General features: G+C 41.5%; 2 protein-coding genes and 1 pseudogene across 3 annotated transcripts; all 3 read left to right on the top strand.

The window, feature by feature from the left end:
- The first annotated feature begins 7,499 nt into the window (after positions 1 to 7,499).
- On the top strand, positions 7,500 to 16,278 carry LOC129551673 (5-hydroxytryptamine receptor 3C-like; annotated as a pseudogene).
- An 18,061-nt stretch (positions 16,279 to 34,339) lies between these two features.
- On the top strand, positions 34,340 to 39,471 carry LOC129550894 (5-hydroxytryptamine receptor 3C-like). Its single transcript, XM_055418708.2, has 9 exons — positions 34,340 to 34,406; positions 35,638 to 35,804; positions 36,255 to 36,299; positions 37,017 to 37,126; positions 37,378 to 37,547; positions 37,871 to 38,031; positions 38,528 to 38,732; positions 38,938 to 39,153; positions 39,269 to 39,471. Exons 1-9 carry the CDS (start codon positions 34,340 to 34,342, stop codon positions 39,469 to 39,471), a joined length of 1,344 nt encoding a protein of 447 aa, XP_055274683.2.
- Positions 39,472 to 58,989: 19,518 nt separating this feature from the next.
- On the top strand, positions 58,990 to 66,401 carry LOC129550878 (5-hydroxytryptamine receptor 3E-like). 2 transcript variants are annotated; one of them, XM_055418707.2, is made up of 9 exons: positions 58,990 to 59,056; positions 61,204 to 61,370; positions 61,918 to 61,962; positions 63,787 to 63,896; positions 64,051 to 64,220; positions 64,951 to 65,111; positions 65,459 to 65,663; positions 65,838 to 66,041; positions 66,172 to 66,401. In XM_055418707.2, the coding sequence occupies exons 1-9, from the start codon at positions 58,990 to 58,992 to the stop codon at positions 66,399 to 66,401; spliced, it is 1,359 nt and encodes a 452-aa protein (XP_055274682.1). The 2 variants fall into 2 exon arrangements, with proteins under 2 accessions (XP_055274682.1, XP_088698264.1); XM_088842138.1 differs by lacking the exon at positions 61,918 to 61,962.
- The last annotated feature ends 5,688 nt before the right edge of the window (positions 66,402 to 72,089 follow it).

The following is a 72,089-nucleotide window of genomic DNA, read 5'->3' as shown; positions in this document are numbered from 1 at the left end:
ATCTAGTTTAAAATGTTGATTCCTGAGCACTATCGCCTGCAAGTCTGATTCGGGACTATGATTCTGATTTAAGGCCAGGGTGGTAAGGGTAAAGCACATTAAGTAATTCTGATACATATTAAAGATAAGAACAAGTCTTTTGTAACATAAAATCCAAGGCAACATGATGGAAAGATAGGTGGGATCTAAGTCAGGGAGTTCTTAACATCATGCTAAGGAGGAAGGTTTCATACTATAGGTCAGGTATCTAAGTGTGGTCCCAGGAGGAGTAGCTGCAGCAGCACCTGGGAAACTTGAAAATATGAATTTTCAGACTCAGCAATTTTAACATAACTGCTACAGACAATGGGAGCCGCTGAAAGATTTCAAGTATAAGAAAGATATGGTCAGCTCTGCATTTCAAACACACAGCCTACACAGTGGAAGATAATTTAGAAAAAGCCAGACTAGGAGTGATGCCACTAGGTGTGAAGCCTGGGGGCTTTGATGGTACCATACAGTTTCCAGAGAGATTCTTCACCTTGGCATTCTATCCTCCTGAAGGCTGGCTTGTGCTGCACGAGGCCATCCTCTAAAACAAGAGGCAGGTAGAGGATGACAAAAATGCTTTTCCAGGTGAGGATGCCCATTGCTAAGATGCAACTCAAGTTTAGGAAACCCCAGGTGAATGCAAGGATTTCTAGAAACACCCACACCTTAAGTTGATGGTATCCTCCAACAGATCCATGACTACACCCCAAACAGGAATCCTAACTGGCCCCAGACTTGTCCAAGGAAGCAACTAAAGCCCAAACTCAGGGCCTCTTTTTTAGGGGCCATGGCTGAGTGCCCAAGAATTCTAAAGATACTGAACCCAAGATGGAGACTCCAAAGATGCCCAGAGAAAGCTGAGAGTGGAGGAAGTCCTCACCCTCCCACAATAACCCCTGAATCAGCTAAGAATTTCTGAACCATCTCCTAGTCATGAGTGACCATTAAAGCCCACAACTTGGCTTAGAAGAGACGTGTATCAGAGCTAAAATTGGAGTCTTAGAGATTTCCCAGGATATTCCAGAGAATGTTGGAGACAGCCATTTCTAATGGCCTCAGAAAATGACAATCTAGCTACTGAAGTTCTGTTTAAATATGGTTACCTTCCCCCATCTGAGAGCCTACTGGAGAAGGGAAGAAGGAGGCAGGCATATGCAGGAGGGGTATCTGAACCACCTTGGTAACAAGGAACTCCGTGCTAGCATGAACTCTGAGAGCTAACCTAAGCCAGTATGCCTTCTAGATAAGAATTTCAGGTGCTTAATAATTTGTCTGAGATGGAGGACTGGCCAATGTGAAAAGCACCTTTTACACGTAAAAAATTCTGAAGGTAGAAAGAGACCCAGTGTTCATGACGAAAAACTATGTGATTCTTATATGGCTTGTTATAAACCATAAGCACTAGAAAACCTGAAATTCTGGTTATTTTAAGTACTATCATTTTTATTGCTTTATTTGAAAATATTCCCTAGTTCATCATTTTAGGTATTTTTATAAAAGATGATCAATAGATTGTAGTTGTTCAATTCTTGTGGTTAATAACAAAATTTATATTTTCTTCAAGTGTGTTTATTATGTTCTAAAATATGATCAGAAAATACAAGATCCCACTGCCATTTCTCTATTTACTTGGCTCCATTTCTTTTTTTCCACATAATCCTATCCAATATCTGCATGGTAGAAATGTTGGGGGATGACAAAAAATTTGACATATTAGGTTGGTGCAAAAGTAATCGTGGTTTTGCATTATTGAACTTTGCTGTTTGATACTGGAATACATTCTTAAATAAATGTGGCTATGTTATACATCATTTTAATGTGCATTTCTCACTTTATGTTTCTTTGCTAATGACTTATTCAGTTCAGTTCAGTCGCTCAGTCATGTCCGACTCTTTGCGACCCCATGAATCACAGCACGCCAGGCCTCCCTGTCCACCACCAACTCCCGGAGTTCACTCAAACTCATGTCCATCGAGTTGGTGATGCCATCCAGCCATCTCATTCTTGGTCGTCCCCTTCTCCTCCCACCCCCAATCCTTCCCAGCATTAGAGTCTTTTCCAGTGAGTCAACTCATTGCATGAGGTGGCCAAAGTATTGCAGTTTCAGCTTTAGCATCAGTCCTTCCAATGAACACCCAGGACTGATCTCCTTTAGAATGGACTGATTGGATCTCCTTGCAGTCCAAGGGACTCTCAAGAGTCTTCTCCAGCACCACAGTTCAAAAGCATCAATTCTTCGGCGATCAGTATTCTTCACAGTCCGACTCTCACATCCATACATGATCACTGGAAAAACCATGGCCTTGACTAGATGGACTTTGGTTGGCAAAGTAATTTGGTCATAACTTTCCTTCCAAGGAGTAAGCGTCTTTTAATTTCATGGCTGCAATCAGCATCCGCAGTGATTTTGGAGCCCCAAAAAATAAAATCTGACACTGTTTCCACTGTTTTTCCGATCTATTTCCCATTACTTACTGTTTATTTTATATTTATTTTAGACTAGGGAAATGACATTAGACTAAAAGCAAATTTGAGTGATTTTCTTATTTGAGTTCAAAACAGGTTGTGAAGCAACAGAGACAACTTACAACATCAGCAATGCATTTGGCCCAGGAACTGCTAACGAATATACAGTGCAGTGGTGGTTCAAGAAGTTTTGCAAGGGAGACCAGAGTCTTGAAGATGAGGAGCACAGTGACCATTTACTGGAAGTTGACAACAACCAACTGAGAGGATCATCAAAGCTGATCCTCTTACACATAAAGAATTGAGACACAAAAGCTGCCGAAGAACTCCACATCGACCATTCTATGGTCATTAGGCGTTTGAAGCAAATTGGAAAGGTAAAAAACTCGATAAGTGGGTGTCTCATGAGCTGACTGAAAATCAGAACAATCGTCATTTTGAAGTGTTGTCTTCTCTTATTGTACATAACAACAATGAACCATTTCTTGATCGGATTGTGATATGTGATGAAAAGTGGATTTTATATGACAACTGGCAATGACAAACTCAGTGGCTGGACTGAGAAGAAGCTCCAAAACAATTCCCAAAGCCAAACTTGCACCAACAAAAGGGTCATGGTCACTGTTTCATGGTCTGCTGCCGGTCTGATCCACTTTCTGAATCCTGGCGAAATCATTACATCTGAGAAGTATGCTCAGCAAATCGATGAGATGCACTGAAAACTGCAACACTTGCAGTCAGCATCGGTCAACAGAAAGGGCCCAATTCTCCACAATAATGCCCAACTGCACGTTGCACAACCAACATTTGAAAAGTTGAGTGAATTAGGCTACACAGTTTTGCCTCATCTGCCATAATATTCACTTGACCTCTTGCCAACCAACTACCACATCTTCAAGCATCTTGACAACTTTTTGCAAGGAAAACACTTCCATAACCAGTAGGAGGCAGAAAATGCTTTCCAAGAGTTCATCAAATCCAGAAACATGGATTTTCGTGCTACAGGAATAAACAAACATTTCTCATTGGCAAAAATGTGTTGATTGTAATGGTTCCTAATTTGATTAATAAAGATGTGTTTGAGCCTGGTTATAATGATTTAAAATTAACCGTCCAAAACTACAGTTATATTTGCACGTCTAGTCAAGGCTATGGTTTTTCCCGTGGTCATGTATGGATGTGAGAGTTGGACTGTGAAGAAAGCTGATCGCCGAAGAATTGATGCTTTTGAACTGTGGTGCTGGAGAAGACTCTTGAGAGTCCCTTGGACTGCAAGGAGATCCAACCAGTCCATTCTAAAGGAGATCAATCCTGGGTGTTCATTGGAGGGACTGATGCTAAAGCTGAAACTCCAATACTTTGGCCACCTCATGTGGACGAGTTGACTCACTAGAAAAGAGTCTGATGCTAGGAGGGATTGGGGGTGGGAGGAGACGGGGACGACAGAGAATGAGATGGCTGGATGGCATCACCGACTCTGTGGACATGAGTTTGAGTGAACTCCGGGAGTTGGTGATGGACAGGGAAGCCTGGCGTGCTGTGATTCATGGGGTCGCAAAGAGTCGGACACGACTGAGCAACTGAACTGAACTGAACTGAACTGAATACAATGCCTGGCATACAGTAAAGTACTCAATATGTTAGTTATCACCTGCAGCAAGAGCAGCAGGAGCAATAATAGCCCCTGAGATTTCCAGATCCCAGAGTTGAAACTCTGATTCTCCAGGTCAGAAGCAAGCCTGTGCTTTGTTTCTCCTGCCTCTATCACCTCCATCTCCTGACAGCTATGTCTACTTCTGAGTTCAATCAGAACTTAGGTCCCATTTTTCAGCCAACTTTATTAAAAACAAGGTATATATCAACTATCTTTAGCCACTTGCAGCAAGGCTTGAAGTTAACCCTCCTTTCCTAGATCCAGGGCCTGGGAGTATAGCCTACCTGTGGAACTCAAGTGTCCCTTGACAGCCCTTCACTCTTGGCCAGTCCAGGAGTCCAGCACCCCACAGGTGTGTCCATGTAAATACAGACACAGTAGTACTTTGGTCCTACATGACATGATAGCCCAATCCCTTGGCCAAGCTTCCAAAAAGGGGAAGCAACGACTTACAGAACTGGTAGGGCTGAAAGACTACACACATTTCAAACTTTAAACAAAAGATATTGCAGCCTTCAGTTCTATACTTTCCCACTTTGGGCCCCCAAGTCATTCGGGGATTCCTTAGCGGTTTCTATTTTAGGCTGTCATGATCTTACATTCTGAACAAAGTTTCTTTTGTATTCTAGGTCTGACTCTTCATCCCTTCTGCAACAAAACATTTTCAAGTCTTTCTGGAAATGTGACTTAAGATACTTAATATAACAATGTTCCAATTCACTCATTTGGTTAGATTGTATTTTTTATAGAGATATGACATAAGACATAACATTGACACAGGCCATTAATATTGATGGTAGCTGAGATTACTAGTTTATGATAATGTATATCACTATTGACAACACAAAAATGTTAAAAACAGATCTGTTAACTTAGTTTTGTAACGTCTATTATCATGAAATCAATACATAGAGTAAAACTTGTATAGAAGACATTAGTCTGGGGGAGAATGAATCAGGGAGGCAGAAAGACTGGAAAGAGGAAATCTAGCTAGGGGATGTTGGGAAAATATAAACAATAGATAATGAAGCTATGATAAAGATTTATAATTTGGTATTTGCAATTATTCTTAATTAATATGTAACCAAATCACTAAATATTGTCACCTTTCCAAATCTGCAGATTTCCTGGCTTTAGAAAAGTAATAATTCTTATTTCACCAGTTCACACTCTCTCATTAAAGTGAGTTATTTTGTTATTGATCTCAGCACAGAGCTGCCAAACAGGATACTTTTCCCTTAGTCTTGGCCCAACTTCCTCCCTGTCTGGAGCCCAGAAGGCATTCATGGACAGGGGCAAGGCAGGACACTCTGCTGTGACCTCTCTGGCCATAGCCTCTCACCAGGGAGTGGTCAGCTGTCATGAGCAGTATTCAAAATTAAGAACCAAGGTATGGTCAGAGCTCCTTTAAGTTCCAGGGTTTGGGGGCTACTGGTAAGTCCCCAGCGAAGAGTCCAGAAGAAGAGGATGGAAGGAGGGTGGCCTGCTATGGGGGGATTCCTTCTCTGTCTCACTGTCAGCCTTCTGCTTCAAGGTAAGATGGGGCAAGAACAGAGAAGACCAGAGTGTGGTTCTGAAGGATATCTAGGAACTTTCTTCTAGCGCGTGAAGGACATTAGAATTAATAAGTTAAATATTTCTTCCATAATGTCAGTGTCTTGATTTCCTTTTGGTGACAGATAGAAAGACATTCCACTGCTCAGGACACAGAGCTCTCCTCACTTCCTGCCTGCATAGGGATCTCATTTCACCACCTTTCCAAATCTGCCTTTTCTTGTTGTCCAGTGCCCTTTCCACCACACTTTCATCCTAACATCCCTACCTCCTTTGATATGATGTCTATGAAAAGAGTAGCCCTGAAAGAGTAAGTAAAATATCAAGGGAGGGTAGCAATCAATCTGAGGTATAAGAAAGCAGATACTTTGCCTCCACGGGGAAACATTTGTTCCCAGTCTGGGTATGTACCTTAAATATTATGAAAAGAGATGGGGAGAAAGAGGAAAAGGCAGAAAAAAAAAGACAAATAATAATAATAATAATGAAATGGAGCAAAGATTCTGCTCAGGTACTACCCAAATAGCTCCCTGGCCATGGCCAAGAGCAAAGATCCACACAGGACTTACTATGTGATGTGGTGAGCTGAGTGATATGGCCTAATGATCCCAGTGTTGGAAATAAGTTCTAAACTATCTGAGATCACTAAATCTGAGAAGTGCAAAATAAGCTAAAGCACCAAAATAACCACACATTCAGAATACCTACTTTGTGTTTCCCATATCTGCCTAGTACGTAAGGGCAGTTCTTTATCTATCTTATCTTCTTGATAAATCAACTCTGTCTTAGGTAAACAGAAGTCCTGAAAATGAGGATGAGAAATCATTAGAGCAGATTTACAAGTGACCTTGACTACAAGTCCAAGGGCACTGCTGGGTGGTGCTAGTAGGTAGATCCAAGAGACTTATGATGGGTGAGCCACAGGCCTTCTTGAAGTGGCTGCCATTACATCAAGGATGAGTTTGCATACAGATTTGGGCAGATTTTGCATGAGGATTAACAATGAGAATGAGAATAGGTACTGACTCAGCTCACCACATTCATTTCCACCATTTGCCTACCAGCCCAGCCCATCCTCTCCAGCCCTGGCAGGAAAAATTTTGGCCTTAAGACTTGGCCCAACAAGGAGGAGGGCTCACTCATTCCTCCCCGAGTCCTCTTTTTTCTCTCTTTGCAGAGAGGCTTCCATCCTGGTAATAGAGGCTCTCTCTCACAGCGTTTCTGCTTGCTACAGGAAGAGGCAACATTTTCACCATCAATTGCTCAGGATTTGACCAGCATAGGGTAGATCCTGCTGCTTTCCAAGCATTGTTTGACTTAAAGGTCTTCTGTCCAGCTACCAAAGTCAGCATTCCCACTCACGTCAACACCTCTTTCATCTGTCTACCATCCTGGAAATGCTAAGACTTGGTCCCCACTTTCTGTTGCTTCTGACAGGGGATAAGAATCCTCTGCCCTGGTGAGCAACAGGTACTCTGAATGGATTCTGGACCAATTAGAGGGTTTTCCTATGGGATGGGGAGACACAGAGAAGAAGGCTGCAGTGACATTTTTTTGGGGAAGGATTTATCCTTGAGTCCTGACCTTTCTGGAAGGTTCCAGAAAGAAGTGATCTCTATGTCAATTAAAACCTGAATTGATGTTCATTGCAGCTCTATTTACAATAGCTAGGAGATGGAAGCAACATAGATGTCTATCAACAGAAGAATGGATAAAGAAGTTGTTGTGCATATATACAATGGAATATTATTCAGCCATTAAAAGGAATGCATTTGAGTCAGTTCTAATGAGGCAAATGAACCAAGAGATTATTATACAGCGTGAAGTAAGTCAGAAAGAGAAAAACAAATATAATATATTAACACATATACATGGAATCTAGAAAGATGGTACTGATGAAACTATTTGCAGAGCAACAAAGGAGACGCAGACAGAGAGAACAGACCTGTGGACACAGTGGGGAAAGGAGAGGAAGGGATGAATTGAAAGAGTAACACTGAAACATATACATTACCATGTGTAAAACAGATAGCCAGTAGGAATATGCTATATGATACAGGGACTCAAACCCAAAGCTCTGTGACAACCTAGAGGGGTGGGATGTGGTGGGAGGTGGGAAGGAGGTTCAAGAGGGAGGGGACATATGTATACCTGTGGAAGATTCATGTTGATGTATGGCAGAAACTAACATAATATTGTAAAGCAATTATCCTCCAACTGAAAGAATAAAAATAAAAAAACAAAAAAAAATTAAGAACTTTCTTTTTTTTAAAAATTTATTTTATTGGAGGCAAATTACCTTACATTAATATATTGGTTGGTTTTGCCATACATTGACATGAATCCGCCCCAGGTGTACATGTGTTCTCTTTCTTGAACCCCCCTCCCACCTCCCTCTTCCCCATATCCTCCCTCCATGTCATCCCCGTGCACCAGCCCCAAGCATCCTGTATCATGCGTCAAACCTGGACTGGTCACTTATGATAATATACATGCTACAATGCCGTTCTCCCCAATCATCCCACCTTCACCCTCTCCCATAGAGTCCCAAAGACTGTTCTATATGCCTATGTCTCTTTTGCAGTCTCGTATACAGGGTTCAGGTTTCCATCTTTCTAAATTCCATATATATGCGTTAGTATACTGTATTGATGTTTTTCTTTCTGGCTTACTTCACTCTGTATAATTGGCTCCGATTTCATCCACCTCATTAAACCTAGATGTCCATCTGCAGATGAATGGATAAGAAAGCTTTGGTACATATACACAATGGAGTATTTTTCAGCCATCAAAAAGAATGCATTTGAATCGGTTTTAATGAGGTGGATGAAATTGGAGCCAATTATACAGAGTGAAGTAAGCCAGAAAGAACTTTCTTAAAAAAAAAAAAAAAAAACAACCTGAATTGTTCCTAGATACAAGGGAAGACAATAAGGAAAAGACAGATCAGCATCTAAAATGATGCCTGATCCAATAAATTAGTAAATATTTATAAGAATATGTAGTGGGCATGGGCCAAATCTTTTTGCACTAATAAGCCTGGATGGGAATTTCTTTACGAGGATGCATAGCTCCAGATTCTGACATCATTCTTGTGGATTACTGTGGTAAAGCAGATCAACTCTCCTCCCTTCCCCACTACCAATTACAAGTTTAAATTTGAGGAGTGACTTTAAGGTTTTCCAGACCTCTACCCAATGTACAATTTTTTCTTGGACCAAATAAGTCCATCCAGAACTGGTCCAGGGGACACAAATCTCATTGGGCAGCTTGGGAAGGTAGAACTGGTAACCCAAGAAAATGGCCAAGTGGTTGAGATCAATGCACTGGTACAACTCTGGGTCCAAGTGGTTTTAGGCTGTATTTAATGTCTGCCTAGAGAAAAGGCCATTAAGGGGTACTTTGCCAATGATACTTGGCTAATAAAGTAGGGGAGATAGGGTGTGATCATTAGGGACCCCAGTGGGAGTAAGAGGATCAGAGTTTAAAGACCACTTCCCTGGTGGTCCAATGGTTAAGACTCTGTGCTTCCACTGCAGGGACACGGGTTTGATCCCTGGTATGGGAAAGTTTCGCCTGCCATTTAGTATGGCCAAAATGAATGAGAAGAAGAAAGGGAGGGGCTGGAGTGGCTCCACCATCACTCACCTCTGCTTCTACTGCCCTGGCTGTAGATGTGGGACAAGCCTTTCATTAGCTAGCACCCAGTAGAGTGCATCAGCAACAACAGACTCACTGTATCAGCTGAGAACCTGTGGCCTCCAGGTATCACCATTGTGGAATTGGGCATATCTGGGTCAGAGAAAGCCAGCATGAAGCCCATCTGAAAAGAGCAACTAAGGGTTAGTGCAGGTCACAGGGACGCCAGCAGATTCAGATCAGGGCACAGTGTCAATGAGTTGACTCTCACAAAACACTATGAGCAGAACAGACAAGAGAGAGTGACCTTAAAGAAACAGCCCCAAGAGTGAGCACAGTAGGAGAAGACCTGGGAAGGGAGGGAGACAAAAGCTGATGAAGGCACCCACAGCACCTATCTCTCTCTGCCTTTCACAAGCAGCGTGGATGTGGATCAGGTACCTCCAGGTCTCACTACATATGTCAGCAGCTAAGGTCAAGTTATAGTACCACAGGCCAATGAAGGTGACCAGCACCTATAACCCAGACATCTTCTACTTCCCTTTTGACCAACAGAACTGCACGCTCACCTTCAGTTCCCTCCTCTACACAGGTGAGTGAGACGTTGTGGTAGCCATTTAAGGTTCAGAGGAAGATATTTCATTGATGCAGATATTATTTAGGAAGGTTTTAGATCAGTGTTTCTCAACTCTGGCTGCCCACCGAAGCTTTTTAAAAATACCAATAACTATGCATTACCCCAGAAATTCCAAATTAATTGTTCCAAATGGGGTTCTACTACTGTGATTTCTTTCTATCTCCCCAGGTGATGCTAATGTGCAGACAGGGTTAAGAACTACTGCTTTAATTTCTCAATAAAGTTTAAAAAATAAACAAAAACTACTGCTTTATCTTAGATAGCCCTTCCACCAAATGAGTCTAACCTGACCCTGACCTGCTGCACATGTATAATTTTTAGCTCAAGCCTGTTAACATTAACAGCCAATACACTTTAACAAGTAATTAATGTAACTGAAGCTACCAGGTGTCCTATGGCAGAATTAGATAAATAAATCTTTATAACTGGCATGCATGTAATTATAAAAATATCAAGCTATTCAAGATTTATTCCACTGAAACAACATATAGAATTGGAGAACTGAGAAGAAAAATAGGAAAGACTCCAAAATTTTTATTTATTTATTTATTTAATTAATTTATTTTGGCTGCACTGGGTCTTCATTGCTGCACGCAGGCTCTCTCTCTAGTTGCAGAGCGGGGGCTACTCTCTAGTTGCGGAGCATGGGCTCTAGGGTACATTGACTTCAGGAGTTGTGGTGCAGGCTTAGTTGCCCCAAGGCATGTGGGATCTTAGTTCCCCTTAGCCAATGCAGGGGACACCAGGGATCGAACCTGTGTACCCTGCACTGGCAGGCAGATTTTTAACCACTGGACCACCAGGGAAGTCCCTCCAAAATTTCTTGACTCATAACTAATCTTCCCATAACTTTGACTCTAACAACCAAAAAAAAAAAAAACCTCTTAATGCTGCAGCCCACAAGTATATGAATTGCTGGTCCTATGACCCACTTCTGAGAAAACCTAGATGCCTACTTTAAAAGGACAGAGAGGAGAATCTGTGGAAGAAGCTCAGTAGGGGAGAAATTGAATCTTGTGGGCAGGAGACTTGAGGACACTCTGGACTGAGCTACCCTGGCCTACTTGCAGTGGACAGCATGCTCCTGGACAAGGAATTGTGGGTGATAACAGATATACCTTGAAATGTCACTCAGACCAGGGGGAGTGGGGGCTTCTGAACACCAGCAAGGCCACCCCAAAGATGTTGATGGACAGCAACCTATACTACCAAATCATTTCCTATGTAAGTTCAGGGGCCCCTGTTTAACTTCTGAGTTGCTCTTGATTTTCCTCTTAATCTAAGGCCCTTTAGGATGTAAAAATAGTTCTAGGGAGTTGAGCACCTGCTCCTCTTCCACTCTCTATCCTAACTGCCCTCAAGAAGGATTCCCCAAGGCTTCTGCCCTGCAAACAGGAGGAGCAGCTGGACTTTTATAAAAATGGATGGTCCTGTCCTATAATCCAAAGGGCCCCAGTTCAGTTCAGTTCAGTTGTTCAGTTGTGTCCGACTCTTTGCGACCCCGTGAATCACAGCACACCAGGCCTCCCTGTCCATCACCAACTCCCGGAGTTCACTCAAACTCATGTCCATAGAGTCGGTGATGCCATCCAGCCATCTCATTCTCCGTCGTCCCCTTCTCCCCCTGCTCCCAATCCCTTCCAGCATCAGAGTCTTTTCCAGCGAGTCAACTCGTTGCATGAGGTAGCCAAAGTATTGCAATTTCAGCTTTAGCATCAGTCCTTCCAATGAACACCCAGGATTGATCTCCTTTAGAATGGACTGGTTGGATCTCCTTGCAGTCCAAGGGACTCTCAAGAGTCTTCTCCAACACCACAGTTCAAAAGCATCAATTCTTCGGCGATCAGCTTTCTTCACAGTCCAACTCTCACATCCATACATGACCACGGGAAAAACCATTGCCTTGACTAGATGGACCTTGGTTGGCAAAGTAATGTCTCTGCTTTTTAACATGCTATCAAGGTTGGTCATAACTTTCCTTCCAAGGAGTAAGCGTCTTTTAATTTCATGGCTGTAATCAGCATCTGCAGTGATTTTGGAGCCCCCAAAAATAAAGTCTGACACTGTTTCCACTGTTTCCCCATCTATTTCCCATAAAGTGATGGGACCAGATGCCATGATCTTAGTTTTCTGAATGTTGAGCTTCAAGCCAACCTTTTCACTCTCCTCTTTCACTTTCATCAAGAGGCTTTTGAGTTCCTCTTCACTTTCTGCCATAAGGGTGGTGTCATCTGCATATATGAGGTGATTGATATTTCTCCCAGCAATCTTGATTCCAGCTTGTGCTTCTTCCAGCCCAGCGTTCCTCATGATGTACTCTATATATAAGTTAGATAAGCAGGGTGACAATATACAAGCTTGACGTACTCCTTTTCCTATTTGGAACCAGTCTGTTGTTCCATGTCCAGTTCTAACTGTTGCTTCCTGACCTGCATACAGGTTTCTCAAGAGACAGGTCAGGTGGTCTGGGATTCCCATCTCTTTCAGAATTTTCCACAGTTTATTGTGATCCACATACTCAAAGGCTTTGGCATAGTCAATGAATCAGAAATAGATGTTTTTCTGGAACTCTCTTGTTTTTTCCATGATCCAGCGGATGTTGGCAATTTGATCTCTGGTTCCTCTACCTTTTCTAAAACCAGCTTGAACATCTGGAAGTTCACGGTTCACACATTGCTGAAACCCTGCTTGGAGAATTTTGAGCATGATTTTACTAGCATCTGAGATGAGTGCAATTGTGCAGTAGTTTGAGCATTCTTTGGTATTGCCTTTCTTTGGGATTGGAATGAAGACTGACCTTTTCCAGTCCTGTGGCCACTGCTGAGTTTTCCAAATTTGCTGGCATATTGAGTGCAGCACTTTCACAGCATCATCTTTCAGGATTTGAAATAGCTCAACTGGAATTCCATTAGCTCCACTAGCTTTGTTCGTATTGATGCTTTCTAAGGCCCACTTGACTTCACATTCCAAGACGTCTGGCTCTAGGTGAGTGATCACACCATCGTGATTATCTTGGTCGTGAAGATCTTTTTTGTACAGTTCTTCTGTGTATTCTTGCCACCTCTTCTTAATATCTTCTGCTTCTGTTAGGTCCACACCATTTCTGTCCTTTATAGAGCCCATCTTTGCATGAAATATTCCCTTGATATCTCTAATTTTCTTGAAGAGATCTCTTGTCTTTCCTATTCTGTTGTTTTCCTCTATTTCTTTGCATTGATCACTGAGGAAGGCTTTCTTATCTCTCCTTGCTATTCTTTGGAACTCTGCATTCAGATTCTTATATCTTTCCTTTTCTCCTTTGCTTTTCGCTTCTCTTCTTTTCACAGCTTTTTGTAAGGCCTCCCCAGACAGCCATTTTGCTTTTTTGCATTTCTTTTCCATGGGGATGGTCTTGGTCCCTGTCTCCTGTACAGTGTCACAAACCTCCGTCCATAGTTCATCGGGCACTCTATCTATCAGATCTAGTCCCTTAAATCACTTTTGATTCACTCTAGAAGCTACTGCCGGTGGCTCCGAGTGCGCAGAAGCGACACCGGCTCTGCAACCGACCAGGCGCAGAAGCGTGACCGAGAGGAGCTACCCCACGCCCGAGGTCAGGGCCGGAGGCTGAGAGGAACAACCCCAAGTCCAAGTGGCGGCGGCTGCGCGGTCGCAGGAGGGCCGAGAGGAGCAACTCCACGTTCAAGATCAGGAGGGACGGCCATGAGGAGATACCCCTCGTCCAAGGTAAGGTGCAGCAGCTGCGCTTTGCTGGAGCAGCTGTGAAGAGATACCCCACGACCAAGGTAAGAGAAACCCAAATAAGATGGTAGGTATTGCGAGAGGGCATCAGAGGGCAGACACACTGAAATCATAATCACAGAAAACTAGTCAATCTGATCACATGGACCACAGCCTTGTCTAACTCAATGAAACTAAGTCATGCCATATGGGGACACCCAAGATGGGCGGGTCATGGTGGAGAGGTCTGACAGTATGTGGTCCACTGGAGAAGGGAATGGCAAACCACTTCAGTATACTTGCCTTGAGAACCCCATGAACAGTATCAAAAGGCAAAATGATAGGATACTGAATGAGGAATTCCCCAGGTCGGTAGGTGCCCAGTATGCTACTGGAGATCAGTGGAAAAATAACTCCAGAAAGAATGAAGGGATGGAGCCAAAGCAAAACCAATACCCAGTTGTGGATGTGACTGGTGATAGAAGCAAAGTCCGGTGCTGTAAAGAGCAATATTGCATAGGAACCTGGAATGTTAGGTCCATGAATCAAGGCAAATTGGAAGTGGTTAAACAGGAGATGACAAGAGTGAACGTAGACATTCTAGGAATCAGCGAACTAAAATGGACTTGAATGGGTGAATTTAACTCAGATGACCATTATATCTACTACTGTAGGCAGGAATCCCTTAGAAGAAATGGAGTAGCCATCATGGTCAACAAAAGAGTCTGAAATGCAGTTCACTTCAGTTCAGTTCAGTCGCTCAGTCGTGTCCGACTCTCTGCGACCCCATGAATCACAGCACGCCAGGCCTCCCTGTCTATCACCAACTCCCGGAGTTCACTCAAACTCATGTTCACAGAGTCGGTGATGTCATCCAGCCATCTCATTCTCTGTCGTCCCCTTCTCCTCCCGCCCCCAACCTTTCCCAGCAACGACAGAATGATCTCTGTTCGTTTCCAAGGCAAACCATTCAATATTACAGTAATCCAAGCCTACGCCCCAACCAGTAATGCTGAAGAAGCCGAAGTTGAACGGTTCTATGAAGACCTACAAGACCTTTTAGAACTAACACCCAAAACAGATGTCCTTTTCATTATAGGGGACTGGAATGCAAAAGTAGGAAGTCAAGAAACACCTGGAGTAACAGGCAAATTTGGCCTTGGAGCACGGAATGAAGCAGGGCAGAGGCTAATAGACTTTTGCCAAGAGAACACACTGGTCATAGCAACACCCTCTTCCAACAACACAAGAGAAGACTCTACACATGGACATCACCAGATGGTCAACACCGAAATCAGATTGATTATATTCTTTGCAGCCAAATATGGAAAAGCTCTATACAGTTTGCAAAAACAAGACCAGGAGCTGACTGTGGCTCAGATCATGAACTCCTTATTGCCAAATTCAGACTTAAATTGAAGAAAGTAGGGAAAACCACTAGACCATTCAAGTATGACCTAAATCAAATCCCATATGATTATACAGTGGAAGTGAGAAATAGATTTAAGCGACTAGATCTGATAGATAGAGTGCCAAAGGGCCCCACTTGCTCACAAAAGCCTATGGTTGTGTTCTCAGCAAGTGGGACATAAGGGGAAATTAGACAATGAAGTTGGTGGCACTTTTGAAAAGAGCACAACTCAATGCATCCATTACCCAGAGAGGTTGACCCATGACCAGCCTAACTGGACAACAGCAAAGAATGAATAATCAAATATAGAGTTGTGCTCTCTGGCATCGGTTATTTGTCACATTCTCCACACTCCTCCCCACCAGGTGGCTAACAGGTGCAGGCCCAGCCTCTTCATCTTAAACCTCCTGGTGTCCAGTAGCTTTCTGGTCACCATTGACACCCTCAGTTTTTACCTGACAGCAGGAAATAAGAACCTTGCCTCATTCAAGATAACTCCTGCTGGGTTACAACGTCCTTCTGCTTATGATTAATGACATACTCCCTGCCAGTGGCACCCCCCTCATCAGTGTGGCTTCTTTGGCTCTTGAGAAGAAAAGGATGGGAGGGACTGGCTGAACTGACTCAGGGAAGGAAAATATATTGGCCAAAAGAGGCTGTGCTTTCCAGGGTGGGATTGGAAGAGAAGAATGAAGTCATGGCTGGTGCCTCTGGCCCTCAGGCAGGCCCAGCTTCCCTCCCGGTGTCTGTTTTGCCCTGTGTCTGTCCCTGATGGTGCTCAGCCTGCTGGAGACCATCTTTATCACCTACCTGCTGCACCTGGCCACCACCTAGCCCCCACCTGGCCATGCCTCGCTGGCTCCATTTCCTGCTTCTACACTGCACCAGCCCAAGGATAAGCTGCCCCACTATGCCCCAGAAGGGAAGCACAGGCCTTGACCACCTGCCTGGTGAGGGAAGTCAGCACTGCCCACGCTTCCTCCTCTATCACCTCTGCTTTTCTGCTCCTGCCTCCTTCCCCACAACCCCCCAGCTGACCTTGGTGGCCCACAGCTGAGTCTCTGTCTCACCGTAGGTGTGAAGGAGCCCATGGAGTTTGTGGGGAAGGTGCCAGGTCCCAGAGAGAGAACTAAATGGGTATCCTCGGTCAGCAAGGACCTAGCATGAAAACAAAACTCAGAAGCAGCACTTGGTCAGCCTGTGGGTGCAGTTAAGCCACATGATGGACACCCTGCTCTTCTGTCTCTACCTGCTCTTCATGGTCACCTCCATCACTACAGTGATCGTCCTCTGAAACACCAAGGCATGACATCCACATCCACTTCTCCCTACAAACTATAGCGTGAAGTTTCTCATGGTCTTAGGGCCAGACAGACACAGGCCCTTTCCTAGTTTTAACCACTTACCTGCAATGACTACCATGAGTATGCATATGTTCAGTCACTTCAGTCGTACCCAACTCTTTGCAACTCCATGGATTGTAGCCCATGAGGCTCCTCCATCCATGGGATTCTCCAGGCAAGAATACTGGAGTGGGTTGCCATTTCCTCCTCCAGGGGATCTTCCTGACCCCAGGATCGAACCCAAGTCTCCAGCATCTCCTGCATTGCAAGCAGGTTCTTTACTGTTGGAGCCATCAGGGAAGCCCAGTGACTACCATGTCCCTTCTAAATTCCTAAAAAGAACAGCCCTATAAAGCAGGTTTAGAACAACCCTAGACAATCTCCTGATGTCTCACACTCCTCATTCCCACACACTTCAGTGTTCCTTAGCCACACCTAACTTCTTACTCCATTATCACTGAAGATTGGGGTAAGTGGAGTCTCTCCTCGATTGATTGTCCCAATAACTGACTTTCCAGGAAGCACTGGCTCCTCAATGCATTTATGATAATCTCCACAAACAGTGAGGTAAAGAGCCCTCTTGTAGATAAAAAGCCCAGAGATAAACCCACATACCTATGGGTACCTTACTTTTGACAAAGGAGGCAAGAATATACAATGGGGCAAAGACAGACTCTTCAATAAGTGATGCTGGGAAAACTGGGCAGCTACATGCAAAAGAATGAAATTAGAACACTTCTTAACACCATACACAAGGGTAAACTCAAAATGGATTAAAGACCTAAATGTAAGACTAGAAACTATAAAACTCTTAGAGGAAAACATAGGCAGAAGACTCTATGACATAAATAACAGCAAGATCCTCTATGACCCACCTCCTAGAGTAATGGAAATAAAAACAAAAATAAATAAGTGGGACCTGATTAAACTGAAAAGCTTTTGCACAGCAAAGGAAACTACAAACAAGGTGAAAAGACAACCCTCAGAACAGGAGAAAGTAACAGCAAATGAAACAACTGACAAAGGATTAATTTCCAAAATATACAAGCAGCTTATGCAAGTCAATACCACAAAAACAAACAACCCTATCAAAAAGTGGGGAGAAGACCTAAACAGACATTTCTCCAAAGAAGACATACAAATGGCTAACAAACACATGAAAAGATGCTCAACATCACTCATTAGAGAAATGCAAATTGAGACTACAATGAGATATCGCCTCACACCGATCAGAATGGCCATCAAAAAGTCTACAAACAATAAATGCTGGAAAGGGTGTGAATAAAAGGAACCCTCTTGCATTGTTTGTAGGAATGTAAATTGACAAGTTACTATGGAAGACAGTATGGAGTTTTTTTATTCCTTAAAAAACTAGGAATAAAACCACCATCAGTTCAGTTCAGTTCAGTCACTCAGTCATGTCCAACTCTTTGCAACCCCATGAATCACAGCACACCAAGCCTCCTTGTCCATCAACAACTCCCAGAATTCACTCAACCTTATGTCCTTCGAGTCGGTGATGCCATCCAGCCATCTCATCCTCTGTCATCCCCTTCTCCTCCTGCCCCCAATCCCTCCCAGCATCAGAGTCTTTTCCAATGAGTCAACTCTTCACATGAGATGGCCAAAGTATTGGAGTTTCAGCTTTAGCATCAGTCCTTCCAGTGAACACCCAGGACTGACCGCCATATGACCCAGAAATCCCACTACTAGGCATATACTCTAAGGAAAACAAAATGGAAAAAGACACATGGACCCCAATGTTCATTGCAGCACTATTTACAATAGTTAGGATGCGGAAGCAACCTAGATATTCATTGACAGATGAATAGATAAAGAAACTGTGGTACATAAACACAATGGAATATTAGTCATAAAAAGGAACGCGTTTAGGTCAGTTCTAATGAGGTGGATGAACCTAGAGCCTATTATACAGAGTGAAGTAAATCAGAAAGAGAAAAACAAATATCATATACTAACACATTTATACATGGAATCTAGAAGGATGGTACTGATGAAATTATTTTCAGGGCATCAGTGGAGACACAGACATAGAGAACAGACCTATGGACACAGCTGGGTGGGTAGAAAGGAGAAGCGTCAGATGTATGGAAAGAGTAACATGGAAACTTATGTTACCATATGTAAATTAGATAGCCAACAGGAATTTGCTGTATAATTCAGGGAACCCAAACTGAGGCTCTGTAACAACCTAGAGGTGTGGGATGGGGTGGGAGGTGGGAGGGAGGTTCAAGAGGGAGGGTACATATGTATACCTATGGCTGATTCATGTTGATGTTTGGCAGAAACCAACCAAATTCTGTAAAGCAATTACGCTTCAGTTAAAAAATAAATAATTTTTTTAAAAGCCCTATTGTAGAAGCTTTGATACTTCATTCTAAACAGGTGTAATGGGATTTGACTTGAAGTCTCTCAGGCACTTTCAGGGATTCAAAAGAATGAAAAGGTCGTCTCATTTGCAAGAAATTATTATAAAATATTTAAATTACAAAATGTCCCTTTCATCAACCATTTTCATTTCACTTTCCTTTGTGTCAAGTTTTATTCTGACAGGTTCTTCTAATCTCACAAAATCAAATAGAGAGGGCCTTCTGAATATATATACATGCTTGAAGAAGGGCCAGGAAGACTAGTTAAGGGCCTCAATTAAAAAGTTCGAGTTAAATAGTCCTATAGCCACATAAAGGAATGCTCTGCAGCCATTTAAAGTGAGAATGTAGATCTGTGTCAAAACCAGGGAAACGGGTCCATGATATACAGCATGGAAAAAACAAGTTATAAAACAGTATGTATATAAAATTTCTGTTAAAAAAAGAGTGCTAGATAGAAATGCAGAGGGAAAGATATGGATAGCTGAAAGTGTCAGTTTCTCAGTCATGTCCCTTTGTGACCCCATGGACTGCAGCCCACCAGGCTCCTCTGTCCATGGGATTCTCCAGGCAAGAACACTGGAGTGGGTTGCCATTTCCTTCTCCAATGGAGGGCTAGACACGAAAAACAAAAATAACAAGAGCTAACTTTGTTCAGGATAATGGGATTATGAGGACTGCTATCTTCTTTTATATTCCTGTCTGTGTTTTCAATGCACGTGTGCTCAGTTACTCAGCTGTGTCCAACTCTTTGCGACCCCATCAGCTGCAGCCCACCAGGCTCCCCTGTCCATGGAATACTCCAGGCAAGAATACTGGAGTGGGCTGCCATTTCCCACTCCAGGGGATCTTCCCAACCCAGGGATCATATCTGTGTCTCCTGCCTTGGCAGGTAAGTTCTTTACCACTGTACCCACCTGGGAAGTCCATGTTTTCAGTGAGTGTGTATTATATTTACTGCCTGCAAAAAAAACCCTTCCTTCTTGCTGGGGTAGGGGAGTTGTCCCAAGAGGCTTGCAGGATCTTAGCTCCTCGACCAGGGATTAAACCCAGGCCCTCGACAGTGAAAGCACAGAGTCCTAACCAATGAACTGCCAGGGAATTCCCCAAAACCTATTTTTTTGAAAAAGAGTTCCATATTAACAGTACCTCATATCCCCACCGGCACATATCATCCTGGGAGGACTCCAACAGGTAACTGAGAGCAAGGACCTGAGGAGAGAGAGAAATTGAAAGGAGAAGTGAAAGAATACCAACGACGAATATCTGGATTATGTTTTAATTATATTCAACTACATGAATAGATTTCAGAGATTTATTTATATTTCTGACTCCCCTTAGAGAGTGTGCTTTCCTAAAAGACAATGTCTCACCCATTTTTACAAATCAGTATACGGTACCATTGGAGAAGGCAATGGCAATGCACTCCAGTACTCTTGCCTGGAAAATCCCATGGACAGAGGAGCCTGGTAGGCTGCAGTCCATGGGGTCACTAAGCGTCGGGCACGACTGAGCGACTTCACTTTCTCTTTTCACTCTCATGCATTGGAGAAGGAAATGGCAACCCACTCCAGTATTCTTGCCTGGAGAATCCCAGGGACAGAGGAGCCTAGTTGGCTGCTGTCTATGGGGTCGCACAGAGTCGGACACGACTGAAGCGACTTAGCAACAGCAACATTCGGTACCATGATGCCTGACACATCATAGGTGCTTAATAGACTTGTTGCAATGTATGAATGAACACCAGCCAGCCAAGAATCAGTGTTTATTAGTTCTAGATGCAATCCCTTTATCCCATCTTGGTATATTGTATTTTATTTTCCCATAACTTCTATAGAAAATTAGCAGTCATTTTTATATGTCAACTATCTCTATTCTTAGAGACAGTCCTTGTACACTGACAATGGCATTTCTGCTTGTAGATTCTCTTGTGTTTCCTTCTTTCCGTCACTTGGAACACGTTTTTCAAACAGAAATTTGCCCTTGACTTTCACTAATAACTTAAAATGAAAAGTGTTTACCACAACTTTGAGGAATTTCAAATTCCTTAAGGTCACCTTTGCATGATTTCTTTTTCCTTTCCCATCCCCACATTTGCGTTTCTCTAGACGTCAACTTTGCAGTTCTACCTCACACATAGGTGACTTTAGGTTTTCTGTGCCAAGACCATTATAATTGACAATATCCTTTGCAAAGCAACAACCTGTTCATGTGTTAAGGCTGAGGTGACTCTTGTAGTTTAAAACATGACCTTACAATAAGGCAAAATAGTTTAAGCTATAGTTTAAGTTCTAGCCTAGATGTGTCAGCAGGACTGTTAGGGGTATTTCACAATTTCAGAGGATGTACATATGATTTACAATATCCCTTTCCCTTTCAAAAAAACATATACTTACAACTTTATTTCCTTTTCCTCCATTTGCTAGTATAAACCTCTGTTAAGAGCACACATTGAAAATTTATGAACTCTTTGGCCCTGGATATACTACTTTCTTCAAATGCTTGATTATGTTTCTAACTTCTTAGGTTGCCATTTCTAAGCTCCCACTCTCTTCTTTTATTAGCAGTATCCGATATACCCTCACAACCTTCTCACATCTCAGTGTTTCTTGTCTTTTTTTTTTTTTTGGTCACACCATGAGGCATACAGTATCTTAATTCACCAACCAGGGATCAAACCCATGCCCCCTGCATGCAGTGGAAGCATGGAGTCTTAACCTCTGGACCACCAGGGAAGTCCCTCGGTTTTTCTTTTATTCACTAAACAGTTCTAAGAAAAATCTCTTCTTACTTATTGTTTTGGTGCCCCATATACCTGCCCATTCTCACTGTGAGTTTTATCTCAACACTGCCTTTGATTCCTTCTGTCTTCTAGAAATCCAGAATATCTACAGACAGTACCATAAGTCATACTTATCCCCTCTCTTCTTTCATCTCTCTGCTTCTCTCTGAAAACCAAGCCTGTCTGCTCTTTCGACACCGTTTTCTCTCACCTTCCTCTGTTACTACTCTTGTATTTTCTCTTACACCTTCTTTATACCAACATCTTTCATTATTATTTCTCCTTTACTGTGTGTGCTGTGCTTAGTCACTCAGTCATGTGCAACTCTTTGCAACCCCATGGACTGTAGCCCGCCAGACTCCTCTGTCCATGGGGATTCTCTAGGCAAGAATACAGGAGTGGGTTGCCATGCCCTCCTCCAGGGGATCTTCCCAACCCAGGGATCAAACCCAGGTCTCCCACATTGCAGGCAGATTCTTTACTGTCTGAGTCACCAGCAGGGAAGCCCAAGAATACTGGAGTGGGGTAGCCTATCCCATTTCCAGGGGACCTTCCCAACCCAGGAATCAAACCGTAGTCTCATGCATTGCAGGCGAATTCTTTATCATCGGACAATTCATTTATATTATTATCCTTAATAATTCAGAGGTGATACTCCTGATACTAATTTTCCACCTGTATAATATACTGGTAGGAATCTCTACAAAATAAGTAGCACTTTATAATTATACCACAAGGGTTTTCAATAACTCATGTGGCCATCTGTCTCAATGAACCACCAGAAAGCTTACAGAGCAAACACAAGGATTTCTAAAGGTACAATTTAGCAGACAAAAGATAAAATGCAATTAGGAAATAAAATCATTCTTCAAGTTTCTTCCCTTCAAGGAAAATTGAATAATTCTGCCAAGTTACCCCAAGACAACATGTCCAATGCCCAGGTCTTTCTTACTCTCTTACTACCTGCTCCACACTGTGCTAACATGGTATTCACTAGACCCCAAAGGAGCAGCAGTTCTGTCTGCTTGCCTAGTTCCCGCGTCTGACCAAAGACCACAGCTCTTGCCTATTTCCTCATACTTTTTGAGAAAAGATCTCAGAATCCTAGTCTCAGGGATCTTGAGTTCACAGGCTACTTTCTTTTCACTCTACTCAGCCTTACACTTGGAATCCATCTTCCATGTATTATTTAAAACAAATTGAGAAATTTAGACATCCAAAGTAGTTTCTTATTTCAGTATTCAATAACTTTTAAGCAATATTTTGAATCATTAATGCAACCTTTTAACATATTAAGTGCAACACACAGCTGGCATGCCAAAACCTTACACAATAAAGGTTTTTCTTCCTTAACTTTTCAAACTTTTTATTGCAATCTAGCATACATACATACTGGAGAAGGCAATGACAAGCCACTCCAGTACTCTTGACTGAAAATCCCATGGACGGAGGAGCCTGGTAGACTGCAGTCCATGGGGTCGCTACGAGTCAGACATGACTGAGCGACTTCACTTTCACACATTGGAGAAGGAAATGGCAACCCACTCCAGTGTTCTTGCCTGGAGAATCCCAGGGACGGGTGAGCCTGTCTAGGGGGCTGCTGTCATAGGGCTGCCATCTATGGGGTCACACAGAGTCGGACACAACTGAAGTGACTTAGCAGCAGCAGCAGCATACATACAGAGAAGTGTACAAATCTTATGTGTACTACTGAATGACTTTTTAAAATTAATCACACCTGTATAACCACCACCCAAGTGAAGAAATAGAACTCTTAGAAAAACACTCATTGGGGCCCCTAGCAGTTGTTGCTCCATTCATTCTCTCTTTAGGTAATCATTAACCTGACTTCTAAACTAGTTTAGTCTGTTTTAGATTTTAGATAAGTGGAATTACAGTATGTATTCTTTTATGTCTGACTTCTTTCCCTCAATATTATATTTGCAAGATTTAGCCATTTGTGAATAGCAATATTTTGTTCATATTCATTGTTGTATAGGTTTTCATTTAATTATTTTTAGATCAGTAATTGCAGTCTTATTTATGGAGTTAACAGACTTGAACTTACATTAGATTAAAATCACTGCTCACTTTCTGATATTAAAAGAACATTGGCAGATTGTTTTCAACCATGCATTTAACTAGGTAATTTAACTGTACTTGCTTATTTCCCTTTATACCCTCAGTTAAAGGGTATAATATCTTAAGTCATTTTTGTAACAAGGAAGGAGATTAATAAAAGTTGGGATGCTAGATGTGTGGTTCAAAGCTTTCACTTTTCAGGTCAGGGTTCATTGTAGAGTTGAGGGTTCTCTCCTGATTATATGGTATTATGCTGGGTGAAGGAACTGGTATACATTGAGTGTATGTCTCCCTCTTTCCTACCCGTTTCCATGTAGATATTTCTTCATTTGCCCAACATGTAGAAGTCACTCAGCTAGTTTCTGGGTTTCTCTCAGAGAGAATTACTCTGTGTGTGTGTGTGGGGGGGAGGAGGGATATTTAGGAGACTCCTATGTCACCATCTTGGTCTCCCCTCAATTTATATATTTTTTTAAGCATTGTTTAATTCACAAAAAAAGCAGGGTTTTTTGTTTGTTTCTATAGAGGTGACAAGCTGATTCTAAAATATATATAGAATTGCAAATGCCTAATATTTTTTAAGATAAGAACAAATATGAAGAAATTACACTATAAGTTTTACTTTAGATATACAGTATGTGAGGCAATGTAAGGATAGATATAGATCAATGGAACACAGTAGAGGATCCAGAAATAGACCCATGCATGTTAGTCAATTGATTTTTGATAAGGGGTAGGCTGCAGTCCATGGGGTCGCGAAGAGTTGGACACGACTGAGCGACTTCACTTTCACTTTTCACTTGCATGCATTGGAGAAGGAAATGGCAACCCACTCCAGTGTTCTTGCCTGGAGAATCCCAGGGACGGGGGAGCCCGGTGGGTTGCCGTCTATGGGGTTGCACAGAGTCGGACACGACTGAAGTGACTTAGCAGCAGCAGCAGCAGCAGCAGCAAGATAATTCAGTAGAGAAAGAACAGTCTTATTAAATGAATGGTGCTAGAATAGATATTTATATTGACTATAGATATTGACACTTATATGCGAAAATATACTTGAAATTTATCAGAGGCATAAATATAAAAGTTAAAACTATAAAATGTCTGGGGAAAAAATAGAGCAAAACATAGCAATCAGAGAAGAGAAGGAAATAAAAGGAATCCAGATTGGAAAAGAAGAAGTAAAGCTCTCACTGTTTGCAGATGACATGATACTATACATAGAAAACCCTGAAGATAGTATCAGAAAATTACTAAAGCTAGTCAGTGAATTTAGCAAAGTTGCAGAATACAAAATCGATACACAGAAATCACTCACATTTCTATATAATAACAATGAAAAATCAGAAAGATAAATTAAGGAATCAATCCCATTCACCAAGGCAGCAAAAAGAATTAAATATCTAGAAATAAACTTACCTAAGAAGACAAAATCACTGCAGATGCTGATTGCAGCCATGAAATTAAAAGACGCTTGCTCCTTGGAAGGAAAGTTATGACCAACCTTGATAGTATATTAAAAAGCAGAGACATTACTTGGCCAGCCAAGGTCCGTCTAGTCAAGGCAATGGTTTTTCCCGTGGTCATGTATGGATGTGAGAGTTGGACTGTAAAGAAAGCTGATCGCCGAAGAATCGATGCTTTTGAACTGTGGTGTTGGAGAAGACTCTTGAGAGTCAAGGAGATCCACCCAGTCCATTCTAAAGGAGATCAGTCCTGGATGTTCATTGGAGGGACTGATGCTAAAGCTGAAACTGCAATACTTTGGCCACCTCATGCAACGAGTTGATAAACTGGGAAAGACTCTGATGCTGGGAAGGGTTGGGGGCGGGAGGAGAAGGGGACGACGGAGAATGAGATGGCTGGATGGCATCACCGACTCTGTGGACATGAGTTTGAGTGAACTCCGGGAGTTGGTGATGGACAGGGAGGCCTGGCATGCTGTGATTCATGGGGTCGCGGAGAGTCGGACACGACTGAGCGACTGAACTGAACTGAACTGAACTGAAGGAGACAAAAGAACTGTACACAGAAAATTATAAGACACTAATGAAAGAAATCAAAGATGACATAAATAGATGGAGAGATATCCCATGTTCCTGGGTAGGAAGAATCAATATTATGAAAATGACTATACTACCAGATGCAATCTACAAATTCAATACAATCCTTATCAAATTACCAATGGCATTTTCCACAGAACTAGAACAAAAAATTTCACAATTCATATGGAAATACAAAAGACCCTGAATAGCCAAAGCAGGCTTGAGAAAGAAGAATGAAGCTGGAAGAATCAACCTTCATGACTTCAGATTATACCACAAAGCTATAGTCATCAAGACAGTATGGTACTGACACAAAAACAGAAATATAGACAAATGGAACAAGACAGAAAGCCCAGAAATAAACCCATGCACTTATGGGTACCTTATTTTAGACAAAGGAGGCAAGATATACAATGGGGCAAAGACAGCCTCTTCAATAAATGGTGCTGGGAAAACTGGATATCTACATGTAAAAGAATGAAATTAGAACACTTCCTAATACCATATACAAAGATAAACTCAAAATGGATTAAGACCTAAATGTAAGACTAGAAACTATAAAACTCTTAGAGGAAAACATAGGCAGAGCACTCAATGACACAAATCATCTTTGACCCACCTCCTAGAGTAATGGAAATAAAAACAAAAGTAAACAAGTGGGATCTGATTAAACTGAAAAGCTTTTGCACAGCAAAGGAAACTATAAGCAAGGTGAAAAGACAGTCCTCAGAATGGGAGAAAATAATAGCAAATGAAACAACTGACAAAGGACTGCTGCTGCTAAGTCGCTTCAGTCATGTCTGACTCTGTGCAACCCCATAGATGGCAGCCCACCAGGCTCCACCATCCCTGAGATTCTCCAGGCAAGAACACTGGAGTGGGTTGCCATTTCCTTCTCCAATGCATGAAAGTGAAAAGTGAAAGTGAAGTCGCTCAGTCATGTCCAACTCTTCCGGACCCCATGGACTGCAGCCTACCAGGCTCCTCCATCCATGGGATTTTCCAGGCAAGAGTACTGGACTGGGTTGCCATTGCCTTCTTTGGACAAAGGACTAATTTCCAAAATATACAGCAGCTCATACAACTCAATGCCAGAAAAACAAACAACCCAATCAAAAAGTGGGGAAAAGACCTAAACAAACATTTCTTCAAAGAAGACATACAGATGGCTAAAAACACATGAAAAAATGCTCAAAGCTGCTCATTATTAGAGAAATGCAAATCAAAACTACAATGAGATATCCTACAATGAGACCACCTCACACTGGTCAGAATGGCCATCATCAAAAAGTCTACAAACAATAAATGCTGGAGAGGGTGTGGAGGAAAGGAAACACTCTTGCACTGTTCGTGGGAATGTAAATTGATACAGCTACTATGGAAGACGGTATGGAGATTCGTTAAAAAACTAGGAATAAGACCACCATATGACCCAGCAATCCCACTCCTAGGCATATACCCTGGGGAAACCAAAGTTGAAAAAGACACATGTATCCCATTGTTCATTGCAGCACTATTTACGATAGCTAGAACATGGAAACAACCTAGATGTCCATTGACAGATGAATGGATAAAGTTGTGGTACATATACACAATGAAATATTACTCAGCCATACAAAGGAACACATTTGAGTCAGTTCTGATGAGGTGGATGAATCTAGAACCTATTATACAGAGTGAAGTGAGTCAGAAAGAGAAAGACAAATATATTCTAACACATATATACGGAATCTAGAAGAATGGTACTGAAGAACTTATTTACAGGGCAGCAAAAGAGGAAAACAACAGAATAGGAAAAACAAGAGATCTCTTCAAAAAAATTAGAGATTCCAAGGGAACATTTCATGCAAAGATGGGCTCGATAAAGGACAGAAATGGTATGGACCTAACAGAAGCAGAAGATATTAAGAAGAAGTGGCAAGAATACACAGAAGAACTGCACAAAAAAGATCTTCACGACCAGGAATATCACGATAATGTGATCACTGACCTAGAGCCAGACATCTTGGAATGTGAAGTCAAGTGGGCCTTAGAAAGCATCACTACGAACAAAGCTAGGGGAGGTGATGGAATTCCAGTTGAGCTATTTCAAATCTTGAAAGATGATGCTGTGAAAGTGCTGCACTCAATATGCCAGCAAATTTGGAAAACTCAGCAGCGGCCACAGGACTGGAAAAGGTCAGTCTTCATTCCAATCCCAAAGAAAGGCAATGCCAAAGAATGCTCAAACTACCGCACAATTGCATTCATCTCACACGCTAGTAAAGTCATGCTCAAAACTCTCCAAGCCAGGCTTCAGCAATATGTGAACCGTGAACTCCCAGATGTTCAAGCAGGTTTTAGAAAAGGCAGAGGCACCAGAGATCAAATTGCCAACATCCGCTGGATCATGGAGAAGGCAAGAGAGTTTCAGAAAAATATCTATTTCTGCTTCATTGACTATGCCAAAGCCTTTGACTGTGTGGATCACAATAAACTGTGGAACATTCTGAAAGAGATGGGAATCCCAGACCACCTGACCTGCCTCTTGAGAAACCTGTATGCAGGTCAGGAAGCAACAGTTAGAACTGCACATGGAACAACAGACTGGTTCCAAATAGGAAAAGGAGTACGTCAAGGCTGTATATTGTCACCTTGCTTATTTAACTTATATGCAGAGTACATCATGAGGAACGCTGGGCTGGAAGAAGCACAAGCTGGAATCAAGATTGCTGGGAGAAATATCAATAATCTCAGATATGCAGATGACACCACCCTTATGGCAGAAAATGAAGAGGAACTAAAAAGCCTCTTGATGAAAGTGAAAGACGAGAGTGAAAAGGTTGGCTTGAAGCTCAACATTCAGAAAACAAAGATCATGGCATCTGGTCCCATTAGGGAAATAGATGGAAAAACAGTGGAAACAGTGTCAGACTTTATTTTTTGGGGCTCCAAAATCACTGCAGATGCTGATTGCAGCCATGAAATTAAAAGACGCTTGCTCCTTGGAAGGAAAGTTATGACCAACCTTGATAGTATATTAAAAAGCAGAGACATTACTTTGCCAACAAAGGTCCATCTAGTCAAGGCTATGGTTTTTCCCGTGGTCATGTATGGATGTGAGAGTTGGACTGTGAAGAAAGCTGATCACCGAAGAATTGATGCTTTTGAACTGTGGTGTTGGAGAAGACTCTTGAGAGTCCCTTGGACTGCAAGGAGATCCAACCAGTCCATTCTAAAGGAGATCAATCCTGGGTGATCATTGGAAGGACTGATGCTAAAGCTGAAACTGCAATACTTTGGCCACCTCATGCGACAAGTTGACTCACTAGAAAAGACTCTGATGCTGGGAAAGGTTGGGGGCAGGAGGAGACGGGGACGACAGAGAATGAGATGGCTGGAAGGCATCACCGACTCTGTGGACATGAGTTTGAGTGAACCCCGGGAGTTGGTGATGGAGAGGGGGGCCTGGCATGCTGTGATTCATGGGGTCGTGGAGAGTCGGACACGACTGAGCGACTGAACTGAACTGAACTGAACTGAAAGGAGAAACAGATGTAGAGAATAGACTTATGGACATGGGGAGGGGGGAGGAGAGGGTGAGATGTATGGAAAGAGTAACATGGCAACTTACATTACCATATGTAAAATAGATAGCCAATGGGAATTTTCTGTATATCTCAGAAACTCAAACAGGGGCTCTGTATCAGCCTAGAGGGGTGGGATGGGGAGGGAGATGGAAGGGAAGTTCAAAAGGGAGGGGATATATGTATACCTATGGCTGATTCATGTTGAGGTTTGACAGAAAACAAAATTTTGTGAAGCAATTATCCTTCAGTAAAAAAATAAAAATCTTAAAAATAGAGCAAAACATACTGTAACATTGTGGTAGGCAAAGGTTCTGTACACTGAACAAGGGACTATAAAAATAACCAGATGTATTAGAAGAAGCAAATATAATTTCTAAAAATTAAAAATACAATTATTGAAAATTAACAACCACAGTGGATCAGTTCAGTTCAGTTCAGTCGCTCAGTCGTGTCCGACTCTCTGCGACCCCATGAATCACAGCACGCGAGGCGTCCCTGTCCATCACCAACTCCCGGAGTTCACTCAAACTCATGTCCATCGAGTCGGTGATGCCATCCAGCCATCTCATTCTCTGTCGTCCCCGTCTCCCCCCAACCCCAACCCCTCCTATCCACATTGGATAAATTAAAGCAAATTGTTGTTGTTCGCTCACTCAGTTGTGTCTGACTCTTTGTGACCCCATGGGCTGCAGCACACCAGGTTTCCTTGTCCTTCACCATCTCCTGGAGCTTGCTCAAACTCACGTCCATTGAGTCGGTGATGCCATCCAATTAGACACAGATAAAAAAGAATTGATGAGCTGGAAGACAGGCTGAAAGTGGTAGAGAAAGACAAAGGATTGGAGAAGGAAAAATGAAATGAGGAAAGAAAATCCTAAATGAAACCAAAAGAAGTCAAGAAAGGAGGAAAAAAAGAAGCACAGTATGGAATAAGATGGCAGAAGTAAATGCAAATATGTTAATAATAAAACAAATGTGAATGTATTAAACTCATCAATTTAGTTAGTATTTGTTTAGTTAGATTTTAAAAAGACACACCTAAAACCAAAGGACACAGAAAAGCTAAAGGTAAAAGATAGGAAAAGACATGTAAGGTAAATACTAATTATAAGCAAGCTGGAATGGTTCTAGCCACATCAGACAAAATTGTCATTAAGACATAACAATTATTCAGAATAAAGAGAATCTCAACATAAAGAGAAAATGTTTATCCTATCACTTGGAGGATATAAACATTTTAAATTTGAATGCATCTAATAAAATAGCTTCAAATATATATAAAGCAAAACTGGAAAGAATTACAAAGATAAAGTGACAGTTCTAGTATTATAATAGGAGATTTCAATATATTTCACGGTAACAACACAATACTGAAAAAATAATATACTTTAACTACACAGTTAAATTAGATGTAATAAGAATATATAGAACTCTACACTTAACAATTGGAGAATACATCCTTTGCAAGTACATTTGGAATATTTACAAAAATCAACTATAGGTAGCCTATAAGCATGTTTCAAAATTTAGTAGTAGTGAGACTGTGTTCTCTGAAATTGTTATTAACAAACATTTATATCATGCTATTATGTACCAGCACTGTTCTAAGCATTTTGGAATTATGACCTTATTTAATCCTTATAACAATACGATAAAGCTATTGCAATAGATGGGGAAACAGTGGAAACAGTGTCAGACTTTATATTTTTGGGCTCCAAAATCACTGCCGATGCTGATTGCAGCCATGAAATTAAAAGATGCTTACTCCTTGGAAGGAAAGTTATGACCAACCTAGATAGCATATTAAAAAGCAGAGACATTACTTTGCCAACCAAGGTCCGTCTAGTCAAGGCTATGGTTTTTCCAGTGGTCAAGTATGGATGTGAGAGTTGGACTGTGAAGAAAGCTGATCGCCGAAGAATTGATGCTTTTGAACTGTGGTGTTGGAGAAGACTCTTGAGAGTCCCTTGGACTGCAAGGAGATCCAACCAGTCCATTCTAAAGGAGATCAGTCCTGGGTGTTCATTGGAAGGGCTGATGCTAAAGCTGAAACTCCAATACTTTGGCCACCTCATGCAACGAGTTGACTCACTGGGAAAGACTCTGATGCTGGGAGGGATCGGGGGCAGGAGGAGAAGGGGACGACAGAGAATGAGATGGCTGGATGGCATCACCGACTCGATGGACATGAGTTTGAGTGAACTCCGGGAGTTGGTGATGGACAGGGAGGCCTGGCGTGCTGTGATTCATGGGGTCGCAGAGAGTCGGACGCAACTGAGCGACTGAATTGAACTGAATTATCTGTTTTATAGATGAAGAACTGAGGAAAAGAGGTAAAATAACTTAACTTACACCCACGGGACTTCCCTAGTGGTCCAGTGGCTAAGACTCCACGCCCCGCTCACAGGGGGCTGGAGTTCGATCCTTGGTCAGAGAACTAGAACCGACCTGTCGCAACTAAGAGTTCACATGCCGCAACAAAGACCCAGCACAGCCAAATAAATAAATAAACTGTATATTCAGGGAGTTCCCTGATAGCCTAGTGATTAGAATTTCAGGCTTTCACTACTGTGGACCATGAGAAGTGGCAAAAACAACCAAACAATCCAGCAATTGCACTTTTGGGTATTTATTTCAGAAAACTTACGTTCACACAAAAACCAGAAAACAAATATTTCTAGCAGCTTTATGCATAATAGACAAAAACTGTAAACAACTCTGTGAAGAAAAATATGTTTGATCTCTGCTCCCAATTCCTGAGATAGAGATCCTAAAACTGTAATTTCCTGAACAATAGTTGTATTAGGAACATCTTTTGTTCAATATTTGGTCTTTGATCTGGGTTCCTGACACAGACTCCTAAATCCCTCAGAATTTCCTGGATGATGTTCTCATGAGGTGGCTTTTGGTAGATTCCTGGATAGCTTCAGAATAGGGACAGGTCATTAGAAAGACCAAGCCATAGAAGCTTGGAACTTCCTGCTCCAATCCCCATTCTTTGCCAAGAGGAGAGGAGCTGCAGATTGAGTTAGTGATCAATCACGCCTATGTAATGAAGCTTCTGTAAGAAATCCCTGAACTATGGAGTTTGAAGAGTTTCTGGATTGACAAACCCATGTGCCAGGAGGGTGGCACACCCCAATTCCTTAGAGACAGAAGCTCCTGCACTCAGCACCCTTCGAAACCTTGCCCTGTATATCTTTTAATCTGGCTGTTTATCTGTATCCTTTATTATGTAAAAGTTAAAAAGTTAGGCAGTCAGTCACATCCGATTCTTTGCCATCCCATGGACTGTAGCTCACCAGGCTCCTCTGTCCATGAAATTCTCCAAGAAATAATACTGGAGTGGGTGGGTTGTCATTCCCTTCTCCAGGGGATCTTCCCAACCCAAGGATCGAATCTGGGTCTCCCACATTGCAGGCAAATTCTTCACCATCTGAGCCACTAGGGAAGCCCTTTGTTATATACTTTATAATAAATCAGTAAACACAAGTGTTTTCATGAGTTCTGTGAGCCATTACAGCAAACCATCAAACCTGAGGATGGAGTTATGGGAACTCAGTTGTTCAGAAGTGTGGGAGAGCCAGGCTTGTAATTGGCATCTGAAGTAGGGGGCAGTCTTGTGGGAATGAGACTTTTACTTGTGGGGTCTGCACTAACTGTGGATAACGAATGTCAGAATGGCTCAGTATGAGGAGGAAAGGAAAAAAAAACACATATTCGGTGTCCAAAGTAAGTGTTTTCCCTTAAAACTTAGAAGTCCTTCACCAGGTAAAAAAACAAACTGTGTGACATCCATACTGTGGACAACTACTCAGCAGTGAAAAGGGGGTGGTACTGATACAGGCAACTATATGGATGAATCTCCAAAGAATTTTGTTGAGTGAGAAAAGCCATTACAAAAAGATGTACAAAAGTTACAGCTGCATATAAAATTCTTGAAATGACAAAATTATAGAAATGGAGAACAAATGAGTGGTTCTCATAGGTCATAGAGTAATGGGGAGGGAGGTGATTATAGCTATAAAAGGGTGACATGAAAGATCCTGGAGTTAATGTTCTGTATCTTGAATGTATCAATAGTAATAGCAATATCCTGATTGTGGTATCTCAATATAGCCCATCCCAAAGTTTTCAATAAAGTGAGTATGAATCAGAACCACTTGAGGTGCTTTCAGACACTCACACAAACCTCCAAATGATTTTTCAACTCACAAACATTACCTGATGATGCCAGGGCTGTAGGCCTTTAGAGACATTAAGAAAGGAAAGGTAAGTGGGAGAGTTCTATTTTAGGAGAATGGCAAAATAAAGTATCAGGTTAGGGAAAACTAGATAGAGGAAACCTTATGAAGAAGCTATTCCAATAGTAAACAAGGGATGACGCAAACCTGTATTGTGGTGCTAGCTGTAGGGACAGAGTTCCGATAGGTTTTGCTACCAAAAAAGGAGCTTAACCTCTCAAGCAAGCTTCTTAACTCAGTATTGACAGTAATCCCTAAGGTCCTAAGATGGATAAAGGCTATATTTCTAGGTCTGCAACAAAATAATTACATGTTCCTGCCTTGTGAAATCAGCAAGTGGCCCCATCACAAGAGAGCACACTCATCCCTTCCTGATGGTCCATACACTTTCTCTGAGGCACAGTTCGTTCCAGGAGGACTTGATGATACCTTTAATTAATGACCTCATCTGCCCCATCTCCCAAGTCCTCCAGTTTTCCTGAAAGGTCCTTGTAACTCAAATTTGAGACCACTTATCTAGACAAAGATGCTAAACAAGTACTTCTCCCCTAGTCTTGGCCCAATTTTCTCCCTGTCTGGAGCTCAGAAGGCATTCTTGGAGAGGGGCAAAGCAGGACACTCTGCTGTGACCTCTCTGGCCACAGCCTCTCACTAGGGAGTGGTCAGCTGTCATGAGCAGCACTTAAAACCAGGAATCAAGGTGTGGTCTGGGCTGTTTTAAGTTCCAGGGTTTGGGGTTCCTGGTGAGTCCCCAGAGAAGAATCCAGAAGAGGAGGATGGAAGGGTGGTGGTCCACTACAGGGGGATTCTTCCTCTGCCTCAGTGCCAACCTTCTGCTTCAAGGTAAGATGAGACAAGAACAGGGAAAGACGGGAATACTGTTCTGGGAAAATTCCAGAAACCCTCTCATTCCCCAGAACTAGAAAGCACCAAAAGGAGTTGGGTTAAACATTTCTTTTCTCTGTAGTGTCTATGTTTTGGTTTCCTTTGGAAAACAGATGAAAACCCCATTTCACTAATCAGAACACACAGCTCCCATCTCATTTGCCTGCATAGGCATCTACCAAATTGTCTGTTTTTCCATTTTACCGCCTCTCTGATTCCACTGCTTTATATTAATAATGTTCAACTTGTCCTTTCTCCCAGATTAGTAACTATGAACAGGGTAGTTTGGGTCCTTCTGACAATAACATAACTCCTTTCCCACCTCATTTTGGCAGATGTGGTAGAGAGGTGATGTGGAGGGAAAGGACAGTGTGTGCTTCCCCCCAGATATGTTTCTCCTTAGTTTGGAGATATACCTCATAAGATAATTGGAATGGGGAGATGTAAAAGAGACATGGGAAAGAAAAGGCTGGGTTCAGCTACAGGAATAACCACAGTCACCTGGGGTTGGGGTGCGGGGGAGGTGGGCAGAAGGACTTTAACATTTCATCATATAGCTCCACCAGCCACATGGTGGATGATCAATGAGATCTTATCAAGATGGTGATGATGAAAATGCCTCCCATAGATCTTAGAGGAAATCACTGAGTTTGAGAAGGTCACAGAGCAGAGAACATTGTAGGTAGTCAATAAATTCACATTGAATGCCACGTTCCTTAAGTTCCCACATTTAGGATGTTTGTCTCTAAATTTTTCCTTTCAGAAAATGAGAAAACATGAAAGCAGGAAGGGAACATACAAGGAAGAATCATAATAGAGCTAGAGAGAAGAAAAGTATGGTCAGACAAAGGCTAAAACTTTAGGGTCACCACTATGGAAGGAATAGGCCTCCCCAGAGAGGCAGTTTGCATACCAGATTTGGGTAGGCTTTATGTGGGACCAAAAGCACAGGAAGAAAGGGCTGTGCCCTGACTCAGCTCACCACATCAACTTCCACCATTTGCCTACCACACCAGCCCATCCTCCTCAGCCCTGGCAGGAAGAACTTGGCCTTTGGGAATCTTGCCCCAAGAAGGTCCACATTTTCTTTCTCTGTAGAGAGGCTCTCAGGTCCCAGCCCTGGCACTCCTCTCACTTAGGAAAACACAAAAGCCCTATTTCCATCTCACAGGGTCTCTATTCTCTACAGGAAGGGCAAACACTTTCACCATCAACTGCTCGGGCTTTGACCAGCATGGAGTAGACCCCACTGTCTTCCAGTCTGTATTTAACAAGAAGGATTTTCGTCCAGTTATCAATTTTAGCATCCCTACTCGTATCAACATTTCTTTCACCCTGTCTGCCATCCTGGAAGTGGTGAGTTTTGACTGCTATATTTTTCTATAGGTTGCTAATAGAAAACAAGAACTCTTTACCTTGTCAGTCCAACATTACAGCTGTACAGTGGTGAGCAATGAGCCTCCTTAATGGATTTTGTACAAGTTAGATGTTCATCCTATGGGGTGGAGAGACATGACAGGGAATGCTGCAGTGACATTTTTGCAGGGAACATTTGTCCTTGAATCCTGCCCTTATAGGAATATTCCACTTAAAAAATAAATATATATATTCCCAATGGGCTCCCATGCTGTTTTTTCCCCTTACAGTTTCTGTGCAACCTGAATTTTTCTGAACTATCTTTCAAGACTTGTAATTGAAAAACTGAACTATCACATGGGACCACTTAGGAAACAAAGGGAAGAGGTCAACTAGGACCTGATTTCATGGCACTAATGATCTTGAACAGGGATTTCTTTTTTTAATCAGGATGCACAACTCCAGCTGTTGACATCATTTCTGTGGTTAAAGTTGGTATGTAAGCCCAGCTTTTTTCTCTCTTTCTCCTTGCCTGATTTTCTGGCTTTGTTTGCAAAAATCACATTTGTTGAAATTAACAGTGCCCAAGGAAATACAACCAGAATGGGGCCAGTGCTGATGACAGATAGCTTTCTGGGTTGCCAATCAACTTTGAAATTCAGATGGAAAAAACAGGAAGAAAAAGGGCAGTATAGTTGGAAACCCCTAAGTAAGCTTCAAGGCTCAAATGTATTCAGCACCCCAGCTTAAGATTTTCCTTGAGCAGGAAGCAAAAAGCCAATAAGACTTTGTAAACTAGAGAAGAGGGACATTATCACCAGAGAGAGAAAGGGAATCAGAGTTTAAAAGGAAATGTGGCTTAAAAAAATAAAAAAGTAACATGTATAACAATGTGCACAGTATGATTCCAGGTAAATAAAAATGAATGCTGGAATATGTATTTTTCTAGAATGACGTATACAAAACTGTTAATAATGGGACTGAGTTGGGGAGATGAACTGAGTTGGAGTGAATTAAGGAGGGAAAAAGGGTTTTTTTTAATATTATATCTATCTGGAGTTGTTGAAGTTTTATCATACACCCATAGTTCATACATTTAGGAAAAGTACAGACATATGTATGTATATTTTAAGGGACTCAAGGGCAGGAAATGCTGATATAAACTAGCTTCAAGTCTGAGCCATAACCATCTCTCTGTGCCCTGTGTCCTAGATCTGGAATCACCCATTTATCAGCTGGGACCCAGAAGAATGTGGTGATATCAAAAAACTCGCCATAACAGCTGAGAACCTGTGGCTCCCAGACATCTTCATTGTAGAATCGTGAGTATCAGGGCTGGGAAAAGCTGGGGGAAGACTCTTCTGCAAGGAGCAGGCCAGGGCAGTGCAGGGCAAACCCATGCAGTGGGGCCACTGAAGGCTTATTTCAGAGAGGAGTGCAGTCACAGCTCATCAACTTCTCCCCTAGAAATGAGAAAACGGTGGCCAGAAAAGATAGCGGAGTGGCAGCATTGGGAAACCTTGCCTTAAGAGCCAAACTTAAACAGATGCCTGCCCCCATTTCTGCCACTTAGCATGGATGTGGATCAGACCCCGGACGGCCTCTCTGCATATGTGTCTAATGATGGTCGTGTTGTGTATAACAAACCGATGAGAGTGACCAGCATCTGTAACCTGGACATCTTCTACTTCCCATTTGACCAGCAGAACTGCACCCTCACCTTTAGCTCGTTACTCTATACAGGTGAGCTGAAGTGAGTAACTGGGGTAAACTGAGATCAACCAGTGGGGCAACAAAAAAACACTCAAGGGTCAAGTCATTTTTTTATGTATAAAAGGGGATAGTGAAGTATTTGCTAGTTGCAGGTGTGTGGATAGTGGGGAGAAGTTGAACTTTAGAAACTTCCTGAAAAAGCCCCAAATTGAAAGGCAGCAACTGGGCAGCAAGGAAGTCACATTACAGGACTAGCTGAAAAGGTAACTAAAACAGTTATCGAATCATTTCTGCAATCCCAGCATAAAGTGGGTGCTGAGCAGATGTGAACTGAGTGTTTGCCTCCCCTGCAGAGGAAAGCATGTTGCTGGGCATGGACAAGGAAGTGTGGGAGATAATGGATGACTCACGTGACCTTGGCCGCACACAAGGAGAGTGGGAGCTCCTGGGCATCAACAAGGCCACCCCGAAGATGTCTGTGGGCACCAGTCTTTTTGACCAGATCATGTTTTATGTAAGGCCAGAGATTCCAGCATAACTCTCCATCCCCCATATCTTCCTCATCAGACCCTTCTAAGTCTCAGAGCCTTTCACCACTTGCCCTAAGACCAAAAAGTCCCTGGGCACCATAACCCTCATAGCCTTCCTCTCTCCCAAGTTCCCCAAAGCAACCCCCATCTCTGAACCTATCAGCCCTGGCCTAGGTTTTCTTCAGTGAGTATGGGGGAGTCCTATTTGTCACATGAAAGCTGTTCCTCCCAGAAAGAGCTTCTGTTGGAGTGAGGACATCAAGAAAGGAAGGGGTGGGACTTCCCTGGTGATCCAGTGGTTGGAACTCTGCACTTCCAATGCAGGGGGTGCAGGTTCCACCCCTGGTCATGGAACTAAGATACAATAGGCTGCATGGTGCAGACCAAAAAAAAAAGAAAGAAAGAAAGGGACTGGACTCATCCCTTGGTTTCACTTCAGTTCTAACTTCACCTGGTTCTCTGCTCTCCCCTCCCCACCAGGTGGCCATCAGGCGCAGGCCCACCCTCTACGTCATAAACCTTCTGGTGCCCAGTAGCTTTCTAGTCGCCATTGATGCCCTCAGCTTCTACCTGCCGGCAGAAAGCGAGAACCGTGCCCCATTCAAGATGACACTCCTGTTGGGCTACAACGTCTTCCTGCTCAATATCAGTAACTTACTTCCTGCTACTGGCACCTCCCTCATTAGTATGTCCCCTACCTCACAGTTGGGAAATGAAAAATGAAAAAAAAAAAAACATAGGCAGGGTAGGTGAGTGAACTGGCTAGATCTGCTGAGGCAGCTAAGGTGCAGTCATTTTAGAAAAGGCTTGAGGTGTGAGACAGAAGAAAGGGGGGCTTGGTGGTCCCTCTGGACCTGACTCACCCGAGTGTGCTCCTTCCTGCCACCCAGGTGTCTACTTTTCCCTGTGTCTGTCCCTGATGGTGCTCAGCCTGCTGGAGACCATCTTTATCACCTACCTGCTGCACCTGGCCACCATCCAGCCCCCACTCATGCCTCGCTGGCTCCACTCCCTGCTTCTGCACCACACCAGCCCAAGGACACATTGCCCTACTGTGCCCCAGAAGGAAAACACAGGCCTGGGCCTCATATCCACCCACCTGTCTGGTAAGAGAAGTCTGCACTGCTCACCCTGTCTACACTGGGCCCAACTTCCCATTCTCCCATTTCTCTAATCCTGTCTCCTTCCCACTTCATGGCTGTATCTCTGTCCTCCCCATAGGACTGAAGGAGCCAGGAAAACTGGGAGGGCAGGAGTTGGGACCCAAAGAGGCAGAACTGAATGGGGGCTCAGGATTGACAAGGGCCCAGCTCACTGACCTGTGGGTGCAATTTGGCCACATGATGGACAACCTGCTCTTCCGCATCTACCTGCTCTTCTTGGCCACCTCTGTCACCACGGTCCTTGTTCTCTGGAACACCTAGGATTAGAGTTCTAATGGTGCAAGAACACCCAGTGTTCAGGTTTCCTTGGCTTCCACTAACCATCCCAGACCCTGTTCCTCTGCTCCAGTCCACATACAACAGTCCCAAAAATGTGCCCATGATCCTTGCTCCAACCCTCCCTGGGCTTAAACAGAACCACTATCGATGCTCTCAGAAATGGCATTATATTTCCAAAACACAATTCAGATATACATGTTTATGCTAGAAATATAATTTTTATTGGAAAAGAAAGGCTTTATAGTAAAGACTATCTACCAAATATTTACCAAAAAGTAATTCATGTTGTTGGAGTAGAGGACAGGGATTAAACCTCTTTTTAAAAATAGGCTAAAATACTTACTTATTATTTTAACAAATATTTACTGAGCATCTACTACCTGCTAGGCACTATTCTGAATTCTGAAGATACAGCAGTGAACCAGGCTGGCAAAAATCTCTATCCACAGGGAGCTTACATTGCAGGTGGGTGGAGACTGACAGTAAAGAAGAGAAGTGAAACACAGAGTATGTGCTGAGTGCCAAGGAGAAAAAGCAAATCAGGGGAAGCAGAATGGGCAATGCAGGGAGGGAGCTGCAAGTTTAGGAGGGTGGTCAAGGAAGACCTCAGATGACTTCCTGCCAGGCTGGCTCCTGTGCATTGTTCCATGATAATGCCAGTGGGAGACGAGTCTTTTCCAAGACTGGCTGTAACCCAGTCTTTTCCGAGAGGTTCAGAGGTTCTATAACTTGCTCAAGGTCATGCAGTTCTTGCTATTTTTAGTTCTTTTTTCAGGGATAGTTCTGTGCTTAATGAATGTTTACTGAGGCCAGATGAGGGGATAAACAAATGTCCTTGGGTAACCCTGTTGGAAGAACTGACTCATTGGAAAACACCCTGAATGATGCTGGGAAAGATTGAAGGCGGGAGGAGAAGGGGATGACAGAGGATGAGATGGTTGGATGGTGTCACCGACTTGATGGACATGAGTTTGAGCAAGCTCTAGGAGTTGGTGATGGTCAGGGAAGTCTGGAGTGCTGCAGTCTATGGGGTCACAAAGTGTCAGACACGACTGAGTGACTGAACTGAACTGAACCCTGTTGGAGATTTGAAGAATGAAGCACAAAAAGCTTGTGGCATAGCTGGAGAAATAAAATACATGTGTAAATAACTTCAGTGAAATGTAGAACATGTTTTTAAAGTTTTGTTGAGCACCATTAAAGAAAAACTGCAGGAATTCCCTGGTGGTCCAGTGGTTAGGACTCAGTGCTTTCACTGCTGGGGCCCTGGTTGGGGAACTAAGACCCACCGCATGGGCAGAGCAGCCAACAGGAGATAGAGAGAGAGAAAAAAAAACTGCTATGGAGTTCAGAGGAGAAACGACTCTTCTAGCTGGAGCAATGGTTCTCAATCCTGGCTGCATGTCAGAATCATCTGAGGAAATTTTCAAATAATCCTACAACCCAACCTTCACCCTAGACCAATTAAATCAGAAGCTTTGGCATGAGCTTTGGTTATGTTTGAAAACTTCCCAGGAGATTCTAATGTGCAGCTAGAGCTGAAACTACTGGGCTAGACGTTAGGAAAGCTTCGTGCGGAGAAAGCAATGAATAGAATATAAGAACAGATGGAGGGACCAGAGGCCTGACAGGACTGCCTGGTCACAATATACCTCTGGGGTTGCATTTAGGTAAAATCGTAACAAATGATAAGGGGAATTCCTTGGCAGTCCAGCGGTTAGAGTGCTGTGCTTCCAGTGCGGGGGGCACAGGTTTGATCCCTGGTCAGGGAACTAAAATCCTGCATGCTGTGTGTCATGGCCATAAAAAGAAAAGTCAATGAGAAGATGGGTTCTTAACTTAGGAAAAGGATTATGTCCCAAAATTTGGGCTTCCCAGGTAGCTCTAGTGGTAAAGAATCCACCTGCCAATGCAGGAGACGTAAGAGACATGGGTTCACTCCCTAGATTGGGGAGATCCCTGGAGTAGGAAATGGTAACCGTCTCCAGTATTCTTGCCTGGAGAATCCCAAGGACAGAGGAGCCTAGTGGGCTATGTTCCACAGGGTCGAAAATAGTCAAACACAACTGAAGTGACTTAGCAGCATAGCAAGTGGGCCTCATGGGATCCAGAGGTTTGTGCAGCAGAAGTTAAATAGTGAGATCCAGGCAAAATCCCAACATGCTCATTTTGGTGGTACTCAGGTGGCTCAAGTGTTCAGAACAAACTCATAAAACCACCAGTCAGAAAAAGTCCCAGTAGAATGCAAATAGTGAAGATTTTGGCAGTTTGGCAGCTCCTCAATGTGTTTAACACAGAATTACTACATAATCTAGAAATTCCATTCCTAGATATATACGCAGGAGAAATGAAAACATATGTCCACACAAAAACTTGTACTCAAATGTTCACAGTGACATTATTCATAATAGCCAAAAAGTGGAAACAACCCAAGTGTCTATCAACTAAAGAATGGATAAATAAGAAGTTATATATCCATACAATGGAATATTACTTGGCCATAAAAAGAAATGAAGCACATGATACAGGCTACAACATGGACGAACCTTGAAAACATGCTAAAAGTAAAAGGAAAACCAGTCATAAAAGACCAAATATCATATAATCCTATTTATATGAAATATCCAGAATATGCTAATCCATAGAGGCAGAAAGTAGATTAGTGATTGCCTAGGACTTAGTGGGGAAAGGGGTAGATGAAAGAGCAGTGGCTGCTAATGAGTACAGGATTCCTTTGGGGGATGATAAAAAAAATGTTCTAAAATTAGATAGTGGTGATGATTGCATGACTCTGCAAATAAACTAAAAACCATTGAATTGTGTGATTCAAGTAGGTGAATTTAATGGTATGTAAATTATATCTCAACAGAGGTATTAAACAACACCAAAAAATAAATAACCCCACAAAATTCTCTTTGCTCACCACTTCCAGCTTATTCTCTCATTCCACTGCTCCCCACTGTCATCTCCCAGACTCTCTGATTCCCAGATACATATATTCAACTTTCATCAGTGTCTGCCCCTGGCCTTCCTTGACCTTTGGATGACTCACCAGGGGCTCACAGACCTCAGCTCCCTACCCATTTTTCAGCTCTACATGCTTCTCATATGTTGACATCACTCACAGCTTTAGCTCACGCACAAATTTCACCATTTCTAATTATATGAAATCCTCACAGTCAGACCAGTTAGGGCTCTTCGATACGAGAAGGGGATTCAAACATTACACCAAAGACAAGTTTCCAGAGCCTTGAACTCTTTCCCATTGAGATGGAGGAGGTTGGGGGATGCAATGAAGAGCAGCCCTGCTTCAATTGTTGCAACTGAAGAAGAAAATAGTGGGCTGGGGTAGCTGATAATCCCCACTGGTTGGCTGGCAGGTAGACCTCCAATACATGCAACATGCCATCAGGATTAAATGAGAGCGTCTGCCTCTATGGACCTTCCAGTCATCTGCTCCCCAGAATAGCAATGTGAAATGAATGAATGAGTAAAGAACTCATTCATTATTTACCAATCATTAGTTTACTTAATGCTTCCCTATATTTTAGATATTTTTTAGGTGCTGGGGATATAGCAATGAATAAGACAAATGGGAGAAGACTCAAGAGACAGGAGGACATTATTGATATGATATACTGATAACTGTTCTAAAGAAAATAAACAGGGTAACAGGACAGAGGAATGACACACCGATAAACAGAGTGCTCAAGGAAAGCCTCTCTGAGAAAATGACATTTGTGCCAGCCAAGAAATGAATGATGAGATAATCATGAGCTGTGTCCTGGGATATCATCCTGATAGATTCATCAGGAGACGTTAGGATGTAGCATAATAAACAGGCTCTACATTTATGGAAGTAGATGAAGGTATCCAGGACCTCTGGATGAGCAAGTTGAGAAACTGGAGGGAGAGTCCCATGTTGGTTACTTTGTTACTCTTATACAGTGTTCAAGTATTGTGCGGGTAAGCATTAATAATCTCCTCAAAGAATTTAGAACAGTGTCGATCATGGAATCTATTTTACTCATCCATACATAATGCCTCACTCAAAAAAGAACTGGTGATAATAATAGAATGGAAAAGGAACAAAATTTAAAGTTTCAGCAAATTTACTGCTATAATTACATATGGATTTGTTTATACTATATAAGAGAATATGAGTTTACATGAGTCTTTTTAATTAAACAATGCCCTATACACTTTAAAATAGGTAATAAACAGCAGCAGCAGCAAGGTTTTGTTAATATAGGATTGCTAAAACTATTTTTGATGCAAATGTGCATTGAAGCATCTTGAAGGAGAAAATCAAACAATTCACATGACACTGAATAGATGATGATGAAACAAAGCTACCAGATCATTATCAGAAAGCAATAATAGCACCTCACCCACCTCAGGTCAATGCTGCTAATGCATTGATAACAAAAACCCCTAGAAACTGAGAGAATTCTGACATGAGGGTGTCTGCTTGCAGGCAGGAGCTTTTTAACTTTCCCAGGGAACAGAGGATCTTAGCAGAGTGCCTAACTTGAATCCTGAGGACACTTGAGTAATGTGCAAATTTTAGTTTACAAATGCCTCATTTTAGCAATCCTGTATCAGCAAGTCCTTGAAGCTGCTGTTTAGTTGCTAAGTCATGTCTGACTCTTTGCGACCCCGTGGAATGTAGCCCACCAGGCTCCTCTGTCCTTGGTATTTCCCAGGTAAGAATACTGGAGTTGGCTGATATGCAAAGCTGAAAGGAAAACCTGAAGAAAGGTCTTGGATTTGTCAGCCCTTCAGGAGTCTCTTACCGGTAGCCCTCCAGTGGGGACACTACTGACCCCTCTGATATCATTAGTGACTCTAAGATATGTCAGAAGATCACACCTACATTACACATATTTTCCTGACAAGAATTTGGACACATTGTTGGATTTTTTTCTGATCTGTAAAATCATTTATATGAATAGTCTTATAAATCGTAAATTATTTCTTACATGAAAATAAATATAAAAGTTGCAAAGAAAACAAAGAACAGGTATCAGTTAACATGCATCTGTGATTTTCATCATTGATCTACTGTTGAAGTTAATGGGTTGATGAACTATTACTCCATTTGTTCTTGTTGAGCAAGAACTCTGCTTGTTTGAGTATTAATGGGTCTAGAGTAAAATAAAGACATAGTGGTTTTTGCAGTTTTCATGAAAGGTTGTTGGTTTAGGCCTTTCCTTGGTTTGAACATAAAAAAGTTGTTTTAACAATAATAACCATCATTTACTGAGTACACTTGACCCTTGAACAGCATGGGTTTGAACTGAGAAGGTCTACTTTTACACAGATTCTTTTCTTTCTTTCTTTTATTTGTTTGGCTGTGCTGGATCTTAGCTGTGGCATGAGGGGCTTTTAGTTGCAGCATATGGGATCTAGTTCCCTGACTAGGGATTGAACCCGGGACCCCTGTATTGGGAGTGTGGAGTCTTAGCCACTGGACCACCACGGAAGTCCTCAGAATCTTTTCAATAGTGAATTTTGCAGTACTACACAGTACAAGGTTGGTTGAACCTGGGGTTGGTTGAATCCACAGATGCAGAACCACAGATAAGAAATCTGTCATAAGCAGATTTTTCAACTATGCAGGGTAGGTGCCCCAATTCCTATGTTGTTCAAAGGTCAACTGTACTTTCTATATGTCAAGCCCATTATAGTCATTATCTCATTTGATCCTCACAACAATACTATGAGGCAGATATTAGCAATAGATATCTTCCCAGGTGGCACTACTGGTAAAGAAACTGACAGCCAATACAGGTTGATATAAGAGACTCGGGTTTGATCCCTGCCTGGGTCAGGAAGATCCCCTGGAGGAGGGCATGGCAACCCACTCCAGTATTCTTACCTGGAGAATCCCTTGGACAGAGGAGCCTGGTGGGCTAAGGTCCATAGAGTCACAAAGAGTTGGACACTACTTAGCACACAGCACACACATCTAGGTAAAAAGAGAGTAAGATCCTTCCCCAGGATCATATAGCAAGTAAGCAGTAGAACCATTTTTAATCCAATTTTGTCTAACTCTTAATCCTATGTTTTAACACATCCAGGTAATAGCCAAGGAAAGCAAATATAATAATTCTTGAACATGAAAAACTAAGCATTAGACTCTGAATCCAGAATGATCCCCACCAAAAGATTTATCCCATTTTGCTCTGATAATTCTTAACTCAGGCTGTCAGTCTTCACTGTGGCCAACATCAGACTTTGGACTTTCCAAAGCTGTCATGATTTCCTTGATTCTTACTGGAACCCTAGGAAACTAGCTTGTTCACACACACAAATGAATATGGGTATAGCTGGTGAAATCTGAAAAAACTCTAGGGATTATACTGTACAAAGACAATTTTCAGAAAAAAAGGCAAAATTATGACTCTTGTACAAATATAAAAAGGGATACATATTAAAGAATTGACTGGGTGATGTCAGCAACATGGTGAAGTCAAAAGCTTCCTTTGTGGGACTTCCCTGGTGGTACAGTGGATAAGAATCCACCTCCAGTGCAGGGACACAAGTTCGGTCCCTGGTCCAGGAAGATCACAGTGCCATGAAGCAACTAAGCCCGTGTACCACAACTACTGAACATCTTTTACCCTACAGTCGAAGAGCCACAGCTATTGAGCCCAAGTGCCACAACTATTGAAGCCCACATGCCTAAAGCCTATGCTTCACAACAAGAGAAGCCACTGCAATGAGAAGCCTGTGCACTACAACGAAGAGAAGCCCTCACTTGCTGCGATTAGAGACTGCTCGCATGCAGCAATGAAGACCCAGCACAACCCAAAATAAATAAATCGTTCTTTGTCTCTCCCCTTCAATCTACAGTAAGACATCCAAAATTCAACAAAGTTACCCCTGCCCAACACACCAGGATGCCACAGAATTTCAAACATCTGTACATCTAAAAGAGGGTAGACTGGAACACATCAAGGAAGAACGAGGGAACAGCAGAATTGGTGACTGCAATCCTTGCCCTCTAGCCATGGCAGTTGAATCCACAGCCTTAGAGGATATGGCAGCAGCAGGGGAGGCAACACACAACTCTAGCAGCCACAGATAACTGGGCAGCAGCAGCAGTGGGGCCTGGGACCCTGTCCTTCCTGACACTGAAGCATCCATGTTCTAGGCTCCTCCCCCAAGACTTGCAGTGGTAGAGCCCATGAACCTTAAAACACCAGCCAGAACAGAAGTGCCTGAGTGATATGGGCTCCCGCTTATCCTAGCTCTCCCACCATGGGGTGGATCCTGTGACTCAGGGGAAATTAGTGGCAAGGGAAGGGCCCACCACCCCAGTGCAACAGGAGGCAAGACAGCAGCACTGGCAGAAGCAAGGCAGCAACGACCCCAGAGGCATAAGACGCTACAACGAAGGTACAGAGCCACATCTGCTACAGAGATGGTAGAAAGTATTGGCTCTCAAATGAAACCAAAGGCAGCCCAGGTTAAGAAAAACCAAAAACTTGTACTACAGCACCACCTGCCAGAAAAAAGGAAGAGCCTCTAACTTCTAATCTGTCACTGCTTCAAATGAGTAGGCAGAGGAATAGTTCATCAGGTGCTATGAATAATCAGTTAACATTATACCACAAAAAGAAAATGACAATTCTCCAGAAATCAAACTTAAAGCACAGAATAATAATCTAACTGATAGAGAATTCAAAATAATTGTCATGAAGAAAATCAATGAGCTAGAATAAAATTCAGAAAGGTAGTTTAATGAGCTCAGGAATAAAATTAATAAACAGAAGGAATACTTTATTAAACAGATGAAAACTCTGAAAAAAGAAACAAGCAGAAATTCTGGAGCTAAAGAACTCAATAGACAAAGATGAAGAATGTATAAGAAATAGAAGGAAATGGACAAGATAATTATTGAGTTCAAAGATAGAATTCTAGAAACAATTGGAAGAGGAAAAATAAATATTTTTTAAATGAAGGAAATGATAATGATAAAGGGTAAAATTCATCAAGAATACATAACAGTGATTACTATATATGCACCTAACATGGGAACATCAAAGTATAAAAAACAATTAACAGACCTAAAGGAAGGAATTGACAGCAACACAATAACTGTAGAGGACTTGGATAGGTCACGCACACAGAAAGTCAACAAGGAAATAATGGCCTTAAGTGAAACCTTAGACCAAACTTTTAATAAAGATTTGTATAGCATATTCTATCCAATACAACATAATATACATTCTTCTCAAGTACCTATGGAACTTTCTCAAGGACAGATCATTTGTTGAGACACAGGTCTCAATAAATTTAAGAAGACTGAAATCATATCAAGCATATTTCCCAATCACAACAGTATGAGACTAGAAATCAACTATAAGAAGAAAACTGGAAAAAAATTCCAAATATGTGGAGACTGAACAATTTGATACTGAACAACCGAGAGTTAATGAAGAGATCAAAGGAGAAATAAAAAATTACCAAAAGACACATGAAAATTCAATATACGAAAACCTATGGGATACAGCAAAGGCAGTAATAAGAGGGAAGTTTATAGCAATACAAATCTAACCTCAAGAAACAATAACACTCTAAAACAAAAAATTTAACTTTATTCCTAAAAGAACAAGAAAAAGAAGAACAAATGAAGCCCAAAGTCAGTGGAGTGAAGAAAGTAATAAAGATCAGAGAAGAAATAAATGAAATAGATATTTTAAAGACAATAGAAAAGATAAATGAAACTAAGAACTGGTTCTTCAAGAAGATAAATAAAACTGACAAAATTTTTGCTAGATTCACTAAGGGAAAAAAGAGAGAAGGTCCTCATAAACAAAATCAGAAATGAAACAGGAGAAATAACAACAGATACCACAGAAATACAAAAGATTATAAGAGAATATTATGAACAGCCATATGCCAACAAATTGGACAACCTATAAGAAATGGACAAATTCTTAGAATTGTACAACCTTCCAAGACTGAATCATGAAGAAATGGAAAATCTGAAGAGAGTGATCACAAGTTCAGAGGTTGAAATAGTAATCAAAAAGCTCTCAAAAACCAAAACTCTTAGAGGAAAACATAGGCAGAACACTAGATGACATAAAGCAAGATCCTCTATGACCCACCTCCTAGAGTAATGGAAAGAAAAAACAAAAGTAAACAAGTGGGACCTGATTAAACTTAATAGCTTTTGCACAGCAAAGGAAACTATAAGCAAGATGAAAAGACAGTCCTCAGAATGGGAGAAAATAATAACAGATGAAACAACTGACAAAGGATTAATTTCCAAAATATACAAGCAGCTCATACAATTCAATGCCAGAAAAACAAACAATCCAATTAAAAAGTGAGAAAAAGACCTAAACAAACATTTCTCCAAAGAAGACATAAAGATGGCTAACAAACACATGAAAGATGCTCAACATTGCTCAATATTAGAGAAGTGCAAATAAAAATTACAATGAGATATCACCTCACACAGGTCAGAATGGCCATCATCAAAAAGTCTACAAACAATAAATGCTGGAGAGGGTTTGGAGGAAAGGGAATGCTCTCCCACTGTTGGTGTGAATGTAAATTGATACAGCCACTATGGAAGTCGGTATGGAGATTCCTTAAAAAAACTAGGAATAAACCCACTATATGACCCAGCAATCCCACACCTAGGCATATACCCTGGGGAAACCAAAATTGAAAAAGACACATGTATCCCATTATTCACTGCAGCACTATTTACAATATCTAAAACATGGAAGCAACCTAGATCTCCATCAGCAGATAAATGGATAAAAAGTTGTGGTACATATACACAATGGAATATTACTCAGCCATAAAAAAGAATACATTTGAGTCAGTTTTAATGAGGTGGGTGAACCTAGAGCCTATTATACAGAGTGAAGTAAGTCAGAAAGAGAAAGATAAATATCATAAACTAACGCATATATGGGTTTCACTTGTGGCTCAGCTGGTAAAGAATCTGCCTGCAATGTGGGAGACCTGGGTTTAATCCCTGGGTTGGGAAGATGCCCTGAGAAGGGAAAGTCTACCCACTCCAGTAACCCGGCCTGGAGAATTCCATGGACTGTATAGTCCATGGGGTCACAAAGAATCGGACACGACTATGAGACTTTCACAAAGCATATATACGGAATCTAGAAAAATGGTACTGAAGAATTTATTTGCAGGACAGCAATGGAGAAACATACATAGAGAATAGACTTATGGACAGGGGGAGAGGGGAGGAGAGGGTGAGACGTATGGAAAGAGTAACATAGAAACTTACATTACCATATGTAAAATAGAGAGCCAAGGGGAATTTGCTGTATGTCTCAGGAAACTCAAACAGGGGCTCTGTATCAACCTAGAGGAGAGGGATGGGGAGGGAGATGGGAGGGAAGTTCAAAAGGGAGGGGATATATGTATACCTATGGCTGATTCATGTTGAGGTTTGACAGAAAACAACAAAATTCTGTGAAGCAATAATTCTTCAATTAAAAATAAATTAATTTAAAAAACTGATCTGTTAGGGAATTGTGAACACTACTTATATATTTTAAGATATTACAGGAATATTATTAGTATTGTGATTATGTTAAAAGGAGGTCTGCCTTTGTGAGATGCATAATAAATATTTACGCAAAAATTAAAAATAAAAGCTCTCAAAAAACAAAAGACCAGGACCAGATAGCTTCACAAGTGAATTCTACCAAACATTAAAAGATTTACTACCCATTTTTCTCAAACTCTTCCAAAAAAATTTAGAGGAGAGAATGCTTCCTAATTCCTTTTACAAGGCCAACATCACTAGGACCCCAAAACCAGACAAAGACAACACAAAAAGATAAAAATTATAGGCCAATGTATCTTATGAACATAGATGCAAAATACCTCAACAAAATATTATCAAACCAAATACAACAATATATTAAAAGGATTACACACCATGATCAGGGATGTAAAGAATGATTCAACATCTGCAAAGTGATCAACATGATATATCACATTAACAAAAAGAAGTATAAAAACCATACAATCATCTTAATAAATGCAGGAGAGGCACTTAACAAGACTGGATACCCATTTATGATAAAAAAAAAAAAAACCTCTCAATAAAATGCATATAGAAGGAATGTACCTCAACATAATAAAGCCCATATATGACAAACTCACAACTGGTATTACACTCAATGGTGAAAAATTGAAAGCTATCCCTGTAACATCAGGAACAAGACAAGGTTACCCACTCTTGCCACCTATTCAACATAGTATTGCAAGTCTTAGAGCAATTAGGCAAGAAAAAGAAATAAAAGGCATCAGAACTGGAAAAGGAGAAGTAAAACTGTCACTATTTTCTGATGACACGATTTTATAAATAGAAAACCCTTAAGACTCCATCAAAAAAAAAGTTAGAAAAAATAAATACAGTAAAGTTGCAGGATTCAAAACCAATATACATAAATCTACTGCATTTCTGGAACTTCCCTGGTGGTCCTGCGGTTAAGACAATGCTTGCAATGCAGGGAGCATGGGTTCGACCCCTGGCTGAGGAACTCAGAATCCACATGCTGTATAGCATGGCCAAAAAAACCCCCAAGTCTATTGCACTTCTATACACTAACAATCAGCTTGGAGAAAGAGAAATTAAGGAAACAATCTCATTTACCATTGCAACAAAAAGAATAAAACACCCAGGAATAACTTTAACCCCAGAGGTAAAAGACCTATACATTGAACTATAAGACATTGTCTTGAAAGAAATTAAGGAAGACACAAAGAAATGGAAAGATATTCCATGCTCATGGACTGGAAAAAAACTAACACTGTCAAAATGTTCCTATTACGTAAACCAATCTACAGACTCAGTGCAATCTTTATCAAAACACCAAGGACATTTTTCACAGAAATAAAAAAAATGTTTTTTGTTTTTCTAAAATTTATATGGAACCACAAAAGGCCCCAAATAGCCAAAGTAATCCCAAGAAAAAAAGAACAACGCCGGAGGTATCACACCCTCTGATTTCAAACTATATTACAAACTATAGTAATGGTATTGGCAACATGGTATTGGCAAAGCAGCATGGTATTGGGGGCGGCAGGGGTGGAATACATAGATCAATAGAAGAGAATTGAGAGTCCAGAAATAAACCCATGCATATGTGAACAATTTGCAACAAAGGAGCAAAGAATATACAATGGAGAAAGGATAGTCTCTTCAATAACTGGTGCTGGGAAAACTAGTCATATGCTAAAAAAAGTGAAACCAGACCACTATTTCACACTATACGCAAAAACTACCTCACAATAGATTAAAATCTTGTGTGAAAGACCTGAAACCATAAAACTCTCTAGAAGAAAACCTAGGCAGCAAGCTCTTTGACATGAGTGTTAGCAATATCTTTCTAGATGTGTCCCCTCAGGCAAGGGAAACAAAAGCAAAAAGTAAACAAATGGAATTGGATCAAATTAGAAAGCTTTTGCACAGCAAAGGAAACCCTCAATAAAACGAAAAACAACTTACGGAATGAGAGAAGATATTTGCAAATGGTATATCCGATAAGGACTTGGACAACTCAACACAGAAAACCAAAACAGCCCAATTTAAAAATGAGCAGAGGAGCTGAATAAACATTTTTTCAAAGAAAACATACAGATAGTCAACAGGCACATGAAAAGATGTTCAACATCACTAATATTAGGGAAATGCAAATTGAAAACACAATGAGATATCACCTCATGCCTGCTAGATTGGCTATTATCCAACAGACAAGAAATAAGTGCTGGTGAGGATGTGGAGAAGAGGGAAGTCTTATACCCTGTTGGTGGGAATGTAAATTGTTGCAGCCACTATGGAATACAGCATGGAGGATTTCTCAAAAAATTAAGACTAGAACTACACTATGATCCAGTTACTGCTCTTCTGGGTATTTATCCAAGGACTAAAAAACACTGATTTGAAAAGATATATATGCTCCTCTATGTTTATTATGACATATTTCAATAGCCAAGATATGAAAGCAACCTAAGTGTCCATCAGTAGATGAATGGATAAGGAAATGTGGTGTATATATATATAATATATATATATAATAGGAAATTATTCAGCCATAAAAAGATTAAATCTTGCCATTGTGACAATATGAAGAAAATTTAAGGGTATTATGCTAAATGAAAAAAGTCAAATAGAGAAAGAAAAAATACTGGATGATTTCACTCATATTTGGAATATTAAAAATAAACAGAAAATCAAAATAAATGAAGAAACCAAATTAAATAAAAACAAACATGTAGATATAGAGAACAGAGTAGTGGTTACCAGAAGGGAAGGGATTGTGGAGAAGAGAGAGCAAAATGGGTAAAGGGATCAACTCTATGGTGACAGATGGAAATTAAACTTTTGGTGGTGAGCACTTTTGGTGGTAGAGTATACAGAAGTAGAAAAATAATGTTGTACACATGAAACATGTTATAAATCAATGTTACATCAATAAAAATAAATTTAAAAAAAAGAATTGATAGGATTCATATGATATGAAAGAACCAGGCAGATGTTATAACTGATTCAAAAGTCAAGAAGCACAAATCTATATGGAGAAAAGATACTGAATTGCAAATAAAGGCAATTTTTCCACAAGAGAGAGAATTCTACTGGAACTCTATAGGATGAGATAGTCTGCATTTTGACAACATTGAACTTTACCTGAGCCTGTGTTCTGAGAAAACAACAATGGTTAAGAAGCCTACCTACCAATCTTTTGCTTTCTGAAATCCCCCACCCTTTGTGTTCCAGGAAATGGCTAACTACAAAGAACCACCATTTCCCCTGCCCACTCTTTCTCCTGACTCCATTGTTTACCCATGAGCCCAGACCCTAACAAGGAGGCCAGGAACAGAGCCTCCAACTACTAGCTCTTCGTCACATAAATGATTAATTGAGATTAGCACTGTTTGTCCCCTGAAACTAGTTAGACACAGAGGTAAACATTTCCTGTTCAACTAACTGAGACTTTCCTGATTATAAAATGACCTCAACTATAAATTTTTACCTGTAATGTGTCTACTTCTCTCTATAAAAAAGTCTAAGTTAAACCACCTGGCCAAGGTATTCTGATCCATGGATCTAGGTGATCTCCCTATTACAATAGCCTGAATAAAATCAGTTTTCTTAATTATTTGATCTTGTCTTTGACAATATTCTTCAGTTGTTGTTCAGTCACTAAGTTGTGTCTAACTCTTTGCAACCCCAGGGACTGCAGCATGCCAGGCTTCCCTGTCCTTCACTATTTCCCAGTTTGTTCAGATTCATGTCCATTGAGTAGATGATGCCATCCAACCATCTCATCCTCTGTCACCCGCTTCTCCTCCTGCCCTCAATCTTTCCCAGCATCAGGGTCTTTTCCAATGAGTTGGCTCTTTGTATCATGTGGCCAAAGTATTGGAACTTCAGCTTCAGCATCAGTCCTTCCAAAGAATATTCAGGGTTGATTTCCTTTAGGATTGACTGGTTTGATCTCCTTGCTGTCCAAGGAATTCTCAAGAGTCTTCTCCAACACCACAATTTGAAAGCATCAGTTGTTCAGTGCTCAGTCTTCTTTATGGTCCAACTCTCATATCTTTACATGGCCACTGGAAAAAGCACAGCTTTGACTAGATGGACCTTTGTTGGCAAAGTGATGTCTCTGTTTCTTACTAAGTTGGTCATAGTTTTTCTTTCAAGGAGCAAGCATCTTTTAATTTCATAGCTATCATCACCGTCCGCAGTGATTTTGGAGCCCAAGAAAATAAAACCTGTCACTGTTTCTGCTTTTTTCCCATATATTTGCCACAAAGTGATGAGACCAGATACTATGATCTTCATTTTTTGAATGTTGAATTTTAAGCCAGCTTTTTTGGTCTCCTCTTTCACCCTCATCAAGAAGCTCTTTAGTTCCTCTTCACTTTCTGCCAATAGGGTGATATCATCTGCATATCTGAGGTTGTTGATATTTCTCCCAGCAATCTTGATTCCAGCTTGTGATCCATCTAGCCCAACATTTCACATGATGTACTCTGCATATAAGTTAAATCAACAGGGTAACAATATATAGCCTTATTGTACTCCTTCCTCAATTTTAAACCAGTCCATTGTTCCATGTATGGTTCTAACTGTTGCTTCTTGATCTGCATGCAATTTTCTCAGGAGACAGGTAAGGTGGTCTGGTATTACCATTTTTTTAAAGAATTTTCCACAGTTTGTTGTGATCCACACAGTCAAAGGCCTTAGCATAGTCAATGAAGCAGAAGTAGATGTTTTCCTGGAATTCCCCTGCTTTCTCTATGATCCAATGAAAGTTGGCAATTTGATCTCTGGTTCCTCTGCCTTTTCTAAATCCAACTTGTACATCTGGAAGTTCTTGGTTCACATACTGCTGAAGCCTAACTTGAAGGATTTTGAGCAAGAAGAACGGGTCATAGTGGAGAGTTCTGACAAAACGTGGGCCACTGGAGGAGGGAATGACAACCACTCTAGTATTTTCGCAACAAGAACCTATGAACAGTATGATAAGGAAAAAAGATATGACACTGGAAGATGAACCTGACAGGTCAGAAGGTGTCCAGTGTGCTACTGGGGATGAGTGGAAGGCAATTACTAATAGCTCCAGAAAGAATGAAGTGACTGGGCCAAAGTGGAAATGATGCTCAGCTGTGGATGTATCTGGTGGTGAAAGTAAAATCCAATGCTGTAAAGAACAATTACTCAGTTACAAGTTAATATGAGCTATAGAATAATCCAAAGGCAATGGACAGGGCTAGAATCAGAAAACTGGAAACAGCTACTCAAAACAATAGCTTTTCATTGAAGTACAATTTTTTTCTATAATCTCCTCCCTTTTAATCAAAAATAATCTCAAAGAAAGATTATTCTTGATCATAAGATAAGGCTGGTCTCAGAACATATGGCTTCACTGTTTACAGTGGTGAAAAAAAGAGGTGTAATTTGCCCTTTAGGCGTTCTTAAGTTTGCTTTGCTGTAGGTTTTCCCAAAAACCTCAAATTTGACTTTTAAAAGCATCTTGAGGCTAGGCAGCTGTAGTACCCATTGGGTGAATTCCTCTGTTCTTGAAGACCCCAGGCTATGTTAAGATTCTTGGGTCTGGCAGAAGGTGATCTTACCTACCTAAAAGCTGGTAACCCTGTAAGTTAGGTAACAGCCAGTATTCCTAGAAGGGTTTGTAAGCATTGGCTCCATAAAGTCAACTTTCGTTCCTTAGAAGTGTCTGACCACATTTGACTGAATAAGTATCATTCTCAAATATAACATTCCAGGCAAGGCACTGGTTATTTAATCAACATTTTCAATGTGTTAGTAAAGAGGAGATGATTCTTACTAAATCAATGCCAGTAACCATATTGTCATGAAAATATAATCATAATATGTCATGAAATTCAGAATATTCAATAAAAGTTTCCAAATTCTGAAGAGATCATGCAAGGAGAAAGATATCATTTACAAATATTTCACTTCAGGGACTTCTCTAGTAGTCCAGTGGTTAAGAATTCACCTTGCAGTGCAGGGGACACAGGTTCAATCCCTGGTCAGGGAACTAAGATCCCACATGCCACAGAGCAACTAAGCCCTCACATCACAACTGTTGAACCCTCATGCTGCAACAAAATATCCTGCATGGCATAACTAAGACCCAATGGAACTAAATAAATAAATAAAAATCACATAAGGAAATAAACCACAAAGAGACAAAGCTAATAAAGCTGTTAGCATAATAAAAACTCAATGTAATAAAATGATCTGCAATTGTAAAATAAATATATTCTGTCATAAGAAAATTCTTTATTTGATGTGAATATATCATTGAGCAAGAAACAAACTGAGAATAGAGAGACTTCCAAGCAGAAGTGGTTAGCAAGGTTGACCCTCAGTGGTTACAACTCAGTTTATAAAGCATGAATGAGTAAGTACACTGTTTTCTATTGTGATTGGTTACTAGAAACTCACATTCTTTGTCACAGCATAAGCTTGCAGTGTTTATACACTAAGTCCCCTACAAACAAATGAATTCCCTTCTGAGAGTCCCAATTTGTTAAGTCCAACAAAGTTAACTTAGGTACCCAACTAACACAATTGGCTATACAGTATTATACTATAATAGGCCTATAATACTTTTCATACAAATAATACATGATAATAATACACAAACAATACAGACACAAAGAAGACATTTTAAATCTTGTACAGTATCTTGAAAAGTACAGTAGTACAGTACAAGAGCTGGCATCCAGTGGTATGCTCATATCTTTGAAAGTTCACAACTTAAAGGTTTGTATGCAGGAGACTTCTGTAGCTGATTTAGCTAGGAAGCTGTAAGGTCACATTCATATGAAGAAAGCTTAAAGTCAATGTCAAAGTTGGCATCTCAGAGAAATCAGAACAGTTTTAAATTTTGATTACATGACTATGAGTGTTTGGTCTAGGACTATTTGTATTATATACACAGCTGAGAAGAGAATTTGTTACCCAGAAGCTAACACTGAGGAAATCACTAGGGACACAGATAAACAGGTGAAAAATATGAAAGAGACATATGGTAGGGAGAATAATGGTCCCCTAGAATATCAGACCACCCTACCTGCCTCCTGAGAAAACTGTATGCAAGTCAAGAAACAACAGTTAGAACTGGACATGGAACAACAGACTGTTTCAATATTGGGAAAGGAGGACATCAAGGCTGTATATTGTCACCCTGTTTATTTAACTTATACGCAGAGCACATCATGTGAAACGCCAGGCTAGATGAATCACAAGCTGGAATCAAGATTGCCGGGAGAAATATCAATAACCTCGGATACGCAGATGATACCACCCTTATGGCAGAAAGCAAAAAGGCGCTAAAGAACCCCTTGATGAAGGTGAAAGAGGAAGTGAAAAAGCTGGCTTAAAACTCAACATTCAAAAAATTAAGATCATGACACCTGGCCCCATCAGTTTACGGCAAATACATTGGGAAAAAGTGGAAACAGTGACAGATTTCATTTTATTGGACTCCAAAATCACTACAAATGGTGGCTGCAGCCATGAAATTAAAAGACACTTGCTCCTTGGAAGGAAAGATATGACAAACCTAGACAACATATTAAGAAGCAGAGACATCATTTTGCCAACAAAGGTCCATCTAGTCAAAACTGTGGTTTTTCCAGTAGTCATATACAGATGTGAGAGTTGGACCATAAAGAAGGCTGAGCGCTGAAGAATTGATGCTTTCAAATTGTGGTGCTGGAGAAGACTCTTAAGAGTCCCTTGAACTGCAAGGATATCAAACCTAAAGAAAATCCTAAGGAAAATCAATATCCTAAAGAAAATCAATATCATTGGAAGGACTGAATACTCATTGGAAGGACTGACATTGAAACTGAAGTTCTAATACTTTGGCCATGTGATGCAAAGAGCTGACTCATTGGAAAAGACCCTGATGCTGGGAAAGATTGAGGGCAGGAGAAGAAGAGGATGACAGAGTATGAGATGGTTGGATGGCATTATCGACTCAATGGATGTGAATCTGAGCAAACTCCAGGAGATAGTGAAGGACAGGGAAGCCTGGCATGCTTCAGTCCATGGGGTTGCAAAGAGTTGGACATGACTGAGCAACTGAACAACAACAAGAGATGTCCATATCTCAATCTCTAAAATTTAGCAATATGTTTAGGTCACATGGAAAAGGGGGACTTAAGGTTGCAGATGAAATTATGGTTGCTAGTCAACTGACCATGACATGAGAAGATTAGTTTGGATTATCCAGGTGGATGCAATGTATTCACAAAGTTTCATATAAGTGGAAAAGCATTAGAATGAGAGAAGTGACTCAGTTTCTGGTTCTAAAGACAGAGAAATAGGACCCTGAACCAAGAATGCAGGTAGCCTCTAAAACCTGGAAAAGACAAGAAAATGGATTTGCTCCTGTAGCCTCCAGAAGGAATGCTGTCAACCAAAACATTGATTTTAACCCAGTGAGACAAATTTCAGACTTCTGGTTTACAGAACTGTAAAATAACAAATAGAGGTTTTTTTAAGCCAGTAAGTTTGTGATTTGTCATAAAAACTATAGGAAACTAATAAAAGAGGTTAAGAGGCATGTTGAGATAGAAGAAATTATCCAACATATGTCTAATAAAAGAGAATAGAAAAAATACAATGTTTTTATTAACTGAGAACTTTCCAGAATTAAAGAGATGAATCTACAGACTGAGAGATAACACCAAGATCTGAAGATAGTAAATATCAGATAATCCACAACCACACATGTTGTAGTGAAACATCTGAGAGAGAAGCCTTTAAACCTCAAGCGAGGGCAATGACAAGACAACCGGAACTCTGTTTCCAAGGAGGTTACAAATGTCAGTGGTCAGTTAATCCTATCAGTATTCAAAGTTAGACTCTAGGTGTGGCCTGTGCTCTTTTAATCTGGGAATTCTTGGGTCCTGGTATAGGCTCATAGGAGAATTTAGATAAAGAAGATGGACAGAAGTTGGTTCCACAGGGAGAGACTCTCCTTTTACCTTGTTCTCAGTCTTCTGCTTCCAGGTAAGAAATGGGCAACACAGGAAAAGAAGCAAGGACCCTCTCTGGGAGAACACCTAAGATGTGCTTTCAAATTTCCAACTTCTAGAAATTATCTATGATGGGCATAGTTATTTCATAACTATGTTACCATAATATGCAAGTAGGCCCTCCTTCTCTGAAAGATAGAAGATCCCCTTCTGTTGACATGCTACATAAGGACTCTTCTACTTTTCTTTCATGAACCATCCCCAATTGTTTTCTCTACCATTTAGCCTCCATGACCATCCATCTTTCTATGCGCAAGTGTAATTCTTTCTCTCTATGGCTCTGAAACCTACCCCATTGCAGCAAAGGGCCCACTTTCAGCCATAACTTCCCCACTAGTTACTGCATCCAAGTGCTCTAGGTTAGGTAAGATGTCAGAGAGCAGCAGGTGGAGAGTAAAGCTACAGTGTGCTTTACTGGTATACTGGAGTTAACATGGTATACTAGAAAGAACATGGGATTTAGCGCTAGAAGGTCTGGGTTTGAATCTTGGTCCCTCACTTGGCTACCTGTGTAACCTTGGGCAAATTGCTTGACTTCTCAGAGCTCCCATTTTCTCATCTGTAAAATAGGGTCATCTTGAAGAGTTGTGAGGATTCAATGAGAGAGACCACACAGTGCCTGGCATTTGATAGGTGCCAATAAATGGCATTTTACCCCCTTAGGTTGTCATGTGACTTTTGGATAGGGGGAGGTGTAGGAAGACAAAAGTATAGTTTCTAACTGATAGGGGCTTGGGAGGATTCAATGAGGAGAGGACTGAATAAGAGGTGCTTTAGAGGCCAGTGCAGAGAAGAAACACAAATTGCACACCTAGTCTAGGCAGTAAAAAACATAACAAATGTTCCTCTGCCACTCGTAGTGAATGACAAATGAATATTCATTGCTCACAGAATGATCCAAGGATTTGCCTGGAGAGCATTGTCACTCTAGGAAAAGATAAGGCTTGATGTTCTCATCACAGAGGTCACCAACCATCTTTCTCATTCCAGGTTGTTACTTCTCTAATAAATTTGCATTGATAGAAAATTAGAATCTTTATTAGTCAGAAGAAAGGGGAAGACAACACCTCAAAAGCTCAAACTAGAAGGCTGATATAGGGTTGAGTGGCAAAATAGGGAGAAGGAAGGTTGGGGTGGTTAAGGTGAAACAGATGTGTTCTCTTTGGGGCCCCAGGAATATAGTTCTCTCTGATGGCTATTGCTGCCCCAGGGCTCAGTTTGCATAAAGATTTGGGCATGCTTTGCATGGACAAACAAACATTAGCAAGGAGCCCAGAGCTCTAATTCAGCTCACCACGTTAGTTTCTATCATTTGCCTTCCAGCCCAACCCTTCCTTCCTCACTTTGTAGGAAGTGCCTGGCACCTGGATCATGGTGATCCTTTTCCCCTAGTCTCCATCTCATTCCTGGGGGTATATGGTAAAGCAGTATTAGACAAACCTGGGCTTAGATCAAGTCCAGTTTCTGCCTCTTATGATCTATTTGACCACAGAAATTTACTTCCTCTTATTGCAACTCAGTTAATTCATTTATTATATAAGGATAAAAATAGTTTCTATCTGATAGGGGCTTGGGAGGATTAAAAAATAAGGAAATCAATTTAAGGGGCTTGAACTATATCTGACACACTGTCACTGTTCAATAAATATTCAGTTCAGTTCAGTCTCTCAGCGTGTCCAACTCTTTGTGACCCCATGAATCACAGCACGCCAGGTCTCCCTGTCCATCACCAACTCCCAGAGTTCACTCAAACTCACCTCCATCGAGTCGGTGATGCCATCCAGCCAATAAATATTAGGTATCATTAATATCGACTTCCCTGGTGGCTCAGATGGTAAAGCGTCTGCCTACAATGTGGGAAACCTAGGTTCAATCCCTGGATCGGGAAGATCTCCTGGAGAAGGAAATGGCAACCCACTTCAGTATTCTTGCCTGGAAAATCCCATGGACGGAAGAACCTTGTGGGCTACAGTCCATGGGGTTGCAAAGAGTCGGACACGACTGAGCGACTTCACTGTCATTAATATCACAGGCTACCCCCGAGCTCCTGACCTGGGACCCTCTCATATAGGGAACATAAGTGTTCTCACCTAACTCTCACATGTTCTATGTTGACTACAGAAAGAGGCAGTACTTTCACCATCAACTGCACAGGGTTTGGCCAGAACGGGGTGTATACCACTGCTCTGGATTCAGTGTTTGAGAGAAAGGCCTTCCGTCCAGTCATCAACTACAGCATCCCAACCACAGTCAACATCTCCTTCACCGTGTCTGCCATCCTAGATGTGGTGAGTACTGACTCTCTAGCCCTCCTTAGAATCCTTAACCTTTTCCCAGCTCCCAGCAAGGCAACCCCCCAAACCCTTAACCACACACTGAAGCTTCCTCCCTCATTGCTATAAGCATGTGTGCTGTGGGGATCCCAAAGAAGTTCTATCCAGTTCAGCAGGATGAGGTATAACCATATATGGAAGATCATTTCTATTCTTGTCACCCACCTGACTCTCTTCCCTGGCTGTACACCAATGTCCAGGAACTCCACTTCAGAAGTTCTGACTGGATGGAACAGGGGCATCAGAAATTTTTTAACTTATCAAGTAATTCAAAGATACAGCCAGGGTTGAGAAGCACTACTCTAATCCAGTCCTGCCATGAACTCTTCTGCCCATGGCAGAATATGTTTTGATCAAGATTCTGTCCTTAACCTGTAATGTTGGACTTGACCACAGCACAGTTTTTACACACCTTGGGGCTTGATAAACAAAAATAAGCAATGGGTGGGATGCACAAACTTTGTACCACCAACATGCTGAAAACAGGAAATTCTTTTGACAGGATGAACAGTTACAGCTCTTGTCATCATTTCTGTGGCTGGAAATGGTAAGACCAATACTGTTTATTCTCTCCCTTTATTTACAGTCAGAATGGATTTTAAACAAATATTATGACCCTTTATGTACCCCAAAACATAACTTTGAAACATATGAGCGAGAAATTTAAAAACCTAAAGCATGGTGAAAGGCATCAATAAACTGCTTTCAAAAATCAAGTCAAAAAAGAATAAACATATAGTGATTTTTAAGAAACTTGATTTAATAAACATATCAAACTTTGTACAATGATCATGCATAATCTTTTTGACACAAATTGAATATTCCCCTAAACTGACCATATTTTTGGCCACCGAGAAGGAAAGGAAGGAAAGCGAAAATTATCTAGACCACAATCTCTGACTATAATACAAAATACAAAGAGTAGCCCCCTTCCCCAAAATCTTATTTCTTAGAAATTTAAAATTAAATTTCTAAAATATATTGGACTAAAGAGAAAATAAACAACTAAGTAGAAATTAGAAAGAAAAGGATTACATATGAAAGTCTATTCAATGTAGCCAAAGTATTGGGTTGGCCAAAAAGTTCGTTCACATTTTTCCATAAGACGTTAGAGAACAAAACTTTGGGCCAATCCAATATAACTTTGGAAAATTTTATGAAAAATTTCTACCTTAAGTTCTTTAATTAGAAAATGAGGGGGGAAATCAAAGTAAATGACTTCAGTTTCCAACTTGAAAAGACCGGCTGAAGGGAAGGAGAGAGGAGTAGAAGAATAGTCATGATCACCTACTCTTGCTCTCAAAGTGTGTTTCCCAGATGGGGAGCACTGGCTGATTGCCCCACCTGGAAGCTTAGAAATGCACTTGATCTAGGACCCCTCCTAGTGAGACTAACAATCCCAGCATGTCCAAGACTGAAGAATTCTCAGAAAATGTAATTTTGCTAAATCCAAGTCTCCAACAAACCAGGATGAATTAGTCACCCTACTTACTGAATCAGAATCTGCATTTCAACACAGTCCCCAGGTATTTCATATGCACAATGAGGTATGCTGGTCTAGTATAAATTTTTATTTAATGTGCATGTATCTCTTTGTTCTGGCTGTGCTTCCACAAACTGCAGCTGCTGACATTGTAAATGCCCTGAGAATAGATAAGTCCCCTAAGGCCTCAGAATTGGATAATCCTTGAAAACTGTTTCCAGAGAAAGTCAGCAGCTTTGGAAAGGAGAATTTGGAAAGTCATCCCACAGACAAGAAAGGATAGTGCCTTGCACCTGCCAAGGAGAGGAAGACCACCAAGTCTCTTGGCTTCATAGAACCCAAGGACTTGTTCAAGGTGTCCTTGCAGTAGAAACTGATCAAAGGGGCCTAGAAGGCAGTTAAAGTTACCCTGGAGACTAATACATAACACCTAAAAACAGCATTACAGTACACAAAATCCTTTCACATGCCTAATTTCATTCAATCCCACTCCCCCACCCCCACCCCCGAACTGGCTTATTTCACACGAAGGCAATTCTGTCTCAGAGAGGTTGAGCCACTGACCTTTCAACTCTGAATCTCAACCAGTCTACAGAAAGGACAAGATTTCTCTGATCACCAGTAATTTCCCACCAAAGTGAAAAACCAGAGGGATCAAAGGTTATGAAGAAATAGACATAAGGACTTCAATTCTATCTGCAATTCTTAATTCTTGAATAAAAGCCAAAATTGGGTGTTAGATACACTGATGTTTATTACATTATTTTATACACTTTTCTATGTGTTTGAAATACTTTATAGATTCTTTTTTTAAAGAAAAATTTAAAAGGAATAGAAAATAACCCTGATTCCTATCAGGCTCTCACCTCTCCTCCATCTGGGCTCTAGGTCTGGGACAACCCATTTATCAGTTGGAACCCAGAGGAGTGTGAAGGCATCTCGAAGATCAGTGTGGCAACCAAGAACCTGTGGCTCCCAGACATTTTCATCACTGAATTGTGTGTATTAAGGGCTGGGGAAGCCCCACCTTCTGGCAGTGATGGTGCACAGTCTACCAAAGGCCACTATAAGTGGTCTTACATGGCTGAGAAAGGAGCAGATGGGTAAGAAGAAAAAACATTGCTCCTGCCTCCCACTTCATTTCTCTTACAGCATGGATGTGGATAAGACCCCAAAAAGACTCAAGGCATTCATAAGTAATGAAGGTCGCATCAGGTATAAGAAACCCATGAAGGTGGTGAGCATCTGTAACCTGAACATCTTCTACTTCCCCTTTGACCAGCAGAACTGCACCCTCACCTTCAGCTCATTTCTCTACACAGGTGAGCTGAAATAGAGTCTTAGGAATAGGAGTGAATAAGAGAAACCAATAAAGCATCAGAAAATAATGTATAAAAAAAGTATGAATAAATGGTAACAAATGGGCTTCCCTGGTGACTCAGCAGTAAAGAATCTGCCTGCAATGCAGGAGTCGCAGGAGACACAGGTTTGATCCATGGGTCAGGAAGATCCCCTGGAGAAGGGCATGGCAACCCATTCCAGTATTCTTGCCTGGAGAATCTCATGGGCAGAGGAGCCTAGCAGGCTATAGTCCATAGGGTTGCAAAGAGTAGGATACGACTGAAGCGACTTAGCATGCACAGTGACCAAGGGCAGCAAAGATTAAGTCTGTTTGGATGCTTAAATATTTTCCATAAAATATTTCCTAGAGAGTTGGGAAAATATTGTGCATTTCCATCCCAGTTGCTAGCAAATTTCCTGAAATATGGTAGGCACTCAAAAATATTTGTTGAGGGACTTCCCTGGTGGTTCAGTGGCTAAGAATCTGTCTGCCAACGTAGGGGACATAGGTTCAATTCCTGGTTGGGGAACTAAGATAACGCGTGCCCTGGAGCAACTAAGCCCACATGCCACAACTAGGACTCAATGCAGCCAAATAAATAAATATTTTTATAAAGAATTTTAAAAAATTATTGAATGAAAGGATGGGAAAAAGTACAGTTGAGTCAACAGGAGACTATCTTTGGAAAATTATTTGGTTCTTCCTTTCAGTGGAGTACATATCGTTGGGCATGGAGAAAGAAGTGTGGGAAATAACAGACACATCCCAGGACATCATTCAGAGCCATGGAGAATGGGAGCTCCTGGGCATCAACAAGGCCACCCCAAAGAAGTCTGTGGGCACCAACCTGTATGATCAGATCATCTTCTACGTGAGCTCAGAGGCCTTTGCTTTTTCCTTCCTTCTTGCTTGTAGAGCTGCCTACAATCTCCACCAGATGGATATCTCCCAACTTTCAGGGTTTCTCAGTCTTACCACTTCTGCCAGAGACCAGAACCTTCTCTTCTTGCTGCCCAGCCACACACTCCTTCCTAAAGTTCATGGCTCTAATCTAACTCTCCCTTGGCAAGTTCTACACCAAATTATGAGGCTGTCTGCACAGCTCTAGATACCAGAGTGATAAGAGACCAATGAGAAAGGCAGAGACAGAAACAGTCACTACTATTCCAAGCAGCCTCTGAATCCCATATTCACTTCCCTTCCTCTCCTTCTCACCAGGTGGCCATCAGGCGCAGACCCAAACTCTACATTATGAATCTCCTGGTACCCAGTAGCTTTCTGGTCACCATTGACGCCCTCAGCTTCTATCTGCCAGCAGGAAGCGAGAACCGTGCCCCATTCAAGATAACGCTTCTGCTGGGCTACAATGTCTTCCTACTCATGATGAATGACTTACTCCCTGCCAGTGGCACCCCCCTCATCAGTATGGCCCCTTCAGCTCTTGGGAAGAGAAGGGTGGGAGGGACTGGCTGAACTGGCTCAGGGAAGGGAAATATATTGGCCAAAAGAGGCTGTGCTTCCCAGGATGGGATTGGAAGAGAAGAACGGAGTCCTGGCTGGTGCCTCTGGCCCTCAGGCAGGCCCAACTTCCCTCCAGGTGTCTACTTTGCCCTGTGTCTGTCCCTGATGGTGCTCAGCCTTCTGGAGACCATCTTCATCTCCTACCTGCTGCACCTGGCCCCCACCCAGCCCCCACCCATGCCTCGCTGGCTCCACTCCCTGCTTCTACACTGCACCAGCCCGAGGACATGCTGCCCTGCCGTGCCCTGGAAGGGAAACACAGGCCTTGACCACCTGCCTGGTGAGGGGAGTCAGCCCTGCCCAGGCTTCCTCTTCCATTATCTCCGCTTTTCTGCTCCTACCTTCTTCCCTGCCCCCACAATTGCCAAGTTGATCCTGTGGCCCATGGCTGAGTCTCTGTCTCTCCATAGGTATGAAGGAGCCCATGGAGTTGGTGGGGAAGTTGCCAGGTCCCAGAGAGACAGAGCTAAATGGGTGCCCTGGGTCCACAAGCGCCCAGCAGGAAGACAAGGCTCAAAAGCAGCACTTGGTCAGCCTGTGGGTGCAGTTCAGCCACATGATGGACACCTTGCTCTTCTGCCTCTACCTGCTCTTCTTGGCCACTTCCATTGTCACAGTCATCATCCTCTGGAACACCTAGGCATGACATCTGTCTGCTCCTGCACATCAGCTCAGAGTTGCTCTGGCCTCCAGGGGTCAGCCAGGTCTTTGTGCTTGAGTCTTGTGCTTTGTGCTTTGTGTCTTGAGTACAGACTGTTATGACCCCAAAGATGATAAAGTTTCCTGCTACATTCCATGCATCTCAATCCAGCCCTGCTGGTCAGTCTCAACCCAATTACAATTACAACAAGAACAATTCCTCTGTTCCTGCATTCTATTGGCTTCACTCAGCCCTCCCATGAGATTCTGGGCTCCCCTTTATATCTTCTGCATAGCAGTTCTACCTCCTCTATCTGCTTAACTGGCCCCAATAAATCATTTTGCAGACAACTCTGGCTTTTTGTCATGTTTTGGGATAAAAAGTTAACTACCCAGGACTGATAGTTTCAAAATACCATCTGTATATCCCTCTGCCTGTGATAAAGCTTTGATGACAATTCAATGTGACAAATGTCCTGTACTAGAAGTTTTAATTTTCTTAGGCATTTTTAAAGATGTATTTCTTACTCATGTGTGTGCTAAATTGCTTCAGTTGTGTCCGACTCTTTGCAACCCCATGGACTGTAGCCTACCAGGTTCCTCTGCCTATGGGATTCTCCAGGCAAGAATACTGGAGTGGGTTGCCATGCCCTCTTCCAAGGGATCTTCCCAACCCAGAGATCAAACCCAGGTCTCCCTCATTGCAGGCAGATTCTTTATGGACTGAGCCACCAGGGAAGCCCAAGAATACTGGAGTGGGTAGCCTATCCCTTCTCTAGGGGGATCTTCCTAACCCAGGAATTGAAGCTGGGTCTCCTACATTGTACATTCTTTGCCAGCTGAGCTACCAGGGAAGCCCTTCTTACTCACAGATAGAAACATTTATTCATCTTTTTCATTTTCTTGCACTAACTTCAATTTAATACTCTCCTAATTTATTGTTGCTCAGAGGTTAATGCGTCTGCCTCCAATGCGGGAGAGCCAGGTTCGATCCCTGGGTCGGGAAGATCCCCTGGAGAAAGAAACGGTAACCTACTCCAGTATTCTTGCCTGGAGAATCCCATAGACGGAGAAGCCTGGTAGGCTACAGTCCACGGGGTCTCATAGAGTCGGACACGACTGAGCGACTGAACGGAACGGAACTTATTGTTTTATTTTAATCTTTAATTTTCTAAGTTGAATTCTCAGTTAAAATATTCTCAGTCTTCCTATAAATTTTACTCTGACACAGTTTGAGCTTCATCCTATAGGTTTTAGAATGAAATGTTCTCCTCTTTATTAGTTCCTGGACAGTTCATAACTTGAGTTTTTATTTCCTCCTTGATCTAAAACCTATTTAGGAAAGTGTTTCTTATATCCATGGATAAGTGGGTTTTGCTAGTGTTATCTCTTCATTGTTAATTTCTAGTTTCCTGGATTATCATCAGAGATCACAAACTTTAGAAACTTTCTGAATTTATAAAATTTCTTTCTGGCTGGATTCATGATTGATTTTCTGTTTTAGGACATTCAGTTCAGTTCAGTTCAGTTCGGTCGCTCAGTCGTGTCCGACTCTCCGCGACCCCATGAATCACAGCACGCCAGGCCTCCCTATCCATCACCAACTCCGGGAGTACACTCAAACTCATGTCCACAGAGTCGGTGATGCCATCCAGCCATCTCATTCTCTGTCGTCCCCTTCTCCTCCCGCCCCCAACCTTTCCCAGCATCAGAGTCTTTTCCAGTGAGTCAACTCGTCGCATGAGGTGGCCAAAGTATTGCAGTTTCAGCTTTAGCATCAGTCCCTCCAATGAACATCCAGGATTGATCTCCTCTAGAATGGACTGGTTGGATCTCCTTGCAGTATAAGGGACTCTCAAGAGTCTTTTCCAACACCACAGTTCAAAAGCATCGATTCTTCGGCGATCAGCCTTCTTCACAGTCCAACTCTCACATCCATACATGACCATGGGAAAAACCATTGCCTTGACTAGACGGACCTTGGTTGGCAAAGTAATGTCTCTGCTTTTTAATATACTATCAAGGTTGGTCATAACTTTCCTTCCAAGGAGCAAGCGTCTTTTAATTTCATGGCTGCAATCAGCATCTGCAGTGATTTTGGAGCCCAAAAAAACAAAGTCTGACACTGTTTCCACTGTTTTCCATCTATTTCCCATGAAGTGATGGGACCAGATGCCATGATCTTTGTTTTCTGAATGTTGAGCTTCAAGCCAACCTTTTCACTCTCCTCTTTCACTTTCATCAAGAGGCTTTTGAGTTCCTCTTCACTTTCTGCCATAAGGGTAGTGTCTTCTGCATATCTGAGGTTATTGATATTTCTCCCAGCAATCTTGATTCCAGCTTGTGCTTCTTCCAGCCCAGCGTTCCTCATGATGTACTCTGCATATAAGTTAAATAAGCAAGGTGACAATATACAACCTTGACGTACACCTTTTCCTATTTGGAACCAGTCTGTTGTTCCATGTCCAGTTCTAACAGTTGCTTCCTGACCTGCATACAGGTTTCTCAAGAGGCAGGTCAGGTGGTCTGGGATTCCCATCTCTTTCAGAATGTTCCACAGTTTATTGTGATCGACACAGTCAAAGGCTTTGGCATAGTCAATAAAGCAGAAATAGATGTTTTTCTGAAACTCTCTTGCTTTCTCCATGATCCAGCGGATGTTGGCAATTTGATCTCTGGTGCCTCTGCCTTTTCTAAAACCTGCTTGAACATCTGGGAGTTCACGGTTTACATACTGCTGAAGCCTGGCTTGGAGAATTTTGTTTTAGGACATTAAAAAGTATATATTCCCTATTTACATGTACTTCTATAAATAGAGCTTATTGATTGAATCATTTAAATCCTCTCCGTGTGTGCTATTTTATTCAAATTCTCTGAGTAGTTGTAGTTTTTCTTTTATATACCTGACTGCTACCTCATAAGATGCATAAAAGTATATGGTTATTATATCTTGAATTGTCCCTGATTTTATCCTTAAATAATGGCACTATCTATTCCATTCAATGTGTTCTGAACTTCATTTCCATTTGTATGACAATAATGTTGCCACTCTAGCTTTGTGTGTGTGTGCGTGTGCGCGCGTGCTGTCATATCCAACTCTTTGTTACTCCATGGACGGTAGCCCTCTGTCCATGAAATTTTCTAGGCAAGAATACTGGAGTGGGTTGCTATTCCCTACTCCAGGGGATTGTCCCGACCCAAGGACCAAATCCTAGTCCCTTGTATCTCCTGCATTGGCAGGCAGTATATTTTTGCATATTTATTAATTCTTGGCTAATTTTGAAAAACTATTATGCATACAAGGTACAAATATTAAAAGGCACAAAAGAGTAAAACATGTCTCCCTTCCATTTTTGTTTCCAGCCACCAAGCTCACCATTTTCTTGTCTGTCTTTCAGGTATTCATTTTTTCCACCTTTCCTTGTCACTTTACTTTTGATGAAGTTATGTAAACAACATAAAGCTGGATTTTATTTAATTCAACATTTCTTTTGATAAATGAATTCAGCTTTGTTTACATTTAGAAAAAATGCAGTTGGTTTTATTCGTTCCATACATTTTATGTTTACAATTTATATTCCTTGGTGTTGTTTTCTCTATTTGCCATTTCCTCACTTTTGCTGGCTCAGTCTAATTTCTATTAATTTTTTTCCTCCTATAAATTTTAAGTCCTATAGTACTTTTTAAGTACTTTCATGATCATGTTCCTAACAACTATAATTAGACCAATATATTTTTATTAATTTTCAAAACTAAATTATTATACTGATTTCCCACCAAGACAGTTCATTTTAAGCAATACTGTCCTCCATCTAATCTTTTTCTGCACTGGAATTTCTGCTAATCACAGGTTAGCAGATCTGCCCTCCAAGCTCTTTTTCATCATGCCCTCCTTTCTTTGTAGGTTGATTTTGTGTTATAATCAATCTTCCAGACAACCAATTCAGTTCTCAGTAGTGACCAGTTCTACTCTTAGTTCACCTATCGAATGTTCTAATTAAAAACACTTTGGGAAGGGCTTTCTTGGTGGCTCAATGGTAAAGAATCCTCCTGCCAAGGCAGGAGACATGAATTTGATTCCTGATCCGGAATATCCCACATGCCGCAGAGCAACTAAACCCATGTGCCACAACTATTGAGCCTATGCTCTTGAGCCTGGGAGCTGAAACTACGGAGCCTACATGCCACAACTACTAAAGTCCGTGTACCCTAGAGCCCATGCTCTGCAACAGGAAAAACCACTGCGATGAAAAACCTGCACACTGCAGCGAGAGAGTAGCCCCTGTTAGTCAACACTAGAGAAAAGCCCGCGCAGCTACAAAGACTCAGCACAGCCATAAGTAAATAAATAACATTATAGGAAAAAAATATAAAACACATTTTTTACTCTCATAAAGTCTTTAAATGTTCTGATCAAATACCTTAAACATTATCTTCTCTTTCTCCTTTTTTTTTTTTTCACCTTTCTACTTCAATAGGAGCCTCTGTCCTAAATATACATCTTGGTCATTGAGATGGTTAATTTTACGTGTCAGTTTGGCTAGGCTATAGTACCCAGTTGTCTGGTCAAAAAATAGCCTGAACATTGCTGTGATTAACATTTATAATCAACAGACTTCCAGTTCAGTTCAGTTCAGTCGCTCAGTAGTGTCTGACTCTTTGCGACCCCATGAATCACAGCACGCCATGCCTCCCTGTCTATCAACAACTCCTGGAGTTCACTCAAACTCATGTCCATCGAGTCAGTGATGCCATCCAGCCATCTCATTCTCTGTCGTCCCCTTCTCCTCCTGCCCCCAATCCCTCCCAGCATCAGAGTCTTTTCCAGTGAGTCAACTCCTTGCATGAGGTGGCCAAAGTATTGCAGTTTCAGCTTTAGCATCAGTCCTTCCAATGAACACCCAGGACTGATCTCCTTTAGAATGAACTGGTTGGATCTCCTTGCAGTCCAAGGGACTCTCAAGAGTCTTCTCCAACACCACAGTTCAAAAGCATCAATTCTTCGGCGATCAGCTTTCTTAAAGCAAATTACCCTCCAAAATGTGGGTTAGCCTCATCCAATCAGTTGAAGATCTTAAGAACAAAGACTGATGTTTCTGATGAAGGAATTCTTACTCAAGAATGCAACATATTTGTCTGTTACACCTTAATAAAATAGAGTACAACACAGAAACCCTGACTGAGTTTCCAGCCTCCTGGTCTGTAGATTTCAAATTCAGCACTTCAAATCAACTCTTACCTGAATTTCCAGTCTTTCAGGTTATGTTACAGATTTAGCCTCTACAATCACAAGAGTCAATTTCTTTCCTTTTTTTTAATGTTTTGACTATGCAACATATTGAATCTTAGATCCCCAACCAGGGATCAAACCCGTGCCCCCTGCATTGGAAGTGCAGTCTTCCCATGCACTGGGGCACCAGAAAAGTCCCTAGGGTCTATTTCTTAACATCTAAAGATTTCTCTATATTTTTTCTTCAGAAAATATATATTTTGTTTCTCTGTAGAAACAGAGAGGCCTGGTCCTTTATATGCTAAAGAGGGATATAAAAATATATTGATATTACTTTCACTCTCAAACTGCCTATTATCTTGCTATATAGTCACTTTTGAATGTGAGCCATTAAATGTTGCATCATTCAAAACTTTTTTGCCCCACAAATTGCAAATATAGAGAGCAAAAGAAGGGATC

Source organism: Moschus berezovskii, chromosome 1 (genome assembly GCF_049115385.1).
Source record: "Moschus berezovskii isolate FMDL1 chromosome 1, NW_MosBer_1.0, whole genome shotgun sequence".
Taxonomy (NCBI): Eukaryota; Metazoa; Chordata; class Mammalia; order Artiodactyla; family Moschidae; genus Moschus; species Moschus berezovskii.
The sequence above is the reverse complement of the archived record's forward strand: the minus strand, read 5'-3'. Positions and strand labels throughout refer to the sequence as shown.

Coding starts and splice junctions, on each gene's coding strand:
- LOC129550894 (XM_055418708.2), top strand. CDS start 34,340: ATGGAAGGGTGGTGGTCCACTACAGGGGGATTCTTCCTCTGCCTCAGT. Junction 36,300..37,016: donor CATTTCTGTGGTTAAAGTTG/GTATGTAAGCCC, acceptor CCTGTGTCCTAG/ATCTGGAATCACCCATTTAT. Junction 38,032..38,527: donor TTGACCAGATCATGTTTTAT/GTAAGGCCAGAG, acceptor CCTCCCCACCAG/GTGGCCATCAGGCGCAGGCC.
- LOC129550878 (XM_055418707.2), top strand. CDS start 58,990: ATGGACAGAAGTTGGTTCCACAGGGAGAGACTCTCCTTTTACCTTGTT. Junction 64,221..64,950: donor CAGCTCATTTCTCTACACAG/GTGAGCTGAAAT, acceptor TCTTCCTTTCAG/TGGAGTACATATCGTTGGGC. Junction 65,664..65,837: donor CAGTGGCACCCCCCTCATCA/GTATGGCCCCTT, acceptor ACTTCCCTCCAG/GTGTCTACTTTGCCCTGTGT.